Source organism: Rhea americana, unplaced genomic scaffold (genome assembly GCF_003343005.1).
Source record: "Rhea americana isolate MKP2758 unplaced genomic scaffold, rheAme1 scaffold_151, whole genome shotgun sequence".
Lineage (NCBI taxonomy): Eukaryota > Metazoa > Chordata > Aves > Rheiformes > Rheidae > Rhea > Rhea americana.
In genome coordinates, this window is record NW_028185606.1 from 1,982,931 (window position 1) to 2,055,019 (window position 72,089).

The 72,089-nt window shown below is 42.8% G+C and overlaps 2 protein-coding genes across 5 annotated transcripts in view; one reads left to right on the plus strand and one right to left on the minus strand.

Moving 5' to 3' along the window:
* The window catches only part of RGL1 (ral guanine nucleotide dissociation stimulator like 1), a 78,590-nt gene extending 65,694 nt beyond the window's left edge, over positions 1–12,896 (plus strand). For 3 of the 4 annotated variants that reach the window (XM_085299676.1, XM_085299677.1, XM_085299678.1), the window contains 7 exons: positions 1,153–1,185; positions 2,718–2,839; positions 3,522–3,611; positions 5,624–5,810; positions 7,902–8,156; positions 10,213–10,327; positions 11,337–12,896. In XM_085299676.1, coding sequence (XP_085155802.1) covers positions 1,153–1,185; positions 2,718–2,839; positions 3,522–3,611; positions 5,624–5,810; positions 7,902–8,156; positions 10,213–10,327; positions 11,337–11,524 — 990 coding nt within the window. In that variant the 3' untranslated portion in view covers positions 11,525–12,896. The remainder of the gene's footprint in view (positions 1–1,152; positions 1,186–2,717; positions 2,840–3,521; positions 3,612–5,623; positions 5,811–7,901; positions 8,157–10,212; positions 10,328–11,336) is intronic. The other variant, XM_085299680.1, reaches the window with a different exon arrangement.
* Positions 12,897–17,455: 4,559 nt separating this feature from the next.
* COLGALT2 (collagen beta(1-O)galactosyltransferase 2) lies at positions 17,456–42,921 on the minus strand. The gene is made up of 12 exons (XM_085299695.1): positions 42,800–42,921; positions 37,190–37,300; positions 35,493–35,610; positions 34,583–34,717; positions 30,502–30,706; positions 25,668–25,787; positions 25,091–25,167; positions 23,208–23,314; positions 22,008–22,140; positions 20,351–20,478; positions 19,618–19,824; positions 17,456–19,149 (listed from the first exon to the last, which is right to left on the minus strand). The coding sequence occupies exons 1-12, from the start codon at positions 42,919–42,921 to the stop codon at positions 18,873–18,875; spliced, it is 1,740 nt and encodes a 579-aa protein (XP_085155821.1). The 3' UTR covers positions 17,456–18,872.
* Between the last annotated feature and the right edge of the window lie 29,168 nt (positions 42,922–72,089).

Below are 72,089 nucleotides of genomic sequence, written 5' to 3' on the forward strand. Positions count from 1 at the left end.
TTGTTTTTTCTGAGAACAGCATTTAGGTATAAAGATACTGTAAGTAATTGGGAAAATACACAGAATCACAAATTCAGCTCACCAGACAGATCACTAAAGTTCTTCCATAATATCTCAAACCAGAAGTGTTTCAGCCCTCAAATAGATAGGCTTTATTTCCCTTTTCTCTTTAGCTGAACAAGCAGAGGAAACCAGTCTAGCATAGGAAGGGAAGGAGGAGAAGGCAAGCGAGCCTGGCCATTTAACAGAGACCAAGGATGGGAACACAGCTTCCCCAAAGGCTGAAGAGTCGGAGCAGTGTGAAGGACAGTGAGGAGAATAAGTGAATTTGAGGGATTGTAGGGAAATGTGTGACTAGGGAGAAATCAGAAATACATAGGAGGGGACGATATACAGTTTTGGGAGGAAATAGATCAGTTACAAACCTGGGCATCTGAAATTAGGCACTTAAATCAGATAAATAAAAAATGATTATTTTCAGACGTCTTAAACCGCCTTCTCTTCATCTTGTAGCTATTGTGATTTGTAGGTACTTGATACCTTTGAAAATTGGCCCCCATTAATGCAGACACTTCAGGAGCCACGCTTCAGGCACTCGAGCTCAATTATGCTAGTGTTGATGTTTATGATAAGAAAGCGCAAACCCACTTCTGTCTGGGCTGGTAACAGTTGCTGGTACTTTTGTGAAACCGCACTGAATTGAGCATGCCTGAGGTTGATACATATCCATTTTCTTTTTAGCTGTTTCCCATTTGGCTGTGATACTGGTTCAGTTGGTGTTTATAAAACTCACGGGGAACACTGCTAGAGTCACAGTGTAGGCAAAAGCCACATTTGTTTCTTGCATAAAAGACTGTGCTAGCATTCTTCAAACTTTATCTGTATACACCTTTTTGGGAACATTCTTGCACTGGGCTTTTCTTCTTGGGCAGACCCTCATTTAGGCTGTGAGGACAGATATTCTCTGGAGACTTGTATATGAGTGCTATGTTTTTTTTTTTTTCAGATCTGAAAACAGGTATTTTTAGAAGGCCCTTGCTCAAGGCAGGCTTGTGCTTTACGTTAGCATTGCTAGTTCATCATCCTGTTTGTGACTAAATCCAGCTAAACCTGTGGTCTTCTACTCTGATCCTTTTTCTTTGCTTCCAACAGGGTGGCCTGATAAATTTTGAGAAGAGGCGAAGGGTAGGTTGAATGTTCTGCGATGTTTAATTTATTGAGACTTCTAGAGATGTTGGAGAGGTTTTTGACTTTGCCCAGTCATTTACAGCAGCTGCTAATTTTAATGCAAGTTATTTGTACATGAGGAAAGAAGAACAGACCTCTGAAAGGCTATGAGCCCACGCTGAACTGCAAAGTGTGGTGCAGGGAGAGAACCTCGTTTTTCAGATGTGTACAATAGGGGAAGAGGAACTGTAGGCCACTTAGTCCTATGGAATTTACATCTGTGGCACGTCCGCGCCATCTCCTCGATGTGATGTTCGTGGGGAGGAGTTACACATGCACGTCCAGGGGGTAGATCAGACCTGGGAGCATGTGAACTTTGCTTTTTCAGAAAATACAATTTGCGAGCTTCTTCCTTCTGCTGCAGTAAACTGCTCAGTAGATAAAAAGGCAGCAGAGAAGGGGGAACTAGGTACCTGGGACTGAGAAATAAATGCTGTGAATCCTTCCTTTGAGCCAGATCCTTGTTGGTTAAAGAGAGAATGTTATGCAGGAGGTCACATCTGTGTGAAGAAAATCATGCCAAATCTCCATTGTGGAGTCTCAAAGCAGACTTTGATTTGGTTGTGATAGAGCCATTTCCTTCCTTTAACTGATTCCCAGTTCTATAAACCACTTCTTGAACTTGCCTTTTATTTACAGCTGCATGGCTCAGGGTTTTAATAATGAGATAACACAAGCTTCTCCTCCTTGGTCATCAGTCCAGCTTCATACAAAGCGGCAGCAAAGCTGCCCTCTGAACCATGCCGAGTACTCGGATCGGTTCCTGCATCCTGATTCTGTAATCTGTTCTAATGCTAGAGATTAAAAAAAAATTATTTTGGCAAAGTGTGTACGTAAGTGGAGTTACATAAGAGTGGCACATTCCATTTACTCATTCCAAGGGTATCATTTTGTCCTCATTTTGTGCAAGTGTGACTGCACAAAGTACAGTAGAGAATCAGACACTCTGCTTCCATCACAGGCACCCCCAGTTATTCCCCATTTGCTGTCTGAGAACCACCTAAGTACAGAGCAGGAGAGTACAGAACATCGCTCAGAGCTGGTCTGTCCAGCTCCGGGACGAGGCGAGCGGGTAGGATAATCTGAAGAACTCGTCACCTTTGCCACCCTTGTTCCTAGAGGATTTCAACCTGCAGTGCTGCTGTTCAGTCATTTTGCACTGGTATTGCTTGTTGATTAGAACCTGGGAAAAGCTCTGTGATGTGGTACAGTACCTAGTGCTCAAAGATGTTTATCTTCTAATTTGTGCATCTTTGATAAAATGTTCACATTTCAATGCACGTTAAAGATTGTCCAAAAAAGGACAGACTTTGTTGTTTGAAAAACTTCTTTATGGCTCTTGAAACAGTTACTCAATTGAAACTGAACCTGAGGTTCCAGTAAGTTTGTCCTGGCTCTGTTGTTGAATGTGTTTAGTATATGAATGAGTCTCTATTAAACTTTATCTTGTTTTCTAATTAAAATTCCTGTTTGATTATTTATTTTCTTAGGAATTTGAAGTAATTGCCCAAATTAAGCTCTTGCAATCTGCATGTAACAGCTATTGCATGACACCAGACCAAAAATTCATCCAGTGGTTCAGGAGACAGCAGCTTTTAACTGAGGAGGAGAGGTAAGGCTTTTCTTGTCCCGCACCCATCTGAATGAGCTGTGTGAGCTTTGGATAACTTCTTACAGGAACTTACATTTACTGCTGGTCAAGTAGAATGAAAATACATATGCCTTCTACTAGCAGCTGTAGAAAACCTGTTTAACGCTTAGCAAGATTTAGTTTAGAGATTGAAAAAGAGGTTTCTGACTGAAATACGGTAGTCTGCTGTGTCTCACCTGTCCGTGCCCCCAGCCACACGTACTCAGAAGACAATTCTAAGGCACATCAAGATGCAGTCACTGAGTGAGCGGCTGGTGGATGCTGCCAGCAGTGTAGCCAAAGGAACGCAGAGCTCACTAGTGCTGACCAGATAAATACATCCCTGGCATTTGTGGTGGGTTTTTGCAGCCCTTTTTGAGTTCTTTGCTACTGCATGCGCTGCTAGCCCAACCCAGAGCAAATTGTTTAAGGCACATTTTAATATCTACTAGACATTAGACATTTTTAGTCTTTAAATTTATTTTAAAGGAATGAAGTATCCCCTTCCCCTCGGTAAAATGTGGACAATTCCTCTTTATGTAGTTACAATGTTCTATTGAAGTGGCAATAACTGAAGATTTTTCTGTCTGGAATATTGCAATTTAGAGATATCTAGCTAGTAGCATTGTCTTTAAAAATGAAGCCAGTTACCTCTGTTCTGCAGTTACAGCCTTTCATGCGAGATTGAAGCAGCTGTTGACACTAGCGCCACATCACCGAAACCTCGGAAAAGCATGGTGAAGAGGCTCAGCCTGTGAGTATGACAGAGTTGGTGTGTTAATATGAACCTGAGTAGGTCAAACAAGAAATACTCCTTTCACCAGCGGAGAAACTTGTCTGAATCTAGACCATTGTGTTACTTTAAAGAGACGCTGCCAGATAGAAATTCATACTTCTATCTGAAACTGTCCCTTTTTATTGTTATAAGTAATCATGAAGATTACCAATGATGAAAGAGATTAGAAACAACAAGCCTTCCAAGGTGTCAGAAAAAGGAACAATTTTAGTGCTGAATTATAAATTCAGTATTGTATTGTGTAGTAACTTCCCTGAATGCAAAACAAGGTAAATGAAGATAAAGTCTGGCCTATTATTAGTCTAATCTACTGTACACATGCAAAAATTCCTTGTGGGTTTTTAATTAGAAAAGGTCAGTAAAATGGCATCAGATAATAGAAATAATCTTCCTAACTGCCTTCAAGTTAGATAAGTAAAATAATCATAGGTCATGGTCTGATTTAGTCTAATACCTTAAAGATTCAATCAGGAGGTGGATGAAGAACAATGGCATGTAGCTAAGGAGACAAGGGAAACAATAGACTAGCAGGAATCCAGAGAAAGCAGCAGGGAATGAAAGCGGAGATCAAGGGGCCAAAGTTATCTTAAAGGTGAGGAATTTGAACCTGATGTGAGAAGGGAGGAGGTAGGAAGGGACTCCCATATACCAGTGACGTGATCAAGATGAGGGGAAAATTAGTGAATATAACAGCACTGTCAGCTCTTTACTGTTCTTTCCTGCTTGGTTCTTTCACCTAGTTTTTTCAGAACAGCTGGTAGATGTTCATTTCACATCAGCAGTGTCTCAGGTTAGGGTCTAAATGAAGAAGGGACTTTTCAGTCGAGGGACTGGAGTTCTGATGTGCACAAAATCAGGGCAGCTGTTTGGAAAGTGTTTTGGTTAATTTGTCTGACTTGGTTGTGAAAGTTAGGAGAACTTGCACTTTGAAGGTGAAGGTTTCTGAACTCAGTTGTCTCCCTGGCATCGCCGTTGCTCATGCCTCAGCCCTACATAAGAATTGTCACTGCTGAGCACTGACTTTATTCTCTCCTATCTGACTACCTTTCAGTACTGTGGTATTGCAATTTATCATAGCATCATCTTTGTTTGCACTGTGCAGTACTTGTCTAAAGAATTGTTTCAGGCACACTCGGAATATACGTTGCAAATTAATAGTGTAGAAGAGACTATCATATTCTTCTGGAAACGAGGAGTGACATGTCTTTTAAGATGTTTTAAATCATTAACTGGGTGCTGACATAACATCTAATTCACCTTGTTTCTCTACCTTATATATTACACATTTGTTTCCTTTGACACTCCTTTAAATTTACTTAACCTGCATTTAAAAATGAGTCTTGGAGAGAGGGAGAGCCTGTAATTCACACTTTCTTGTGATCATTTAAATTCTTAGAGAAAGACTGGTATCTTGGGCAACTTTACTGAGTGAAAGAATTTGCAGCAGGGGTGAATTTGCCTTTCTAAGGCCTTTGCCTGGTAGATGATCATGCATTGCCTTTCATGCACTTTTCCACTTACTCGTGGTGACTGAGATGCCATGTCAGAGGGACCAGGATGTGACAGCAGTGTGTAGGACTGCATAAGGTAGAGCCAGCTGCCAAGCCTCTGACTTGCACCTCTTCCCTTGGTTTGTAAACACATCAAGTCAGTCATTCCCTGGCAAGCAAGTCTAAGAGAATTTAAAAGACGGAAAGGGAGTCTATAGTTTATACCACGTACGTATTAGCTCTGATTTTGGCCTTGCAGCTGGTATGTGTGCTAGGTCAAGAAGGCATTGTATGTGTTAGTGTTTAACAAATTCTCTTGACAAATCATATAAACACTATAGAGGAAATGAAAACAATAGGCCACTCAAGATAAGAAAACAAAACAGAAAAAAAATAGTTTTGAACCAAGTGACAGCTTTGCTCAACCCAGCACTATTCTGCTTCCACTTACTGGCTGATACGGTTTGTTTTCTATCCTAGACTGTTCCTTGGATCAGAGGTGATCACCAATAGCACCCCCACCAAAGAGCAACCCAAATCTACTCCAAGTGGGAGCTCTGGTGAAAGCATGGACTCTGTCAGTGTTTCGTCATGCGAGTCTAATCATTCTGAATCTGAAGAAGTCTGCATCACTCCCATAGACACTCCTGATGAGCCTCAGAAAAAGGTACAGTCTGGGACTTGTTGCCAGCACAAATACCCTAGGAGAGACTGTCAGTACTTTCAGGCAGGACCTAGATGTTTGCTAAAGCCCATTGTTAGTCTTGACTGGAGCATTACTTTTACTGGAATGGAGAAACTCTAAAAATAAACGTATAAAAATGGAAGCAATCCAGTCAGGCTTTTTGCATGATCCCTTCTGTGTTGCCAAGATACAAAGCAGATTAGGTTTCTTTCCCTGAAACCAGATTTTCTTGTGGTATCTGACAGGATTTTTGGTTTCAGATGAGGCTCTATAGCAGCATAAGGTTAATTTTTCTTTCAGTCCCTGATCATTCTTTCTCGACAGGGATGGGGCAGACTGATGACACCTCCACCTTAGAGACTGTGGGGTGAGCAGTCTGAGCAGCATGCCTGCAGGGACTGGTGCTTCTCCTCAGCACATGGTAGTGTGATGTTGATAGTAACATGGACAAGAGGATTTATGTGCTTCTCAAAATAAATGAAACAGAGACATACTATTTGAAGAGGAGAAAGATCAAAAGCTAGTCATTTCCTCTTAGAATATCTCAGGGTTGATGAGTTAATCTGCTGTTGGCAGTCCGCTGCCATGTTCAGCATGCTGAATCACTAGAAGTAGCTGTAGTTGGAAAAAGGAAGCTTTGCTTCAGTAACCATATGCTCACTAAGGAAAGCCCAGCTGCAATAAGCTGTGACTTCCCTCCAGCAAAGGTGCTTTTCCTAGGCATGAAAGCTGGTGTCTATTGGTGACACCATTGTGAGCTCCTGGGGAAGGCAGAGCAGCTGTAGTTGACCACGTGATAGGGAGGTAGTTGAGCACTTGCTGGCCTCAGAGGTCTGACCTCACTGTAGCTGCCTCGTGCGTGGATGAGTGTCTTGCCTTGAGTCAGGTGTTCAGGCTTAATCCCACTGGGGAAAGCTAGCGTGCAGCTGCTGCGCTTCCTCAGTCACACCAGCTTTCTGAGGGCACTCTTAGCACGTGCAGCAAGTGTCTTACACAAAGACACTTTAGCAGTATGCCAGTAAATCCCTTTTTTGGCTATGAAGGCAAAGCCTGCACTCTGGCAGCTGGATGTCTCACAGCAAAATGAGCATAAAGATGAAGCTGTGGGTGTTCATGCCAACAGCAGATGTGCCAGGCATGCTCTGTTACCTTCAGGAGACAAGCTGGTAAGATGGAGACCAGCAGAAGGGATCTGATTGGGGGGGGGGGCTGGATCCACAGGGAGGTCTTTCTTACAGGCAGACTCTTCCCTTTTGACCTGTGCTGTATTGTGTTGGTGAAGGGCTTTTTAGGGATAGTTTGCTGAAGAGAGATACATTGGGCTTTAGCTTATGGGTATTTTAAAATAAATTGCACTAGATGTTCTTAAACCCATTCGTGAGGTTCACTGCCCAGACGTAGCCTGTTGTCCCAGATGCTGGTGCCTGTGTAATTGAATTGTTTAGGTAGAACAGTTGTTACAGTGCTTTAAGCGAGCAAGCTGGAGAGGGACACGCTCCTGGCAGTTTTTGAACAGGCAGCTGAAGAGAAAGACAAGACCCTGAGCAGTAGTGAAAGGGAAGGAGGCCGTTTCCAACGACAGGAAAGAATATTCATGGAGACATAGGAGACAGGCAGGTGTGTGTGTTTTTTCATGTCAGTTAAAGTCCAGCTGCCTGCATAAAGGTTCTGACTTGAGGCAGGACAGGAGGGGCCTGCTGGATGCTCTGCTTTCATTCCAAATTATTCTCAGTCCTCCGTTAGACGCTGACAGCTTCATTTTGATCTTTGTATCTGCTGCCACCTCCTGGTCTGTTCTTTTTTTAAGTGTGGCAGGAGATGGGGAAGAGCAGCACAGTGTCTAGCACACAGAATTGAAAGTAGGCTTTCATTAAGACGATGAAATTATCAAGTGAGGTTCACATTTTGTAGAGGCAAAGAATACCACTGCAGCCCCCTGAACAAAATACAGATAACTGAGGTTTTATATGTATGTGACTCATAATTCCTCAGGTTCTTCCTCCAGAAAGATCCCCCTCCCCTCCAAAAAGTCAAGTTTATGACTGCATTTTTTTTTTCCTTTCTGTTACGTAGCTCTCTGAATCCTCCTCCTCCTCTTCATCCATCCATTCCATGGACACGTCTTCCTCAGGGGTGTCATCCTTAACCAACGTAATCTCATCCCCTCCCTTCTTGTCCTCCAATCCCAAGATCCACAAGCGCTCTATCTCCGTGACATCCATTACCTCAACAGTACTGCCTCCTGTTTACAACCAGCAGAACGAAGATACGTGCATCATCCGAATCAGCGTAGAAGACAACAATGGCAATATGTACAAGAGCATCATGGTAAGTGGCGTGGAAGAGCAAAACACTCTTATCGTTGGTGATGTGTCTGCATTCAAGGTGACTGACTGCTAGAACTCAAGGACTCGGCCTTGGCATGAGTAAGAGTAGCTAAGATTTGAATAGGAACCATGGATAGGTTGTACCCTTGATTCTTGCCTGCAACTTGCATTGACATTCTCATATTTACAGTACGTTCCAGCTTCTGAAATACCCTCTGGTATTTCAGCTACGCGCTGCTCATCACTCATCCAGAATTGCTGGGCAACGTGACTGGAAGCACGTGTTGCGTTCTGCAGGCCTTGCGGCACACCTAGGGGGCCTGGGATGCAACCACCGTTCATTCCTTGTAGATTTTTTATTTATGTTTACTCACACTGGTTAGCTGTGAGACAATTTTAAAAGATGAATTCAGGAGTTCATGGCACAGACTTCTTTTTATTTTAAGAGTTGCCTCAGACTTTTCACATTAGAGTATGTCTGAAATTACCATTTTTAGGAAAAAAAAACATTTTCTGTTTTAAAGACTGTTTGCAAAATGCTTTTAGTTTTGAAAATACTGATTTATTAAGCCAATTAATTAAAACTGTCTTGAAAGTGAAAATGACAAGTGCACTCTTAAAATCCAAAGTATGTGGAGAGTGATATGAATGATAAGCATGAAAATAGCAGAGTATCTCTGTGAACATTTCTAGTCTTGAAACTGCAGCTTGTATTTTATCAAAAGTGTAATTTATCAGAAGTTCTAAGCTCATTCTCATCAAGTGTTCACTGCTCCTGTCCCTCTGCTCTAGAGCTAGTTGCTTTTTCTCCAGTTTGGAATTTAAATGCTAGTTTTGACCCAAGACGACATGCAAGGTTCTGCTGGGAGACGCCTTCCCCAGGAGCTAGGCCCTGGGAACAAGGAGCGGGACCCCGGGAAGCTGGCCAGCTCTTCAAGTACCGGCTTCTCTCTGGGATTAGCAGTGGACTCTGCTGCCTGCTTTGTGGAGTCCTCTGTGCTTTGCTGCTACTGCTCTGAAATCAGCATTAGGGTTTCAACTCTGTTTACTGGGAGAGGGTCTGGTGGCACAGCGCAGCCGCTGCTGTGCTGCCACCCGCAGCGCAGCCCTCGGGTGCCCCGCGTGCTCCTGCTAGCGCTTTCCTTCCCCCGTGTTGCGAGGGGGAGGCGGTGCTGTGTCTAGCTGGTAAGAGCTGGCTGAAAGGCTGCAGCTTGTAGGTATGAAATGAACCAACTCCCAGGTTTTACCCTCGATGCTGGTTCCAGTGAGGGGGTTGGAGAGTGCCGGCTCGATACTCGGGGCGCGCAGGGCTGCGCTGGGCAATGTGACTTGCCTGTATTTGATCTTGCCAGTCACTTGCCTGAGCCTCAGTCACGGAGCCAACGCTCCAGCCCACTTGCAGAGACAAGAGGGCAGGGGACAAACAAACGTGGGTATTTCTTAGCACATTCAGTAATTTTATGATTATGCCCCTCCTAAATTTCAAAGAGCAGTTCCCTCAGGGTCCGATAAATTCTACCACTGGCGAGACAGCTCTTCCTTTTGATTCCTTTAGGCTCTGGAGAGATCCGTGTGTCTGCTCCAGCCGGACAGCACTTCCGCAGCAGACAGTAAACTAACTTCCAAGGCCAGAAGTCTTTGCAAGATGTCAAAGACGGTATTTAGTACGTGAGACTCCTGATTAATTGATGTCCACAAACCACAGATGGGGAGTTTTATTTATGTGGACGCTTATGGCTAGTGAGAGTAACATCTCATCCCTTAGAAGGGCTGCTCAAAGGAGCACGCTGGGCACTCCAAGCACTGTGTGATTTCCTGTTGTCTCTGGTAGTATAGTATGTCATCTTGAATTAAAAAACAACAAATGTCACAAATACCATGATTTAGTATCCAGCAGTTTCTATTATTTCATTACTGACCCAGCATAATTTCTCAGTTCTCTGAAATCTTTTCCAAGACCAGTGGTGCACTGAAAGTAGACCTTTCCTAGTTATTAAATTGTAATTACTGTATAAAGTGAATAAGCAGAATCCCTCACTGCACATTTGTCTTTTCAGCTAACTAGCCAAGACAAAACTCCTGCTGTCATCCAGAGAGCTATGTCAAAGCACAACCTCGAGTCTGATGCTGCTGAGGATTATGAGCTTGTACAGGTCATCTCTGAGGACAAAGGTAAGGATGCAGAGCTTTGCTGCTGCTTAATAACTTCTGCTAGAGTTTGCAGGAAGGAGTAAAATACGAGGCAACTTTAGAACTGCCATAGTTTTATCATCATATGTGCTAGTGAGAATACACTCCAGTTAACTTACCATGGCCTGTCAGCATATTGCCTTGTAGCAGTACAGTTCACATACAGGCTTCCAGATAGACCTCCATATGTGCATTGCGACTGTAGCGCTATCTTCTGAAGAGCAGCTGCTTGATTTCCCTGGAAAGCAGTTTACGAAAGGGGCCTAGTGACCACCTGAAGATTACAGCAGGCCCAGATTCTTCAGCTGTGCAAAAGCAGGGCTTTCAGCATGTTTAACAGCCTCATCTTGGAGTGGCTTTCAGAGCCTGTGCCAGCCCAGGGCTTGGGCTGGGTTTGGTCTCCACAACCCTTGTTTCTGTGGAACAACTTCCCATGGTTGCCAGCTGCTGCAGCTTTAGCTTTAGAGGCACAAAAGAAAAGGGGGCCAGCACAGTGCCACACAACACAGACGTCTGTGTGTTCTTGCTAAAGTTGAACAACCTTGCTACAAGCAAGGGGGTGCACCGAAGAACCTGGTCAGTAAGTGACATTGGGGCCTTAACGAAACTGTTGTGAACTTACTGGTATCTTGAAAGATGTGATCCTGGGCTGGTTCGGCACAGAAGCTGCTCTCTTGTCCCGGATAAACACAGAGCAAAGCTGAAGCCTGGCTACACAGCCAGCTGTGACATGGGCAAGACTTTGCTTTTTAGTGCTTATCTTTGTAACCTGTATCTTTTAGGTCTAACAGTATTTCTTTTCATTAAGGAAGGGATAAGAAACCACTGTATGTAATCCATAACAGATATCAAACTGGCATAGGGCTAGCCCTGCCTGGCTGTGTATTCTCAGTCTGTTCATCAGTTTCCTGGTTTTTCCTTGCTTTAATTCTGTTATACGCAATACTGTAAACTCTTACTGTTAATGTGTCTTCTGTTTCCTCTTTTGCAGAGCTCGTGATCCCAGACGGCGCTAATGTGTTCTACGCCATGAACAGCCAGGTGAACTTCGATTTCATCCTGCGGAAAAAAACTTCAATTGACGGGCAGGTGAAAATGAGGAGCCGATCGAGTTTGACACTCCCCAGAACTGCCAAACGGGGGTGCTGGAGTAACAGGCACAGCAAAATAACACTTTGAAGGGGAGAAGCCCGCATACAGGTGAACTGAGAAAAGTACCTTTGCTACCATCCAGTATTACAGAGTCACAGCAGATGAATGTGTCAGTATTCAACTTTGAAACTATTTGAGACTGAAATGCAAAACAAGCATTGCTAGACCTACATACAGCCAGAGGTGTCTCTCTCCTCCCCTGCACCTGGAGATAGACAGACAGACATGGATTTATGGGACAGTCTGGACTAGGAATTTTTTCTTTTGCACATTAGCCTAGGAAGGTTAGGGCCCCATTTACAGGGGAAAACAGGACTGGTTGTCTTAAGAACACCACATAAGCCAACTCTGGAGAGAAAATATTTTCCTTTGTGCCAGTATTACACAGAACATCTAAATTTATTTTTATAAAACTGGAGAAGAAAAGTCGCAATAAAATTCTGCCTGAACCAAGGAGAAGGTCCCAGCCAGCCTCCAGCTGACTGAGAGCACCGGTCTCAGAAGGTGTGGGTGAGCTGAGAGCTACCAACAGTTGCTGCCTCCAGGAGGCATTTGCATTCATGAAAAAGCAGGGTGGGTATGTCCCCAAAACACTCATCTCTGGAGACAAAAAGAGAATCTACAATTGTATGTATTGCTTTCACACAGCTGGCTTTTTTTTTTTTTTTTTTTTTGTTCAAAGCCAGAAAAATACATATTTTGGATTTTTTTTTCCAAAGAACATTAAAAGAACGGACTGCACTTGCTTTTGGATGAATGTCATGATTTGTTAATGAACAAGGCAAAGTCAAACACTACTTGTCTGGATTTTGTTCTTGTCTTAATGCCACTACATTGTGGTTTTCCTTACGCTTTGCTAACCTATTGAACAGAGGTCAATGCCTTTTGCATGTACTCCAAAATGACTGATGTACCTCTTTCTTTGTAATGTGCAATCACTCTTCATGAGCAAAAATTTTGCCTGCATTAATGCACATTTTCATTCCATGAGAAGCAACCCCACCACCTTTTGTTTTAAAAGTGGATATTGAGAGGAGACTGCCAGGTTTACTGTATTGCCCCAAACAACCAGAAATTTTTATATACTTATAGCATTATTATGCATAACTTCCAAACAACTCTCTTGCTCTTTCTATACATCTACTAAATGGATTTCCAGACATGGTACATCCTTTCAGCTGGAATAAAGAATTTAGTCATATGTTCTCTGTGAAACTTTAAATAAATAACATATTTTTATGTCTCTTGCCAGAATACAGGCTTCCTTGAAAGGACACAGGGGTTATATTTTAAAAAGCCATAAATGAGACAACGGATTGTAAACAACCCTTACTGAACAGACTGTCTTTGGGATACATAAGTATTAGTTAAAATAAACAAACTTAAATACTGAATTTTATACGTCTGGGACATTTTTTAAATCAGGTCTACAGCAGAAAATTTCAAAGCTGGGGTCAGATTACGTTAACAGTCGGTGATAAGCTCTGATGCAAAAAACAATGTTGGGTCACACTGTGTTTTACATTACTATTTTAAGATTTATCATCGCCACTTACAAATAGCACGATACTCTCAATAGCTTAAAACCACAAAATGTAGTTTAGGTGAGAGGGTCAAGATGCTGAGTTTATAACTGAACCTTAAAAATCTGCCCTGAGTCAGGACAAGATCAGAGTAGAAGTTCCATTCTCTTTGTATTTCAGTGAAAGCATGCGTTGATGCCTACACAGTCGTTTGTAAAGTATGGATACACAACCTGTCAGTGTGCAATAGTGTATTAACCCAAAAGGAAGACAATCTTGATTTTTTAAGATGACCCACCCTCAGAAAATGTTATATACAGAAAGGTTTTCTAATTACTTACCTGTAATCATTATACAATCAGTATACTAATACAAACTTTTTCACAAATGTTTGCCTGACGCTAGTCTGTTTTCTTCTCTTAGGCCTTATTACTACTACCTTGTTTTTTACACCTCGTACCTCTTCATTTGAGCTCTGTTACTCTCTTCAGGTTCAGCACTTACTTACTTACTTTCAGTGTCTTAATGTTTCCCAACTTCTTCCAGCTCCCGTAACTCACATTCACAGAACCTGAAACACAGCATTTCTTAAACCCTTCCTTCAGCATTGTTTAACCCTTCAGCATCACATACAGTAGCAGTTTTACGCGGTTTAGTAATAGTGCCAGCATTACCGTAATGCATTTCTTCGTTTGCCAAAGGTTTTAGGATGGCCCATTCTGTGTCCGTTCCTTCAGCCGTGTAGCTCGAAGGCCTGTCACAGTAAACCAGTGTCTCGTCTGCATCACCCGGTTAGCGGCAGCAGATAATCCTGCTCTTCGGGCAGTCCAGTCGCACGCTGCTGGGATGCAGGGAGCTCATTGGTGAGGGCTGAAGGTAAATGCTGGCAAAGCACAAAACCATCCCACTGCATCGTTCACACCCACCAACCTGTTAACTTGCTGCGGAATAGTTTGTGCTATTTCTTAATGGAGTTCCCCTGTAACTGGGTAACTAACTTTTACCTAGATTATGTACAAATTCTGCAACTGGTTCTTCATGAAAGCAGTCTCCTTCGGGTCACTGAATGATTTCTTCGGTGAGTTAACACATAAAAGCTTCTGTTTTGAGTGTTTCCATCTATACCCTTTTGCCTCCATCATGTTATAGTTCCTCCCGGCCTTGCACCTTTTTTTTTTTTTTTTTTTTTTTCCTGCACAAAGTACCAGAAGTTTGAAGTTTGCATCTTAGCTGCTCCATTTGGTACATTCCCTTTTCAACTTGTCCCTCGTCTCCTCTCCGCCGCCATGCAGAGGACCTGCCATTACACAATTCGCTAACACCTAGGGAGAGCAAAACTGCCCAAAGTCACACTGGGATTGTAAGAACTACTCCCGGAGGTGCCTCTGTCACTAAGGGGCCTCGCCTGTTACAAGAGAAGTCTGAATTTCACATAACCTCTCCCCTCCACCTCCCTTTTAATAATTAAAGGATTAAGTACATTGACAAAAGACTTAAGTATGAAATTTAAAAGATTAACAGTCTTATTGCAGATAATCATTTTTCGGACTGTCTTCATGACATTTTTTATGAACAAGATGTTTTTGTTTTTTTCAACTGTCTTGCTGTCTATTCTGTGTCAGACCTGCTTCTAGATTGCAGTAATCTGTCACTAGACTCACCCTGACTGGCATTGGTTGGTGTGTTTTCATCCACTGGGGCCTGGGATACACAGGAACACCCTGGAGCTTAGCACAGATGCACTACAGCAAAGCAAAACATAATTAAAAAAAAAAAAAAAATCCAAAAAAGCCCTCCTTGGCTCATTAAGGTGTCTGGAAATTTCTTATAATTAATTACCTGTCATGTTCTGCTGGGCTGTGGGTGCTAATCCCGCAAGCCACTCGGCAAGGACACCCCTTGCTCACCGGCACTGCCCCAACGAGGCAGGGTGGTGGAGCAAGCGCCCCTCCACTCACGTGGTGAGCAGCAGTCTCAGTCCCTTCCTACACTCTGTGCCAAAGCCCATCAGATGAGTCAAGAAAAATACATGCATAGAAAGTGGAAAAACATCAGAAGTTTGCTAACTGGCACCTACTTTTCCAAAATATAGTTAATTCCGAGTAGGGCAAAGCCCGAGCAACATCTGCCAAAGAACTGAAAACACAAAAGGGGAAGAAACAGCATCTTTCATGGCAAGTAGAAGCGCTGGCCATCTACCAGCTCATTCACAGATAAAGAGACAGACTATTGCATATGAATGTGCGCCTATACATATGTATGTATATATAGCTACATACACATATATATCTATATGTACATATGTGTGTGTGCATGTGTGTATATGTATGTACGTATAGATAAAACAGCAATCAGCTAGATTAATTATTGAGGCCCTGTCTGCTCTGAAATTGGAAGCATTCATTTATTAATTTTTTCCTTATTTTCCTCTGCCCCCAAACCACAATCAAACTCTGCATCCCTCACTTCCAACGTCAATTCGTATAATAAGAAAAAAAAAAAAAAAAACAGTTGTTCTAATGAACTGCTACTGCTCTACTTACTTAAGGAAGTCAAAGTGAAATTAAAAATAAGTCTTCCTGCACATCCACACCAGCCCAGCTGACAGCATAATTTTCAGACAGCGGCGTGTTAGCCAGCTGAGGCCCATGAGACACGGACTGGCTCACACCCCTGTACAGCAGATTTACCTGTTGCGCTGCGGCTTACGCGCCTTCTCTTGGCAGGTCTGCTGGAGTTGCTGTAAAGCAGAGGTAGCCCAGTTGCTTCAGTGTGAAACGCTGGACAGGTGATGCAGAGAGGCTTTTTTCTTTTTAACATTTGAATGAATTACAGTAAGGTGAGGGAAAAAAAAAAGAGAGAGGAACTCAGACACCTTTTTTTTTAAAAAAAAAAATCCACAACTTATTTCCTGCACAGCCGACACAGTGACAGCTTTATTAACAGCCCAATCACGCAGGCCTTTCTCAGACAAAACTCCCCCTCATTAAGAGCTACAGCAAGCCCAGCAGAGGCAGGAAACTCTGCCCTCTCGCTCTGAGAAGCAGGGACGCTCGGGCTGCTGGCACTGAGCTCCTCCCGGGGAGGCACAGCCACGAGGCTCTGCCCGCAGCCACATCCTCGAGCCAGGCAGACCCCCCAGCACAGCCAGAGCAGGAGCGGGTTTGGAAGTGGGGTGCCACACTCACTGCCAATATGTCAGTCCCTGCTCGCTCTAGCCGCCACCGCTAAGCAGAGAGTACCAAGAGGATCACCGGGCAATTTCAGCCAAGGAGATGTTTGTGCAAGAACTGCTTCAATGAGACCACAGAAGCCATGCGAAGAAGGGAGAGTTGGAGAAACACAGCTCAGGTTGACACAGGGGCCTCTCTCATGGACACAGAGATGGAGCTACCCCAAAACAAAAGGTGCATGAGGGTGGAAGCGATGAGCAATGACAGTAACGTATATGAACACAGTGTAGCTGTAAAAGCTTTCCATAGAGACAACACTTGATTACAGAAACACAGTATTAGATTACAGAAACTACAGCAGGCCAAAGGCACTCACCCCTCTGTGCTGGTTCATCTCTGCTACTCTGCAAGACTCCGATGTGCATGTGCGCGCACAGCCGCAGAGCTAGAAGGCCACACTGGTGCTGTGTGGCCCACCACCAGGGGCCCACTCTTCCGCTGTACCCTTCCCCAGACAGCTCCTTCAGCTGACCAGCCATTACCCAGCATTGCCAAAGACCTGGAGAAACAGCACGTCTGCGCATGCTGCGGCAAAATCAGCCCCAGTCCCAAGGGAAGCATGACACAAAAGAACAACTTCATAACAGCACCCGTTCCCACTGTGACATGTGACAGCAAGTAATCCCTCACAGTGACTTATCTTTTGTTTAGCTACCATAACATTTTACATTCAATGACATAATATAATAAAAATTAAAGAACAAGACTACAATACGCTGGACAGTCAGCAGGCCCCCAAACCTCCTGCTTCCAAAGACCACGTCAAGTTTCTTACCGATGTCTCTGGGACCACCATGGCCAACAATGCTTGGAACAGGGGTCACACTGGCTGCTGCTAAGGTGAGACCTGACCGGGAGGAGGTGGGAGAGTTTGCGAAGAGGAACGCCTCAGGCCGATCTGCCCTCCACACTCCCCGTGCCTCGCAGTCCTCGAGGGTGGAAGCAGCATGGCTTCCAGGCGGTAGCTGCAGAACAGTCACGTTTACAGCCAGCAGCTCTGTGGTGGGGTGATACGGCTGACAAAGCTCTCGACTTCCTTAGTTTGGACTTCACTGTCATCCCAAAGCCACGGCAGGCTCCAATCCCCGCATGCGCTGTTCTTTTTTGAAAATGCCTTTTTTTTTCCCAGCCTGAGTCAGCAACAGGGCTGAGCTGTCAGAGGCAGAGAGCCGGCCTTCCCCACCACGACCTGCTCCCACCCAACAAAAAGGACACGCAGCTGCTTATCTTGCATCAGGTTCTATGTATTATCAGACCCGCTGACAGATAATAACATGACTTCTTTAGCAGAAAGCACAACACTGATCAGCAATTATTAAAAATAGACAAAACCAAATGTGTAAAAAAAACCCCACGCATACCCAACTGTACAGATCAGCCAGCAGGCGACAGTCTCTTTAGATTGCTAGTCCAGGAGGGCTTCCCCCCCTCCACACAACACCCTGCAGCTTGAGATCTGTGTCAGCTAAACCAAAGCAATGTAGTCCATGGTCACCCGGCCCCTGGGAAACCACTTCAAACAAATAAACAGCATATTCTGCTGACATGTTACCCAATAACAAATACATCAGAACTCATCCAAAAAAAGACAAGTTTGCTCCTCACATGAAAAAATATCAAAAGACAAGTTGTCTTTCCGTCCTAAAACACAGAGTACTGAGGCTGCTGAGTACAGTTGACACCACTAATGTTTCTGTACATTGCTTTGTGTTTTTTTTAAGAATAATGTCAAGCAGTTCATAACCAGACTTGTAAAAATGAAAGTTTCTAGAAGTCCTACACCTGATATTTGTGGATTAATTAAATAGGTCTGGGAAAAGATTGGCTTGCTTTGTTTTTCTGAGGAATAATTTGAGGCAGAACGAAGCAGGACAGACTTGGACTAACTCTGCATCTCTGCACTCTCTGAAGGGAGCACCATTTCCTCTTGTTAGTTTTCAAGATTTTAGATATGCCAAGACATCCGTTCTGGATTGGCAAGCCTGTTCAGACAGGCTCTAGGAGGTCTGGAGATTCATGGAGGGGATGCCAGAAATAGCTTTCTACAGTACTGCAATAAAGGAGAGGAGCGCTGCTCCAGTGCTTTGAAAGTTTTTGGAAACCATTTTGATTTTGACAGGGATTCATTCAATAAACAAAATCAAATAACCCAAATGCTTGCCTGCAGTTTCTCTCAGTAAACAGGATTATAAGACCCTACAAACCTGCAAAGACAGTTACACAGCAGCCCACTGACAGCTATCCAGAAAGGTATCAATACTTGTATACCTCAGAGTTCCTCTATATATTAATCTTTATAAATACAGTATTCTACACAAGGAACTGTAGAAAGACATCACTTTTTTTTTCTTCCTTTTTTAACAAAAGCTTGCAAGAGCTTTTGTTCAGATCTCTCCCCTTTTGCTTGTCAGTCTGGAACACTTGTTCTTCCTCCTTCAGCTCTCCCCCGTCCTGGAAAAGTGCCTGGTTAGTCACAACACAAGTGGGTCCAACCACCCTGCTTTGCCTTTCAAGTAGAGGGAAAGGAGACCACATGAACAACTCTACAAGCTTCTAGGGTAAAAACCTAATGTGTGAGGCAGGTTCAGCTGTTGACAGAGTCCTGGGGGAAGTGGGCAGTCATAGCTCATCCCTGGAGGACGGTGCATTGAGAGATGACTGGGGAGGCAGGGCATCCTTGTTCTGGGCATCATTGTGGATCTTGCCCTGCTGCCGGGATTTCCAGGAATGTGTTCTGTCCCAGTCAGTTGACACAGTCTCATTATCCCAGATTGTGGAGGTCTCTGTGTCACTGAGGTAGCCTGGCTGCCCTGTGTAGTGGGTGGGATAAACAAGCAAGGGTTCTGCTGAAAAGGCTTTCAAGTCTCTGGACTCGTAGTACTCCATGTACTTCGCTCTAAAGAGGGGAGAAAAACCATCAGTAACGGAGTGACTGCTCATCTGTGCCACTGGTTTTGCTTGGGGTTATCAGCCAGTCCACTGAGAATACACAAGTTGGTTGAGATATGACCTAAGTGAGGAGATGGCTCTAAAGCAGGTCTGACCCTATACAGTTATAAGCATGTGCCTTACAACCACAGCCATACACAACCTATACAACCATAGCCTCTGTTATCTGGCAATAGCTAAGTGTCTTAAAGCCAGCTCACAAGCCCTGTACCAGGCAGGCAGGACAACCCCACAGCAGCAGCCCTGTCACTTCACCTGACCTGTATTAGGAGCTCTGCGGCAGACAACTAAGGAGCAGCTCTGTTTCCCCCTCCAGCTGGGCTACAGAAGCGAGACACGCCAACACTATCTGACTGAAGATCATTCGGCAAGACCTGGTTCGTGCCAGCCTGAGCAACAAAGGCATTCTACTTACACAGGGTGCTTGTTGTACATGACTGGCAGAAATTCATCTACAGGCAGCATCTTGCTGAAAGGCTCTGCTCCGATGAGTTTCTGAGCTCCTTGGAAAGAGATTGCATACCCCAGGGTCCAGTACGAATAATCAGCTTCCACCAGGTTCATGACATTGGGAACTGCTTTCTCAGGCTGCTGTACCTGCATTCTTTTCCGGCCAATGTAGCTGAAAGGGTGAAAAGATCATGGAAATCGGAACCAAAGAGTATCTGCAGTGATTAGGACCACAAGACAGTTTCAACAAGGGTAAGGGCAAAGGGGGCAATCCAAGAAGTAATTCACAACCCAGCTCACAGATCTCTGGCTTGCACCACTCTGACACACCCATATCTTAACCCTATGGGTGATGTATAGCTGCAAAAGACTTCATAAGGGAGCTAAGATGCCATGGCCCAAGCCTCAGCACTGGGCTGCCTCAGTTCCTTGGTCATAGAAGCATTTTTGGACATTGTTAAGATCAACCAAAGCTGCCCACAAAGGCTCTCCTCCCAAATCCTGCGGGTACCACTTACAGCTTGGTCATTCCAGTGTCAGAGGCAGATTTGTCCTGAGAGGTAGAACCCACCAAGACATCTGTCACCTTTCCTGGCATTCAATATTAACCCTGCCTTCTATCCTGACACAGTAGCTACCGCTGAAGCCCCCTGCAGGCCCAGGAGTTCCCAGGTGGCCAAGAGGTCACAGTTACTTACATAAGCTCCCAGTCTAGCTGCGCTTGTTCAATGTCATCCATTAACTTCATGAGCTTCCTTTTAAACTGGTGTTCAAAGCGAACATCATCCTCAATAACAAGTGTCTTCTCCAGTTCTCTGCTCACCACCTGAAACAAGAGAGTTCAAAAGTGTTAACAGTGGCTTACCTGGGCCACACTCTGCACCCAGAAACTGCTGGGGCAGCAAGGCCATTCAACGCAATGCCATCTACTGTGGATCATCTATAACTAGATGGGCAGAGAATCAACCCACAGAGAATCTCTTGTCTGGTAACTGCAGCTGATCTTTTGTGATCCACTGATCAAGAAGCACATGGATTCCCTTTGCCAGCCTGTAGCATAGGCTGGAGGTCACCCTGACCTGGTACTGCTTTCTGAACCACACAGACAGCGCAGCAGGAGAATCACTCTCCAGTTCACATCTCAGCTGCGACAGACTGCAAGAGCCAGTGAGAACAGGCATGAAAATACCCTGTGGGCTGAGCATCCACAATACGGTGTTGTACCACCTAGAGAAACCCTCCATCTGGAACCCATGAGCTGCCACACAGCATAACCATGGCAGTGACCTCCTCCAAGGAGTGTGCAGCAGCATTTGATATCAAGGCTGCTATCCTGAAAAGCCTCTTTGTTGAGAGAAAGACGGTCCCTGGAATCTGGGAAGGAGGACAATCCATCATGTCTGAAGTCTGATCCTAACTACTTAAAGAATGTACATGCACAACACACACTGCAAATAAGTTCCCATGTTAGCACCTGACTACAGGTGCTTAAAAACTTTCAAGCTCAAAAGCCTAGTCTGACTTCTCATAACAAATCACTTCTGCTGGCTTTGGGCTGTTTGTATTAATGCCTTGCTCTGCTGGGAGGTGCTAAAACTAAAATCTCCACAGGCAGAGGTTGTGTCCTTATGCATCTATAAAGGGTAGCTTCAATCCTCACTGTCACATATGGGCAACCACTGCCCAGACTTCTTTCAGTACTAAGTGTTAATCCTTGCCTACACCACACTGCACTTGCAATAGTCCCTCCTATTGATGTAGGCTGTACAACTCCTCCATCTCCGACCAGCACAGCCCAGATCCTCTCAGTCACTCTCCAGTGGTGACCAGGGACACAAAGAAACTATGGATTCTGACCACCCAACCAAGATCTCTTAGCTCAAGTAACAGTGGCCCCTGCTCTTAACAGGAATGCTTATAATACACCAACTTTAAAAAGATGATCAGTAGAGTCACTGGAACTTGTATTACCACAGATGTAGATGTGTGTGTCGGGGGGGTGAAATCAGGAGTTTGTAACACCATTTGTTCTTCAAAACCTTCCTGCCTTTTTCCTAAGTAAACTTGCTCTAAGTAGGCTATCAGATAGTTTGCAAAAGTAGTCATAAAATATTTTGATGAGATCATTCAAAGTTGTTTTCAAATCAAAAGCAGAGAAGAAAAAGATGAACACTGCGTTCAAGAAAAACCCTACGTGTCGCTCCCCTACAAACTGAGGAAAACAGCTATATTTAACATTTTGGAAAATCTGTATTGTATTTGATGCTCTGCCTTAAGACTGACTTGTATACCTGTTTGATGCATTTGCCCACAGCACCCTCTCAGATGAACCCCAAGCACCCACAAACTCCTTACCTCCTTCCAGATGTAATAGTGACTAAGGAAGCAGCCAATCTCTCCCCTGGTTAGTGGCCTGGAAGAATATGGGTCCCGGTAACCAGGAAGCATATCAATGCTGAGAGCTTTGAGCTGACTTGTGTTCAGTGCTCTGAGAAATAGAGAATAACTCTCACCATTAAAAAAAAAAAGGCAAATTTTAAGTCAAACACAAAAGCAAAAAGGGAAATGCTGCTGGCTTTCAGAGAAGAGGCACATCTCAAGAAATTCTTGTGCTCGTTTTACTCAACAACCTGAAGAAAATTTAATTTCTTGATCTACATTTATAAATCAAGTTGAACATTGGACATGACTGAGGACTAACACCTACAGAAGGCTGCAGCCTTCCATCATCATTCCCCTCCACGCACGCTTAACACCACTAAGATGTTCACCCCCAGGATACGGTGTCACCTGTGCTTTCTGTCGCTTGAGATTCTGGCTGCTTTGGAACTACTAGTGTTGAAGCAGAAACCACATCAGTCCCTACCGCTGCTGCTTGCAGGCTGTTTCCCTTTCTAATACACTGCATTAGAGAAACCTACGAGGCAGAGAATGATATGAACACAGACAAATCATATCTTTAACTCTGCTAATGACTTCTTGTGGGACATTGGCTTGTCAGCTGCTAGAATTTTTCTCTAAGAGGTCTTGATGGGTACCCAAGTTCTAAAGACCATTAGATGGTATTTAGTTTTCCAACTCCCTCAGGCCTCTTTCCAACTCCCAGAGCTAAATTTTTGTGCCTTGATTTCTCATTATATGAGAGTCTTAACTCACCTCAGAGTAGGGTGCACTTGAGAAGGTGCTGTATCAGGCTTAACACTGTATCTCAGCAGCATTATAGCACTTGCATGGAAGATCTTACCAGGAGACAATTGTTGCCAAATGCTTTCACTGCTGACCCCTTTTAACTGTGTGCAAATGTTACTGTTCATGGAAACTGGCATGATTTTCATCAGATTTTCATCTTCACCTGAACTACAATGCCCATGGATCTCTTGTTATTTCAAAAGTAGAAAAAAATGGAACAAAACTGCCCCAAACAGAGCATTACATGGGAAAATAAAAACGGTATCACCTCTCCCCACCCAAAACAAGGTCAGGGTGTCTTAGGAGACAGTGCAGCTAAGCACTACACACTCTTTGGAAATATTAGCAATCTTAGCTGAAACTCACTTTCCATCCACAGCCTCCACTATCTTGACTGCAATCTCCTGTTCATAGAGAGTCCGCAGCATCCGATCCCGCCTGTCTTTCCGCCGCTTCAAGTTGATCATGAAAATCTGGGTTGAAGAAAAAGATATTAGCCTTCTGATCTGGGAGAGGAGAAAAAGGGGTCCTAATCCATTCTTCTCCAGGGCCCCCATAGGAAGTGCAGATCTTATTAAAATAACACGTGTGTTTTCATTTCAGATTGTTTAGAATTTGACAAAAAAATTGGGATTGGTTTTGAGTTGAAAGTTTGCAGGCTTATTCTCAGTCTAAAAAATCTTTTTTATGGATGTTCATGGGGAAAAGTTGCTCTTCAAGGACAGAGAAAGCTGAGAGGTAGCTAGTTACAGTAGAGTCTATGTTTTCCAAATATTTAAGATGTTTTCCCTTTTACCAAACAGGGTAAATGGCTATCTCCATCTCTGATATACCAGCCAGCACGTGTCTCTTCACAGGGCTGCAACTGCCCAACTGCCTGTTATTTAAGATTATCAGTGGGGCCGTCACCTAACTATAAGGACACAGTAATGAGAGCATTTTTGTAATTACTACAGGCACTCAAAATCTACTGCTACGCCTGCCAGAGTAAAAAGCCTAGTACAGAACCAAGGCCTGGAATGGAAAGGTTTGGGCAGGGCTCAGTCCAGCCTTGAGAAGATAGACTCCTTGGCTGGAGGGCAGAGGACTGAAGCCCTTGCTTGCAGTTAAAGTGCAGAGGGTCAGGGAACCGCTTTCAGTCCCAGAAAGACAAGTGCAACCTTGTAGCCCACAGAGCAAAACCTCATCCCTGTAAGAAGTGGATAAAATTCCAGCTCAGTACAAATGCAAAAATAATAAATTGGATAAATAAAGGGCAACCACAAAGGACAACATGGAAAAAACCTACAGCACCTGTGCTCTAAACGCAGGCACACATAGCCTAATCGTTCAGACTTTACTATAAAAGCCATATAAAAGATACAGCAGAATACGCCAAGAAAACAAGGTTCCCTAGGCACTATAATTCTCTCAGTCATTGTGCCCTGTGCACACACGGGTTTCTGGCTCTGAGCAAAACATTAAAGCACAGCACATCCCTCTCCAATCTTCTCTCAATGCATGCTCTCCACAACATGAGGCAGAATTTGAGAGAGGAATTTCTACAAGGTCTTGGAGCACTACCAGTGTCAACACCATCCTCCTAGTTCATTTTCACGTACGGCCATAACAGAAAAACATGGCAACCAACAGGAGGAGGGGAGAGCTGCCACAGCAAGGAAAGGAAACAGCACATATGGGCACAGTCAGCTTGAGCTAAAGTCCAACTCAGGTGCTGGCTCCCCTAGCTGCCCCTGGTTCTCCAGTGGCTGTCTCAGCTCTTGTTGCAGAAGGGATGGACGGCAAAGTTGCCCTAGAGAGTCAGATTTCGGAGAAACAGCACAAGTTAAAGAACCTCAGTTCTGCCATCCCCTCCAAGCTGGATTAACTAGCCACACTATAAACAGACAAAAAACCCAGAGTTTTGCTATACACTGCCCTTGCACACAAATCAACACTGATAACTAGAGCTCTTGTACCAGGAGAAAGTGCTAAGCACTTATAGACTTGATTGGCCTCATGTCCCAGAAGCAAATGCCAGAGGGGAAAGAGTGCTCCCTGAGCCCTTCCCCTCCCCTTCCCCTGAGCTCAGCAGAAGGTCTCCCAAAATAAACATGTCTATTTTCTCCCTGCAGAAAAGTTCCAATCCAAATGATACATGGTTGGAAACAGCTACCTACATGAAAAGATCTATACTCAAAGCTCAGCTGCAGGGGGAATCCAGGTCCTCTAAGCGACTTAAGACAATAATAGCAAAACAAATTTCTTACTTCATCAAATCCCATCTTGTCAGGGTGCTTCGGGGGAACAGAGACATACTGAGAGGGTTCAATGGGAGGACGATCAACTGAAAGAGATGAGAGATCCCAAGCATCACCTTCATGAACGCATCTTACATTAAAGTAACATATCCACACATGTTTTTATCACTGGGCCTGATAGGGAGGTGAAACGTGATGTCAGTGCAGTAGAGGAGGTACCAGAAAGCATCAACAAAACAAAGCAGAAATTAGCAGCCATGTGCAGAAGAGAGACCTCACAATAAAGTCAAGGTTCTGCAGCATCATTTACATACTACAGATGCTTTTTTCTTTTTTTTTTTTAATTTGATTTGGAGAAATTGAGGGACTTTCTGTATGGGGTTGATCTGTCCTTAAGGTGACTGCACCCCTAGGGAGAAAAACAGTGGAAAATAAAAACCTGCATATCAAAACAGTTATGACATCAGTCAGATCAGGTTGTAAACAATCCTGGACTTGCAGGGGGAACAAGCTGGGCTGCTGGCAGGAGAGAGCTCTATAAACATTAGTAAGGGCACTCCCACTGCAGCAGGGCACAGTGACTTACTCATGGCCTCAATTAGTGTGTGCACAAAGTTCTCAGTCTCTTCTTGCAGGGTCTGGTGCGATTTCAGAGGCATGGGAAGGAAACCATAGTGTTCACGGTTGCAGATGAACATCTGAATTCCTGGGGATCAAGTAAAAACAGAAGTGAGGTCTCTTAGCAGCGGATTTTTACTGCTTTGCTCTTACACAGCCACAAATTTATACCAGGACCTCACTCCCAGGACGTACTGCTTCACAAGCAAGCACTTCAAAAACATCACAGTACCATTTTCTATTTTATCTGGCTGGCAGAATCTGGCCTCTCCTATGAAACACATTTCTGCTTGCTCCCTAACAGCAGGCATTTTCTAACTGCAATCAGTTTTTTCCTAGGAAAGGCACACCTCTTAGTCCAGAGGAGTCTTTTTCAGCTTTTGCTTTCTACCTTCTGAAATCTCATGCTATAAAAACAATCCTACAGCAGAGGGCAGAACTAGCCTTACCAAAAGCAGCATCTGGCACATACAGTAGGACTGTTGCAGATAACTACAGAACCACAGAAATCTCTAATCCTCAAAATCCCACCTGTACTGCTCAGACCTGGCACGTCACTTGACACAATCCCTCCACAAACCTAGAGCCAAAAGCAGGGAATGATCCTTACAGCTTTTCCCTCTCTGAGTGAGCCAGCCTCATTTAATGAAACAGCTGGCAGAGGAGCAGAAAGGACTTCTATCTGTAGCTGTGCTGAAGGAGAAACAGCAGCAATCCTGTGGCCTGGAGCCTCTCTCCTGGTACAGACCCAGGGCTCAGCAACAGCCTGCAAACCAGAGAGAGGAGGGAAAAAGGACCCAAAGGTGGGAGAAACATGCAGATTTCAGAGCTCAGGGAGAAGGGTGCAGGCATTTCCACTCATGAGTGGGCAGTACTCTCCCTCACAACACAGAAAGTCTGCATTTACTACAAACCTGCAAGGGCTGTAAGTGGTTCAGGATTGCTTCCCTTTCGCCTATCAGAGACCCCATTCCCTGCAGGGAGAGGAGGCCCAGACCAGGCCCCGCATGCTTGACAAAGAGGGGTGCACAGACATCTGCCTGATCAGGCAACCTCAAAGAGGAAAAAATTCAAACTAACCCAGCATGGCTAGAGGTGATGGAGGCTTTTGTCTGAGTTCTGCCAGGGCTTCTCTGTCACATAGAATAAATATGAAATGACTCTACCAGCTCAGAAGAGCCAAGTCTGATCCCCTGTTTTCAAAAGCACATCGTTGGCCAAATGTGGGCTCAGGCAGTTCAGCTCTCCTGGGATCATGCAGGAGGTTATCACAAAGCCCAGAGCATCACTATAGCTACAAGGCTCTGTTACTAGCCTAGCAGGGGATTCACTCCAACTTTTGCAGTCAAGCATCTTCCTGTTTCTATTCACTTGGGCTGGAAAATGGAAGACAAGATATTTTCACCTTTGTTGGCAAAGAGCTTGAGGAATATGTATGACAACCATTTTGGAAGTGCTATGTCTACTACCAGATGAGGTTCTTCCCTCTTCAGGACTAGTTTTTACAGTGCCTTGGAGATGAGAGGAAAATCCTAGAGAGATACTAGCAATGAGAAAAGATGCTTTCAAATAGAAATTATAATGTGACTTCCTTTTTCTCAAAGGTTTTTGCAAACTGCTCAAGGAGCTGCATCTGAGGTGCAAAAGAGAAGAGTGTGATGGCATGAAGAGAAAACACAAAGCCTCTTCTCGGAACAGATCCCTGTGCCAGGCGGAAACCAGTTCACTATTCAGGTCATTCACTGGGGATGCCCCAGCAACTTGTGATCAAGCACTTGACTGCTCAAGTTTGCTCTTGTTATCAATGAAAACAAGACCAGCACTGGGCCTAGTGTCACATCATGTAACAAGTTCAGAAACTACTTCCAGGGAATCTAAGAGACAAAAACTGTTCTCATTGAGCTCTGGTAAGGGCCTTGGTTCATTGGGCACAATTTGAAAGATTGTGCTAGAACCCATAAAATTCACAGTGCCAATTAAAAAACAAAAACAAACTCCAAAATCTGAAAGCCTTTTTTTAAAAATTATTTTTGTTTATTTTTTTTTTTAAGAAACACGCTCAACCACCTCCCTCTCCTCAGAAAATAAATGAAAAGCAAAGCAGACGCTACCTGGCTTGTCACTGCTTTCATGCATTACTCCCCCTAATCCCTGGTATTTTTAGCAGGTCAAAATTGTCTGTGTTAATGATGCTGGTGTTTCTGCCATTTTAAGTTCTGCAAGTAAATTGCTGGCTACACTACTTGCCAAACCACATTCAGCTGTCAGCTGTAATTAAGGTAAACGACAGAATAAAAAATACTACCTGCTGACATTAATGGATTTGGCACTGATCTAATCAACTAATCTTATCTGGCTCACTGATCTCTCGTCTTATCTTCCGCTGGCTTAAACACACTTAATCCGTGCAGATTCCTGCCAATACTTCTGTTCTTTCTGGGATAAAAGCTACCTTAAAATGGTAAAGTTTTGTGGGGAAGGGGATTCACTCTGCAGCTCTTAGTTTTTACAATAAAAACAACTACTGCCAGAAAAAACTAGAAGTACTTGTATTATCATCATCAGTCTTTGTAAGGCAGTTACCAGGACTGACAACCACACGCCAAAAAATCCAGAGCCATACTTAGGTAACATAAATATCCTCCACATTCCTGTGATTTGAGCTTCCTGCTGGCTGGCTCCAGGTCTTCAGCCTCAGCTCAACTGGAAGCTGAGGAGCTGAATGCTACCTTGCAAGTGCAAGGGGCTTGTACACCTTCCTCTGCTCTCAGCTGTACCTATAAGACCTTCTCAGGCAGATGGAAGGAAGATGAGGAGAAAGCTCACTTCAGTATCTAGGCCCTTACTCAACAAAACACTTGCACCAAGTTTCACTCAAAATCAGTACTCCCACTAAGGGAGCATCTGTTTCCTCTGAGCAGACTCGAGAGGGTCTCTCTGGAGCATCCTTTAACAGTTGGTTCAAGCAGCAGGATTCACTGTTGAAGACTGATGGTTTGATCTGAGACAGTAAGCGTGGTATTTGGCCTGGACACAAGCCAACACTACTGTGACTTCATGGAAGTAAATGAATTACTCTAAAGAGAAGTTTATCTCTAAATCCAACCATTTTTCACATTTATGAACTCGTATGTCATACTTTTATCCTGAGTGACAAAACTAAGCCCAGGACACAAGTCAGCAAACTGACACCAGTGGGCTGGACTGCTGAAACAAAACTGTTCATGCCATAGGTCAGCATCAGAGAAAGTTAGAGTGCTAGGATACAAAGGAAAAAAGGTGGATTCAAATCTCTGAAGTATTTCATAAGCAGCTGGAGTTAATACAATGCAGCTATAGCACTTGCTGGGTCCTACGTTTCTGGGAGAGCTTTCAGAAGAGAACCAACAGTGCAGATAGACCTGAAGGAACTTGCTGTGCTATCCAAACTTCCACCTCTGTTCTTGTCTAGAGCCAACATACCAACATCCTGATTCTGAAAGTCACTTAGACCCTAAAGGTCTTGCAAGTTCACATCTCACCTCCTCTACCTTCCTCTGCCTCCTAAGGCTTATAATTTCAGCTCTCGCTGCCTCTCCTCTGACTATGATTTACCTTTCTCACTTTATATCCTCTCACCCTGTTGTAGTTGAGTTTTAAAAAGACCTGCTTAGTCTGCCAAGACAACACTGTCTTTTGCAGTGTTGCCAGGAGCTTCAAACCAGCAAGATCACTAAAAGTGAAGCTGCAAAGAGATGGTGGCTGTTGTGCTGGTCTGGAAATGGGAAAGGTAGTCTGCTCGCTCTGTCTCTTCTCCAGAAGTGACTGCCAGTGACAAGCTACAGTGCTTCACTTCAGCTTCTCTCCTCTTGTCTGTCCCTCTTCCTTCCCACCTTAACTTTGCCTCTTTTGCAAAAAGGAGATGGATAGTATGAGCTGTACATCACTCACAGGACCCACAAATAACTTTTCCAGACAATGGAAGGTGATGCTGAGTTTGTGGTTTAGCCCCCGAAGACCCTGACTTTTATATTTCAGATCTAACTGAAATCCTCACACCACATACCAGACAGCAATCCCAGTATCAGTCAGTAGCACACACTTGCCCTTTGCTGTGCCCCAAGGGTCATGCTTGACCAGCTCTCCAAAAGCACGCATGATACAATGTCAAGTATGCAGTGATTTAACCCCTCACACACCAGCTCTAATGCACCCTGGCCTGGCAGAGATTTCCTCCTCTCAGCACAGCCCATCCAGCCTGACTTTACGTCATTCATCTGAAAGTTAAACTGATTTTGCTTTCAAAAAAAACCCTGCAGACATTTTTTTGCTGAGATACCATGAACCAAGGCCTCATCAGTGCTATGTAAACAACTTGTTTTTTATTCCTCATGAGCGCTATCACACCTAAAGTTTCTTGCCCTCCTCCACCTCTTAATGGAGTCTCCTGGAAGTGGCAATTTCAGATGCATTCCCAGCAGTCTTCAGAATGCCCTTCACTCTCACAGCATTCACCTGTGTTCACAGTTTTCTTATCTTGATATAGATTAAGGGTGGATGAACAGAACCAGACATTTTGTCTCTAAAACACTGCCCTTATCCCAAGAATAGTTCCCAAGTCCTTTAAAGCTAGCTGTGATTCCAAACTACAGGGCCAATTTCTTGTTTGCTGCTGGTTATCCCTGACTGGACTAGAAAAAGGAAAGGGAACCGTACGTTAACTCAGGGTTGAAGTCCACACATGGCCTTTGACCTATAAACTGGAACTGAAAAGCTGCGTGTCTCTGCTGGTGAATCCTCCCTGGAGGAGGCAATGGACATACCTGCTTGGCGACTGGAGAAGGCGAAGACAATGATATCATCAAAGCTCCAGGTATAGTCCTGGTGGGGTGGATAGAACATCAGCTTGGTGGAGGCCTCTTTCCTCAGGTCGATGAGGAATGTGGAATGAATCATTGGGACAGCAAAACAGCCTGTCCTCTTCCATTCCCGAATCAGGGGATAATCCAGGGTCCTTTTGTAATAGCCCTGCAAACACAGTAAGTGGGACACTTGTTACAAGAGGCTTCACAGGTTCTCCCTAGCAAAAACTCTTGCCCTCAGCCCACAGCAAAGAGGGGTCAGTGCCTAGTTCTCAGATTCTGAAATGTTGGGAAAGGACTGAAGCAAATGCTTAAAAACAATCACTGTCACAGAAGTTACAGCTGGACCCTTTGTCTTTTTAGCAGTCCTTGGAGACCCAAGCCTTTCCCCTGCAAAAATCCCTTGCAATAAAGCTTCAAACCTCGGACTATTTTCTCCTATTCATGAAACCTCTCCCCCCCTTTTTTTTTTGCACACAGATTCTCAGGTCTGATGCCAGAAGGTGCTGAGCCCATGTAACATCCTCCACATTTGACAGGCATGAAGGACACAGTGTCTCACAGAAGAGGACCTGTAAATTAATGCTGACCATCATTTTAGCAAGCATTTGCTTCACTGCAGTGAAGGCAACATGCCAGCTTTCATCAACAGTGTAAGAGTTGCTACTTCCTCCATCCCAGGGACTAGCTGGAAGTTTTGCCCTGTGGGCAGGCAGCTTTAATACCCACTCCTGAGCTCTCCCCACAGAGTCTTTCTGGGGGAAGCACTTCAAGTCAGCTAATTTCACTGTAACCACAAGCTTTGTTAGCCTTCCAACACTGTGGGTGCATCACCCACATGGCGTGGCTTACAGCTGGTTTTGCAGGTGCAATACATCTGAAGTTATCCATTTGGAAAATAAATACCCTAAATTCCTCCAGATATGAAGTCCTAATGCACCAATTAGACATCTGAACACAGCCGAGAGTTCAATTCAGAGCAGATTCTGGTCTTTACAGAAATGATGAGTCACTAAAATAAGTTAAAATAATAAATGATACATTTTCCATGAGTACCGTAGCAACAAAAGCTGAGCTAATCTCTGCAGAACCACTTTACCTTGGTTCTCTGCAAGTGTGGTGCATGCAATCATACAGTGCATCTGCTTGTCTGTGTATCTGCTGATCCCCCCTCCTGCCTTCAAATACCTTCTGAACATATTGTAAGGACTACGTCTCAAACACAGCCAGTCTGACATTAATGAAGAGAAGTGAGCAGATAGACACCATATTAGGTTTCCAGCTGACAGAAGAGTTAAGATAGTCAACCTTCAATAAACATTCAAGAATGCCCACAGGTGAACAATGCTGGAAACTTGATTTTCTTCCTCCAGCCACTCACTACAGGATTTGGGGCTTTTTGCTGTACATAAGTCACATGTAATCAGGAAAGACGCCAACTTGTCAACACCGCTGCCATGCTTTCCTAAGGTTAGCCTCATGACATCTAAATGTCAGGCTATCTGGAGCTGGGTTTGGCTTGTTGTTGCTCAGCACCAGAGGCTGTGTTTCAGGGTGTGTTCCAGCTGTTATTCCCTCCCCAAACCCCCAGGGACAGCAAGGCTGGGAGCAGCTTGAAGCTGTGGGACTGAGAGCTCAGAAACAAAAGCAAATAAAAGAAAAAATAAAAACAAAGTAGAAACTTTTTGTTGTTGTTTGAGCAGCTTTTCGCCCCAAATCTGCAAAATGTATTTGCTGCTATTTTTTTTCCCTTTCTCTCAGCTAATACTGGTAATGATGGAAACTTATTACTGCAGAAGTTAACATTAAGGGCCAGCGCCGAGGCTGGTGCACACAGGCAGAGATCCACTACAGTCTGTGGAGCAATCCTAATTTACAGCAGTGTAGAACCTGACTGGTTCAGTACTTAACCTTAAAAACATAAAGAAAAATGCCCTCACTATGAAGTTTACGTCCCCATTTTAAAACAATAATTGAAACAAGCAAATAATCCCCGCCTACCACTACCATCTTTTCTTTTCTATACATTTAACTCCAAAGAATTTGGAAGGTTCAAGATATTTTCCTGTTATTTTTACTCAATTAGTCTGAGCTGAGGAACTTCATGCCACAGGACAGCGTGGGTGTCAAAAAAGGGTCCAAATAGCAGTTTCTATGAAGAAAACTTCACTTAAAGCTTTAAACACAAAAATCAATCTCAAGAAGTCCCAGAAAATGAGATGCTGGAGGATAGAAAAATATTTTGGGGAAGTATCATTCACTTACATACTTGTTGTGTTTTTCTACTATTCCCTAGGCATCTGCTAGAAATCACTGCTATCAGACAGACCTTTGGCCTGACTCGATACAGCTGTTACATTTTTATTCCACCTGCAGTCCTACTTATGCTCTTGGCAATACTGGGACAGTGACATTTTAAAGCAGGTAAATAGAAGAAGGGGGGAACGGAGTTTGCTCCTTGTTTCACTCCAGGATTAATTACAAAATGAACAACTAGTAATGTGGTTAGGTCTCTGGAATAAAACAAGAGTGTAGGGGAGGGCAGGACTGTGGAATCACTCTTAAAGTACTCATATTTGCAAGCCCCAGGAAAGCTCACAGATATATGTGCAGCTCAGGCTTAAACATATTTGCATATGCAGTACAGTAAGCTTCTCTTTAAGAAGACAGACAGACAACAATCTAGGAAGGAAAGAAAAAGCTTTCTAAGGCAAACATGGGCAGCAAAGGGTGAATTTCCAAGAAAATAAAAAACTCTTGCTGTCCTAGAAGACATACAGCTTAGGATCTTGCCTTCTAAAGGGTAACAAAATATACGATGGCCGTAGATCAAAGAACAGATCAAAAAACTACTTATCTCTTACTGAGGTTTACCTGTGGGCTGGGAGACAAAAGCATTATCTAGAGTCCCTGTCCCAGACTGAAGGTTTTGGAAAGGCCATCTACGGTTTAGTCAAATCATTTCAAATAAAATAGTGAAAAAAGGCAAAAAATGACTTGTGGAAATATACCTGCCACTCTATATAACTGAGCATCATACTAAAATCCTTTTATAGACAAGATTATATAGATTAGCTTGTAAAGTGATAGCTCAGAGTCACACTAGCTCTAAAAATAATGCTATTTCTACTATGCACAATATTTTCATATTTTGTACCTCCCACGGTATTGGGGCTTGAAAATACAAACATGCAATTCTATTTTCTAAGCTCAGCTCTTCTGTTGTTTACACCAGTACCCTTTACACAAGTACCCCAGCACACACACACGTTCTTCCATGCAAAGGGCATTACTCCACTACAATAAACCTTGTTTGTGTGGGGGGAGCTGCACAAGGAAAAGCAAATTCTTCACAGGTTGGTGTCAATATAGAAGAAAGTCAGTTTAAAAATATGTACCAAGCACTTCAACCCCATTCAGATTACAGAAGCATATGGAACCACCTCAAATAAATACTGGTGTGACTGTGAGTATATTGATATTTTCTTATGTATTTAGTGGAATTTTATCATTTTCCAGGACTTTTGATTAGGAACAGCATCATTCGAGCAAGCTCAGCTTCCTCCAGATTCAGCTTTTTCAAGTGAAGAATCTCAGATGAGGAAGCAAATTTCATTTACACGCCTGCAAACTCAATGCAGAACATGTGCAGCTTTGCTCATACCTAGAACCATACCATTAGAACACAAAGCTTGAAAATCAAACATTCACAGGATGCAATTTTCTCTTCTCTCTTACCCCTAGATTCCCTAAAAACATACGGTCCTTTCCCAAATATACCAGCACAAGATCTGGTATCCCACTTCTAAGAGAGATGCAAGTTCAGGCAAGTGAGTGACACGACTATCAATGCTACGTGATACTACCTCTGCATGCCTCAGAAACAGAGCAGCTTCATTTCAGAAAGGGGAGCAGACCACACTATAAAAGCAGCTGGGAGAGACCACAAAACAGAAAACACACCCACTGCTTCACAGGCAAGAAGGCCTTTGAAAACATACAGCTCGCGCAGCTGCCCGGCACTGTTCACGAGGTCACTTGCCTGGGGGGTGATGCCACACCAGAAGTTAGAATAGAGAGAGCGAGACTCGAGCATTGGTGCTACCAGTGTTTTGTTTTCTGCTATCATCAGGTTCAGGGTTTGTGGGTTGGTCAGTAAATTATCTGCATCAATGAACTAGAGAAAGGAGAGGGAAAGAGAAAAAGAAATTCATCATTAGACAAAACTATATGCTTTCTTGGGAACAAGGTGGTCAGAGACATGAGATGATGGTAGAAAAACCCACTGAGCTGGAGGTTTTGATCACAGGAAAAATGCCCCTTAGAAGTAAACCCAGGAGTGGCACCCCTAACAGTACAGTTGTAAGATTGGAAAAGATGCAGAGTTTCCCTCTGACCCAACAGAATGTTACTACAAAACTGGAGCAAGGAAGTTGTAAGAGAAAATTATGTTATCCAAAATTTAGGAAAAGCTTTTTCTGCCAAGACGATCACGAAGAGCTATTAAAAAAACAGGCCACAAAGCCTCATCTTGTTCAGAAGCTGAGAACACCACCATTAACTGCTGCTGCAGTGACCAAAGGCATGCACCTTCCCACATCTGCTGAATATTCCCCTCAAATTTTATCAATAACAGGTTGGGTTTTAATTTATGGGACTCTTTGCAGGGCACCTACCCACCACCAGGACTATATTCAGCCTTGTCAAACGCAGCTCCCAAGCCTGAGCCCCAAACTCTGTGGAGAAAGCCTGTGGAGAAACTCAGGGACTTACCCACAGCTCCAAATTTTCGTGCTCGTCAGACCAAGAAACGGCACAAGGCATCTCACTGCAAACAGAGAGCTTTTTCTATAGATGGAGAAGAAATAGCCCCAGTTCCAGTGACTACCTAGGAAGCTTTCGCCTAGAGAGAGTTAATAAATCAAATTTTGATTTATTTCCCTCAGACCTACCAAGACATAGTCCGACCACTTCTCTCGTGCAGCACGAAGGGCAGCCTGTCGGAGTTTCATGACATGGGTAAATCGGGAGCTTGGCCAATGTTTTGGTCCAATTTCTTCTGGGTAAGACCTAGCAAAGAAAAAACAAGAACCAGTGACTGCACCAATCTGATCCCTACTAATGTAGTCAAAAAGAGTCATCATGTTCCCTTGCTGCCTTCAAGTCAAAAGAAAAACAGAGTTAGGGTCACCTGAGGCAACCCAGGAGAGCAAAAAATGAAAGGCAGGTTCTGAGAGAAACAGATTCCAACCCTCATGCTGGCATGCGTACCCAGAGCACTGGAGAAGAAACAACACAGCAGCATTTCCTGCCAAGTGGCCACAAGCAAAATAGCACTAACAAAAACAGCAGCTTGTGCAGCAGGCCAGGCCCCCACATGACGTAAGCAGGGGTTACCCCACTGGAATAAACTGAAGCTGATTTACCTCATCTGACTCTCTGGTAGAAAGTCCTCTGTCTTCTGGCAGGCTTTAAGTTTAAGACTATGAATAAGGCTTCTTAAAGCCCAGCAGAATCAACACAGATGGGGATGCAAAGAAGAAACACTACTTCGGATTCCTTCAGGATTTGAAGCATTATTAATAACTTAAGACATCTTGATACCAGCTTTTAAATCTACAAAAACACCCAGTCCCAAGGGCCCACGTGAGCAAAGTTATGTGAATATATCTGTTTTCAGAATCAGGTCTAAAAGCAAAATTTTCATAACAGGGATGGAAGAAAACTTAGGGACAGATCCTTATGTGAGATAAACATTCAGGTTTATCTCTGATAAACCTGCAGAAATAGTGCCAGCATAAATCAGCAAAAGAGCTAAAGATTTCAGAAACTTTTTACAAAATGTAAAAAAGTCAAGTTCAATAACATTAAAAAAACAGAATTTCAATGTAAGGATTTAAAAAACAATTCAGTTAAACAAGTATTCCCTGTTGGTTTGCAGGATAAATACTCTACCACTGCATTAGGGACCTTGAAAATGCAAGTAAGCCCAAAAAAAGGGGAAACTGATATACATTTCATTGATCGGAGAAACAGAAAACAGAACAAAAAAGAACAGTTGATCTTAAATAACAATGATGATTTAAAAAAAAAAAACATATTTCATTCTTCTGCTTTGAAATTCTGCATACAAATAGGTGTCATCCTTCATTCCTTAACAGAGGATTCTCCTTAAATCTAATAGCGTATTTCAAAGTAATGACCCTGCAAGTCATGTAAAGGCATAAGGCTATCCTTAATTAAATCTAATTCTCTGGCTCAGAACTTATTAAACATTTGATGCCAGGGACATAGTTTTCACATAAACTATGGGAATAGGCTATGATTCTCTGCTCCCTTGCAAATAAAGAATGTCGTTTTTTATTCCCTGAAGCTTTTGATGTGATCTGTTTACCACGCAACCAGCAGCTGCAGATGCTAAACAACTGAATAGAAACTCTCTGCTCAAAAGTTCTGTACAAATTGCTACAGAGCAAGGGGGTCAGAGACCCTTCTATATGCTCTACCAGAGTCCTAGTGCGACAGGCCCTGCAAAAATTGCATTCTAATGCAAAAAAGTTTAATACATGCCCTGGTTTGCAACCAGAAAACCTAGAAAGTTTGACATATACTCCTAATAGCTCCGGTCAGCTCCCACTGCAGTACTCACAAGGGGTCCTCCATTGGCCTCCACTCCACATAGTGATAGAGGTTCTGCACGTTCTTCAGCCACTCTTTAAGGATTGCTGTGGTATTATCAACACTGTGGTCAGTGGCTGCCCTGGAGAAAATAAGAGCACAAAGAACCCTATTAACAGAAGATTCAGGTGTAAGGAGCAAGCATGAGAAGAACCTATTAACTCCCTCAGGAGTTTGCCCATTTGCCCTGGCCTACAAGACCTCTCAAGGTACTGCAGAAGTAGTGTTCCTGACCTTCTTCGCCTTTTCCCAGCTGGTAAATGACTCAAACTCAGACAGAACCTGTTTCTTAGAGGCACATCCAACTTCTGGCAGAACTCAGTGCAACTCCACAGATATGCAAGTCATTGTACAGGAGTCCAGCAGAACTTCACTTCCTCACAAACTGCTCCCTTAGCCTAGGCAATGCTGCACACCACTCCTTGCTTTAGAGGCCTGATCCTTTCTCACAGGAATCATAGCAGCTTTGTCACGGACCTGAGTGGACACAGAATTTACCATGCTCTTATGGTAAATTCTCCTTCCCGACTCTGAGTCACATCCCTCCAAATCTGATTAGTTCATCCTGTGGAAAGAATGGGATGGAGAATGACATGGGATGAGTGGTCCAGGATAAGTTAGGCACAAAGGCTATGTATCTAGAAGCACAAAGAGTTTGTTCTGTTCGATATTCTGTTCTGCAAGTCCTCTGCTAATGCTGCCCAGCCTGGCTCCAAGCACTCACACTGTACTGCCTCATCCTGAGGCCTGGGAATCACACATGCCAGGATGGGAGGCTCCACAGTGACACTGAAAGGAGTCCCCTGCTACCACACAGCTAGGGGGAGGGCAGGAACACTGTGCTGGCAGCTCGCTCTACAGTATGGATAATTACAGCTAGGGTCTAGGGAGCCCATCCCCTCCAATTTGCAGCTTGCAATTAGCATGGACCCTCACAGCTGCTCTCTGTATGGGCTATTCAAGCACAGAGGTGGCAGGGAAGGCAGAAATGCATAACATGTGCCAGGACTGGCACCTCCTTCACGCCCCCCTGCTTTAGCCAGCAAGCAGCAAGGCTCAAACTCAGAGGGATGCAACTTGCTTTCTTGCTGTTTCTTGACACAAAGGCTGCTGAGAAGCCTTGTGAAGGCACTATATTCTACTAAAACAGCCAACACTTGGCCTCAGACCTTCGGGGAGAAGAATGCTACCTGCTTCAACTACAGTCTCTGCCATCCTCCCAGGCAGCAGCAGCATCTAAAGAGTGTTCTTTTTCTAGGAGTTAGTCAGTAGAGTTTTGCAAACTCAAACACAATACGCTTATCCGTGTCTCTGGCAGCAGTCGCATGGAAAATGCTTCCAAAAGAGCCACCAGCTCACCTCTGCCTGGGAGCCTCAGATCTTCAGGTTATAGAGCAAGTGAGCTGAGTCACTTCCCAGCTGCTCCTTTCCAGCCTCCAGTTCCCTGGCACTGGGTGTTTGCACACTAACAGACCTGGCAGCTCATATGGCCATGGCAAATTCCCTCAATCTAAAGGGCTGCTCATTTCTCCTGCCAAGGCAGCAGAGATCTGTGGGAACAGCCCCACCATGGGACATAGCCTATGTATCCACCCCTCAGCAAGTTCCACTGAGAACTTACAATCCTTTTATCTAGTATTACCAGGAGTCTTGACAGAACCGTAGCAAGGACTATGTGAAATGTGAATCCACTTAAAATGTCCCTAAAGGAAGCGCATAGAAAAGGTGCCCCTATTCACTGTGGCTTTCTTTATTGCTGCCCTCCAGCTCCAAAGACCCCAAGGCACTTCTCACAGCATCCTCCAGCCTACCCCACAGTCAAGGGATGGTGTGCAGAAGGGAGAAAGGTGCCACATCCCAAACCCCGGAATTACTTAAGCCATTTCAGAAAAAGACCTCAGCCCAAAATCATTATATGCACCTACAATTCAGAATTAGAGCATAAACAAACTCTTTCTAGTTTGTGCAACTGGAAGGTATCACGCCTACGGAATTTAACCTATTTTAAATTAAAAGAGAACTGAGAATTCAGATTTTAAGTTTATTTATAATTAGAAGAATGGGATCACTTAATGATAGGATATTTGTTTGTGAAACATTTACTTCCATTTATTAAAATCATAAATAATGAAAAAGTGACAAGTGAATGAAGGTTGTCTTCTTGCAGCTAATAACTGCTCTGTTGCTGACTTGGTATAACACTGTGACAAGTCAAGTTTGCTTCATATATTTTATGGATTTCAGATCATCCACCAAATCCTTGTTTCAGGCCATTTGGGTGGTCCTCCCACAGCTAGGCCTATAGGCCATTTCAGTGGTGATGGTCTCCTTTCTTCCTACACCTGGGCTGCGTAGTCAATGAATGACAGCCTCCTAAATCCTTGGGTATTAAGGGGTATCCTTGGGTGCATTAGGAAGACTGTTGCCAGCAGGTTGAGGGAGGTGATCCTGCCCCTCTACTCAGCCCCGGTGAGGCCTCATCTCCAAGTACTGTGTCCAGTTCTGGGCTCCTCAGTGCAACAGAGACATGGAGCTACTGGAGTCCAGCGTAGGGCTACAAAGATGATCAGACAGCTAGAGCACCTGCCCTATGAGGAACGGCTGCGAGAGCTGGGCCTCTTTAGCCTGGAGGAGAGAAGACTGATGGATCTTATCAATATCTACAAGTATCTGAAGGGAGGGTGTCACGGGGATGGGGCTAAGATCTTTTCAGTTGCCCCGTGTGACAGGACAAGAGACAACGGGCAAAAACTGAACCACAGAAAGTTCTGCCTGAACACAAGGAGGAATTTCTTCACCGTGAGAGTGACGGAGCACTGGAACAGGTTGCCCAGAGAGGTGGTGGAGTCTCCTTCTCTGGAGATATTCAAACCCTGCCTGGATGCAACCCTGTCTAACATGCTCTAGGTGACTCTGCTTGAGCAGGGAGGTTGGACTCGATGATCTCCAGAGGTCCCTTCCAACCTTACCCATTCTGTGATTCTGTAAAGTTCTTAAAATATCACAGAATCGTGGAAGCGGCTCTGTGTTTCTGGCCATTACTGGAGCTGCATGCTCTCGTTACACAACATACGGGGGACAGCACTGCAACTAGGTATCACAAAAACTGAGCACAGATGACAGTACCCACTATCAGAGTTCATCTTACCATACCACTTGCCTGGCCCAGGCTAGTCTTGAGAACACTGCAGCCTTCAAAGAAATCACACAACTCCCACAGAGCCAGGACAGGCACATAACCTTTTCCCTTGGCAAATCCCATGCTGATGCTTCTACTTCAGAGGAGCTCAATGGGGAGATGTGCCAGGGTTTGCTATAGTCTGGGGAGGGAGAGGGGAAGCTTCAGCACTGTTGTCAAGTTAGGCCCAGCTCCTTCCTTATCTCAGCCAGGAGATTTTTCTCCATTCAGCTTTGCACACACGTGCACACTCACACATGCACATATTGTATCAGTAAGGAGCTATTTGCAGGGAAGAAAAGCAAGAGAAATCCCCAAGTTCACAACTGAAAGGTAATTTCACTGACAAAGAAAACAAAAATCTTGGGTCACACAGCCTCAGAGAAAGAGAGTCACTGGGAAACAGCTCTGTCTTGTTGATCAAAGAGTTGTTTCACCAAGCCCAAAACACTGACTAGCAGAAGACACTGGGAGATAGCTAAACTGCAGGTCTGCCCTTAAAAGCAAGTGTTCAACATCCTACTCCTCACAGAGTGGTGCTCCCTCAAAAAACCTCATCCCAGAAGACTCTGGCAGCTAACAGCCTCCGGATAGAAGTGAGACCTATGAATCAGAACATGGAGAAATCTCCAAATCTACCCCCAAAAAAGCTGTTAGAGGACAAATTGTATTTAACAGCCCAAGCTGCAACGGTGTTGTCATGTAGTAGGTAAATTCACATCCCCATGGAATTTTTAAAAGACATTGAGGAGACAAAGCTCTGGCACAAATAAAGGGCTGCTGTCTCCAGGGCTATCCACTCAGCAACATTTCCAAGTCTAAAGTTCTCAAAGGCAATAAAGTTTGTCATGCCTTGGATGAAACATGCCCTATGACTAGCAATCTGGCAAAAAAGAAAAAATTCCAGCTAAGTTTCAACAATCAAGCCATTCTCAAAAGTAATTATCACTATTAGTTTCAGAACAATACACTTTCAACTACATCAAAATAAATCAACATTTGCCTCTATTGTAGTGTCCGAACCATTGCCTCAGAAAAAATTAGCAACTATGGTGCTTGCAATATCACTGTACGGATAAACAGGCTAGTACTGCAATTTTAAGTGACTACCACTGCTAAGAAAAAGTGGCAAATAAAAATATTAGTTCAGTTCCTACTGGCAACAACAGCTCCTGAAGTCACGGGAGGCACAAGATATTCTGTTATAAATCATGTTTCTCTCTCATGGACACTCAGCCTCTTCAAGTCCTACAGATTATTAGAGTCAAAACTTCAGCATTAACTCAGACAGTTGGAACAGTTGGACCCTCTTAGTTTTTAATCCAAGTTCAAGACAGCATGGTTATCCTTGCTGCAAATCAAACCACCAACCTGCTGCCAGTGGTACAGACCTCGTCAGGGCTGGAAAATTAACTGTCCTTTCTCTGGGTGATGACACCAGTCAGGAAGGTTTGAGCTGCACAGACAGAACAGCCCTTGCATGTAGTGTGCCTGGTACAGTGATGTGGGGCCACAGGATGAGACTGTTCACAAGTTATACACTGAGGGTTAGAAAGTAACACATGAAAGAAACTGTGCTGGAAGTGTTCTGAGCTCAATTCTCTTCGGAAAGACTTTTGTAGCAGGGGCGGTAAAGCTGCATGTCAAATACTTGCCAAAAAGCTGTGTTAATCTGCCTGTGTGACAGTGCTACTGGAGAGGGGCAACACAGGCCAACAGCTCTCTGGGAGCTGTGCAAGTGAGGTTGACAGTAAGAACACATACCATCCCTCCTCACTTACTCACCCAAAGAGGAGTCCTTGCTCTGCCTTCCGATCTTTAACTGTCCACTGTATCTGCTCGGTTGGGTGAGGATAGTGGGCTACCTTAACCTGGCTCCACTTAGCTTAGCAGTCCACATGGCCCTTAGGCAAAGCTAGTACCTAGAAATTTTTATTACATTTTTGAAGAGCAGGTGAGCACAGTGTTACTATTTGAGTCTATCAATGTTATTCTTGGCCTGACATCAGTTTCTAGTAGTTTTTTGAACAACAGATCATTTTGAAACATCAATGCATTGGGGACCAAGCAGGAACTACAAGATGATGCATTAAGTGCAAGGTCACAGGAAAAGAGGTGAGGTGGCTTGCTGGCTGGCAAGGAGGAGTACAAACAGGCTGACATACTCTTGTCCATGAAATCCTGAATCCACAGCAGACATGATCCAGTTGCCTCCACACCATGTTGAAGCAAGTTAAAAAAAAAAACAGAGGACTGCATGTAAGTTACATCAACTGGAGCAAATTGGATAAATAAAATATAGCATAGGGCACTAACTAAAGAACCTAAGCAAGCTCATCAGTGTCATCCTTGGCTACCATCATCCATAGAGCAAAGTGAGGGGTCAGACAGACCTCTACTTACCAGCACAAGCTGTCCTCTTTGCCTGGCAGTCTATACTGTACTGGCCAGGAAAGCTGCTGCAGGCTATATCCCACACTTGCACCCCAAAGAGTGACAGTACCTTCATGAAACTCTGAGTCCATGTTTTAAAGGTGTTTGTCCTCCCCCTGAATATCTAACACGGTAACTTGGTTAGTTTCTAACCATCAAAATTGCCAACACTACCATCACATATTTGAGTCCGAAATCAGAGACTGAAATCAAACATGAAATGCAACAAGATTCAGGATAAAAAGAGTTGATCTAGAACAAACAGAGAAAACAACCCTACCATATTTTCCTCTTCCCTTATGGATGCCTCTGCGCATCCTTGGGTCAGACCCTAGTGTTTTCAAACAGTTTGATGCAATCATAACTGGGAAACACTGCTAGTTCAAGTTCAGCTTGCCTTCCACCAGGCCTCCAGGACCCCCGAGGCCTTTCTGGCAGAGCCGCTCCCCAGCCTGTGTCACTACAAAGGGTTCTTCCTTCGCACATGCAGGACCACACATCTGTCCTTACTGAATTTCAAGATATTCTCTGTGGACAACTCTTCCCATTCAAAGCCAGTACGCTGTCTGCAACTACTAATTCAGGTAGAATATTAAAACAGTGAGTTTCTTTCAAAAGGGACAGGTTTCATTGATGACCTTTGCATTAAAAAGAGGCAACTTCATGTTCAAGAGCTGATTAACAATGTCTAGAATTTGATTAAAGACAAAAGTCTCCTGCAGGACTTACAACTCAAAGCCTGTGACAAAGCAAGGAAAATAATTAAACAAGAAACTCCTGTCACTCTTTTCAGCTTGTTCAGGGAAAGAAAATTTAATTGATTAAACTGAAATAGACCTCCAAATGGACACACCTATTCCAGGAATGTGGCAGCTTTTTCTGCAGATTTAAGCCCATTTCCAATAAACAGAAGTTAAATTTAAAAAAGTTCGAGTAAGAGCGTTCATATAGGGTCTTATGTCGGCATAACTACAACCACTTCAATATTTACCTTGGCTTTTACCAGTAGTCTTACCATGGATACAAGCCCTCATTGTCTAGGCTCAGCAAAGTACCACTTCCCAAAAAAACTCAACTACCATGAACGGTGGAAAAGTAAGCACAACAGTAAGTACCTACCATTTTAATAAATGAATAAGTGAGCAGCAACAGACTAGGAAAACTGCTTCTTTTGCAGACTGCTCATATTTTTAGCCTGATAATGTCTCCTCAAACTCTATGTTTGCAAGAGGGAGCTAATTTAGGCTTTGATGATCCTTTCCATCTTCTTCTCACCCTCAAAAACAAACAAACAAGCAAACAAACAAACAACAACAAACCCCACCACACACCAGCTCTTACTTCTTCACATCCCAGACTGCCCTCCCAAGCTATTTACAGTTTATTTACCTCAGGCAGTGGGTCAGAGGAGAAAATAGTTCATCTTTACCATCTCTACAGGAAAAGTACTGCAGGACAAAAAGAACGCTGTGTGCCTGCGGCTGCTTTGCATTGTAACAAGCTTGGGCAATTCCACAGCCAAGGGCCTACAGTAATTTTCCTATGAAGCTTAGTGTTCACCAACTTTTCACTTTGGTGGATAGGTAGGGAGAAAGGCCTTCTGACAGTAGTAAGTACTTCATGTTCAAAAATCATGTTGTATAAAGCAGAGTCAGAACTGAAGGTAGCTGAAAAGGTAGTTCAAAAACTGAGACTATAAAAACTATCCTTTTCCTTCCTAGCAGCGCTTTGAAAACTAAGACTTGAGGAGGGTATTGGCTTTATTTTCTCCACCAGCGCAAAGAAATAGCACAGAAAGATTTACATGGAGACTGGATCTCCACCATTTAAGTCAATGGGTCCCAATTCATTTACTCTGATGGGAGCCAAACTTAGACACCCAGGTTAAGGTGGACCAATCTCCTCACCCTACATCAAGCGCATACGTTGGATGGTGGACAGTCAGGGAACTGATGGTTGGGGCTGCACTGAGAATGACTCACACGAAGGGGGCAGCCACTGCTTTCCAAGGCCCATGCAGTTTCTATGTGAAACAGGACTGAGTTGGACAAGTTTTCTGAGTCCCAGGAAAACCCAGAGATACCTGTTTCAGCCGTCTCTCTTAGTTCATTTCCTCTTGCAGCCAGTGACTCAGTTTACAGGGCCTGCTACAGGATTTAGCCCAACATCAAGTTCCACTGAATTAAGAGTCATAGGTTGGCCACACACCCCAAACCCACAAGGCCTCATCCAAAGTCAGTACAAAGTCTGTTAGTAGGTCACCTTTACCAACTATAACACAGAAACTGGTGAGAAAATACCAGTAGCTCACATGGCCCATCTTTCACAGAACAGAGACTGTGATAAAGCATTCAAAGGACCTCACTTACCTCTCAAAACAGTGATGGAGGTTTCTTTCTGTGAGCTGCAGACAATCACATACCTATCTAAAGCTTATTTTTGCATATTGTGTTCCCCAACTTGTGCTAGTAGAGGTGCCCAAGTCATTCAGGTCGAACCTGGAATCCCTCCATATCATCACATACCTCAGATAAGTCAGAATGAGGAGCTCTTCACCTGTGGTCTCCCTTCCTCCCCAGTTTTACTGCTCAGAGACTATATTGACAGTAAGTCTTTCTATATAGAGAAAGGTCATGCTATTTCATTCAGGGATGGTCATTCCTAACGAGTTGTTACAAAGTCCAAAGTTGCTTATCATAGCAGCAATTACAAACAAGAACAGCACAGTCAGTGACATGCCCACTGCAAAGCCCACTGCATCAAAAACAGCCATGGACTTCATATCTAGCAGCACCCAGAAGTTTACACAACTAAAGTCCACTTAAGACCATTAGGTTACACAAGGCCGGACTCATGAATTACACAAACCAACTGGTCTGATCCTTCTGAGGAGCAGAAGTGTCCAATGCTCTGAAGAGCACGGCTGGCAAGAAGGCAGAAAGGAGATTATTGTTTGCTTTAGTCATCTACAAGATAATTGTTTGTTGGTCTGTGGTATATGAATGTTAACAGTTGAGGTCAAACCAAAGAGAGAGCAGATGTAGGGAACACATTAAGGTACCTCCAGGTTTATAAAACTTGCTAAAGGCCTGCAAAATTGTTTGCATCCTGCACCAGAAGCCACTTTGGGCAGCTCAGAAAGAGCTCCCCAGTCTGAGTAGAGAATTAAGCTCAGTGTCAAATGGGCTGTCCTGATTGATGATTGTATTTATTTCTGGTGCAAGTTCAGCCTTGCCAAAAATAACTTAAAAAGTAAAATCCAGCAATGGAGTCCTAATATAAGTTAAATACGAATTTGGGTTTAGATTTCCCAAAATAAGTGGTAAATAAAGTAACAGACGAATCATTTCTTCCTGCCTTTTTGCCTGAATGATGCCAGACTTAGAAAACCAGTTTGAAAATACAAAAACCACCAAACTGGCAGTTTCCACTGTAAACCAAAAATGAATTAGCTTGACTAGGAAACAGTGCAGCAGAAGGAGACTTGAAGAGAAGGTGTGGATCCTAAAGGGGCAGAGGAAACAAAACAAGACTGAGGCAAAACATTTCTGAAACCCAGTGAGAGGGAGTCTTCCAAGAGAGCAGAGAACTAACAGGAAGCAGCTGCACTACGATGACAGCCCAAGACAAAGCTTTTGGTAGGTGCAGCTGTATTGCCTTCCACTGAGGACCACAGCGTGCTACCCAAAAGCAACTGACTTCCGCTGCCTTCTGTACGGCTTGAGGTGACGGGAAAGTGGTGTTTAACATCTCTCCAGTTAAGGCAGTACACTCTGGTTTTCCAAACTCTTAATGTTTCATTCAGCTGGAACACCTCCTTCCTTACCAGAAAGGAGTAAATGGGGTTGTCACTTACTATTCTACATTCTCCTGTTCAAGATCTTCACAACAACACAGTAAACCAAACAGGATGCACCATACCTTTCAAGCACTGTTTCACTAGCAGGTAGATGCTACTCCTGTCCATCCAGCACTGAGAAGACTCAGCTAAAAAACAATTTTCTTTTCATTAGAAATACTCTGTTGCTTTATAGAAACTTGTGCTGCTCCCTGGACTGCCAGCCCTAGCTTGTATCCATTAGCTTGCAATATCAGACACCCCAAGCCCCACAAACATCAATGGGATCAGAGGATAACACACCGTGGGACTTAAGCTAGCTTTTGCAGTCCAGGGGCTATTAACAGATAAACTTTTCCTGCTACCACTTATTTTAGCTCAATTATGTTCACTGACTTCATTAGTAAAGCCTCAACATTCAGGCCCAAATCCAGAAAACTCTTTAAGCATTTAAGCAAGTTGCTAAAATGCAGGTGTGTGCTTATGACCTTTTGGCTTTACAAGGACTTGCTAATTGTTCCAGAGTTTTCTTTAATTAAGGGCATACTTAGGAGTAGCTTGCTTTTTATTTTAATTAAGTCCCTAAGGTGTCACTTCCCAGGGGAGAGGCAGTCTGAGCTCAGTTCAGTGGCAGGGAATTGTGTGGGAGTGTGGAGCTAGTAACAAGAGTGATACTCTCCAGGCTGGGCAGCTGTACAAGAACAGGACCTCACAGAACAGGAATGCAAGAAGTATGTCTCTTCTCTAACTCATTCTCTGTATCCTTCAGCAGCTTGTGGATAATGGATTTTGCTGGCAGCGGCAACAATTTAAGAACCTTCAATGGTCTTCCAAGCACAAGTGAGAATGATTCCCAGACATATATAAACGTGTGCAGGCAAACAGGCACCAGGACCCTTGCTCTTTTCACACTGCCATGAGGAATCTCTCATCCATTCTTGGCTCTCAACCCAAAGAGTAATGCAACAGTGAGGAAGCAGAACACAGCTCTTTGGCTGAGCTTAGCACCTATAGGAAGAAGAGATTAAGTACCTAGAGACTGACCTCCTAGGGCAACTTCCCTTTCACAATAAAGGCACTGTTGGATATAGTAGCAGTGCTTCACTCCTCAGGAGCCTCAGGCAGTCTCTAACAGTACAGTGCCGCGACACACATCTGCTTAAGCCCAGTGGGTGCAGACAACAGGCTCTAGCAAACAAAGGCATCAGCATCTCACCAGAAAAGGCATCAGACTAGGGCCACCTGTGGCGGCCTCACACTGGGAGTCAGAAATCAGCATTTCATGGCTTCCTACATGGTAAGAGGAATTCCCATGCAGCGTGCAGGAGGCTCATGCCACTTCTATCCCAGCTCCCTGCTTCTTCTTGCTCTAGTTCTGCACACGGCCCCCTCACGTTACTCTTCTGCTGCCCTTTCCCCTCCAACAGATCTTTAAAACAGGCGAAAACATCAGCATCTGACCTTGCAAATACTTCCAAGCATATTTGGCTTCACTGGAACAATTCCCACAATGTGTAGTATACCTCATATGCACATGATCAGGGCTTTTGCTGGCCTCCAAAATCAATTTGCTCATCCGAAGAATTAATTTCAACAGTTCCCTGATTTCTGAAGGGTTAGTGGAAATGAAAGCTTGTTCCCACCAACACTGAGACACCAGCTAATGCAGCTGTTCAGATTAAAGCATGCAACCCACTGAGAAGGAGTATGAATATTTAGAATGATTTTTGGTTCTAGTAACAAAAGACAGATAGGTTTGAAAAGGCAGAATATGCTTGTATTTAGGTGCCTCATATGACCAATTTTCAACAGAAACTTCCCATACCACCTTATCAAGGGTTCTCCAAAACAGAAACATCTGAAAAAGCTTTCAGTCTTTATGCACCAAGTTTGATGAGGAAGGACTGCAAGGCTCCCAAAGGCTGTCTTGACTCCAGTAAGCCTCAGACTATGGATCACTAGGCAACTAGTATTGGAGGGAAGGGTAGATCCAAGTTATTCTGCACAGTAGTTTACTTCTTTTAATTTCATTTCTCTTCTCCAAAGGTATAACCTTGCCCTACAAGCATCAGCAAATACACAATGTCTGCCTCCCCACTCCCACATGAGAGCTTTCCTGTGGAGGTACACATTTCCCTTTAAAGTTCTAAGTATGCAATATTTATGTGTTCAGAATATAAAGACAAGAAAAAAAAAAAAAACAAACACACACACAACCAAATAACCCTACCCATCTTCATTTACTTTCCTACTTTCCCTGAACTTCATCTCCCTTCTAAGCTTACACTGAGGGCCAAACGCTTGCTGTTATTACTCAAATCAGAACCTGTTCTTGTTCCTCACACCAGGACAAAGCCTTTGTCCATGCTGTACTAACCCTGATCAACAGGCATTTCTTCTTTGAGACAACGAAAGAACAAATGAATATCTCTTTCAAGATTATGCCAGTCTGAAGAGAACAGTATTAGCTGAATATAACTAAGTGATATGGTTAAGATAGGTACACTTAGCTCTTCCATTGAAGAGTTTTTTAGAAAGCACCCTTTCAGACACGACATTCTTAGGATCCCTTAGCTTTTAAGGGATGAAATATGACTTTCTTTACATTATGAGTACATTTTAATTCTAATCATACCCTACAAAACTTTAATTAAATTCACTTTCACACACACAGAAGTACTTTTTCATGCAATGCAAATACTGTAGAATTAAATGGCTATAAAAGTGATTTTTAGCCATTTGCTAATCATAGGCTGTCAGAATATTATACGTCTGATTTACTGATTGGAAGGAGTTAGAATAACAATAAGAAAATTATTTGTTTTAAAATATATCAGGCGAGTTCTGGAGCAGGGGCAAATTTAGTTTTTACCAATCAAGGATCCGATCTGTGACCTGGAAACTGGTGGGATACTTGATAACACTAGAGTGGGGTTTTAGACTATATTGATGCTTTCACATGGAAACTTTGTTGATACAGAAAGATATTCTTCCCAAAGGTTTTCAACCCAGTTTTACACTTCCCATAGCCTTATAGAAACACAAAGCAAAGTGATTTCCACCTCAAAGCAGAACAAGACAGATAGTAACAGTGTTCTCTGAGAAACAACCCCAAATTCAGCACTTGGAGGAGAAACCCTCTTCAAAATAGGAAAGAATTGTAAGAATAAATGTAAGCGCAGGCTATAAACTACAGGCAAAGCAGCAAAGGAAGCTTAGCTATTCAGAAAGATTTTGCCTCTCAGAAGAGCAAATAAAACACGTTTAGAAGGGTAAGAGATGCTCAAAGTTAATAATCACTGAAAAGCAATGGCATTTAATATTTTCACATCAGCAGGAGTCCCCCTGAAGTTCCAAACTCTATACATAGCCTGATACAAAGCTCAAATTAATGGGAGATTTCTTTAATTTCCACTGAACTTCAGACCACAGCTCACTAGTCTTCTGATATTTGAGGAAGGATGGACCTCATTCATTCTGTTTACTAATTTATGATTTTTATCTGTCTCTTCAAACTGTAAGCTTTCCCTTGAAGTAGCAATACATGTGGAGCACCAGTAATAAAGACAAGTCACTCTTACACAAAGACTCTGGCCTATGATAGTTTTCAAAGCAGACTTTCTCCTACTGAAAGCCCAGGTATAGTCACAACGTAATCAAACCACTGGGACTTCCACCAGCCATTGAATCAGGACTTGTGTGTTTGACAAAGGTGAGTTGTGCTGCTGTAATAGGTCCTCAGTGCCCTCAGCACCCCGCAGATGGAAGTGATGTGCAGGCTTCTTTCAAAACAAAACTGCAGTCAGCTGAGAGGGCAAGGAACATGCACAAGCAAAAATGAATGAAACAAACCAACAGTTGTTAAGCAAACACCACAATGAAAGTCCCTGATGTTCCTGAACTGAAGGGACATACCTCACTGCCACCTTGGTCACCTCCAGCTGGTTTAAAAACAATCAAGGCCTGTTTTACAGCAAAGCAATTACTTTGTGTTAGCTGGCTTGCAACAAAATCCCTGCAGAGACCAGGCAACAGCAACCATCACCCAAACTATCTATTTTAAGTTAGCTCTAGAGTCAAAGCAGATTTCCAGCCAGACCCTTCACCTTTCTGACAGGCTGACGAAATCCTTTGCTGTTGCTGCAGGCTGAAGAACTATGAACAGGGAAACAGCACAGAGCCCACTAGATCTACTCTCCATACTCAGGTGCACAGAGATCTCAACAGTAAACCATTCTGTGCAAGCGCAGCGATTTCTGAAAAACATGGCACAAATGCCAGGAGAAATCTTCCAGTTCAGTAGGTCTGAATGAGTTTAAAGGTTCAGCTACTCACTTGTGCAACAGCTGGCAGAACAGCACTTCTGTAGACTTTTGGATAGCAGTTGTATTACAGCGCTCTTTACTGGACTTACACTACTTAATGGAGGAGCTCATGCTGTCCAGCAACCCTAGTCCCTACCTCCAGAGAAGGCTTCCTCAACTAACAGCTGCACAGAGTTAAGAAGAGCTGAGACATATACATGCCCCACAGAAATACATCCATTTTATGAGAAGCAACAGATTGGCTTTATCCACAAAGACTTGAAAAGAGGATGTTAAAGGCAAAAAGAAAGTTTGGGCTTAGTCACCAGCCCAAGTTAAGGGGTGCCTGAGCGCACTAGCAATCATAAAAAATATCCTGCCAAGCACTAGAAGACCGAGATTCTTCTTAGCACTCCTGGGGCATGTGGGCTGACGAACCCAGAGCAGATTGTTATATTTCTATTGTAACATCCTATGGAATGGCCTGTTCATGAAAGACACTGAGACAAAGCAGGTGTTCAGCATCAGGTGGGAAAACACTTGGCCCTTTGCACAGCCTACCCTCCAACAGATGAGGACCAGCCCTTGGTTCCTCCTTTTTTCTGGCAATGTGCACACTGGTGCCTGCTTACTTCTCACCTTTCCAAGCCCTGTGCGAATAACTTGTGGCGTAGCAGTTAAGAGAAGCGAGCCTGGCAGAGCCTACACTATAAATAAATCCTCTGGTCTATTTGCTCTCAGAAATATGACTACATTTCTCCTTTGTGAAAGGACTCACTGTTTAGGATGGAGAAGGCTGTGACAGGAGTATGTACCAGATGACCAGATCAAAGACGCATTGAGAAATCCTAGTGTCAAAACACAAGGTATTGTTGTCAAACACAAAGCCCCCTCTGCCACATTCTCACATGAAGAATTTTGCCAAACTCAAAGGTTTAGAGAACGAGACAGAGCTCCAGACTTGCCCAGCACAGGCAAAAGCAGTTTCCAGCAGTATTATTAAGACAAGTTTTCCTTCACTGTTTGTGCACCCATTAGAGGAAGTGTAGCACAGTAATTTCTGTCCACTCTCAATCAGCAATGTTGCCACCAAGAACAGATGGTATGGAATATAAACGTCAATCCAGCCAGGAAGGCTAATTCCTTGCCAATTCCTAGAGCTGATCAATTAGAAGAATATAGGTTGTATGGTACCAGCTATCTGACTTACAAAAACAGAAGCAGTCAAAGTTACCACGACTTTTTTCAAAGGAATGCAACTTCAGTATGGCTCAAGAGCAGTGGTTTTCATATTACGGTCAGCCACCTGTGGACTGTTTTTAACATGTCTGTGAAAGGTAACTAAGGAAAATAAGCCTAGTGTGCACAAGTCAAAATTTGTTATGTAAGGGTCTGCATCCCCACAGGTAAAACATACTGGATTTGAACTGAGCCCACAGAATACCATTCTCCTTTCACTTGTTGTAACAGAATCGATATCAATACCCTCATCAACATTAATATGATATTAGACAGGCAATCCAGGCATGTAGAAGCTCTTACAACTTTCAATGCCGTAACAAAAACTTCAACTTATCCTTGTAGTGCAAGTTGACTGGATCAAGATTGGCATGGATACATAATAAACACCGGTGTTCCTGGGAAGAATGTGGATTATTGGGTGCCTACTAGCAAACTAGACAAGCATAAGGAAAATAAAACCCTAGGTGCTAATAACATTTAATACAGACACAGATGAATAAAGATGGAAATGAGTTTCTTATCCGGTTCTTTCACAGTCCACGTGCTGAAATAGGTCAGCATCCTTTGGGATGGAAAGTGTTAACAGAGAATTTGCTTTTAAAGTAACGCCAGGAGATACAGCAAGTACAAATAAACCAGGGACCTACAACAAACTACTTGGACAGAAAAGTTGCCAGGTGTTTTGTCTTATACTTCAAAAAGGATCAGGCACAGGCTTAGCAAAACTTCTCTACTTACTGTTCCAATCAGGGACGATCACAGGTAAAACAGTAAGCAAGCAAGCTTCTCTCTGCTGCCAAAGTTCTTCCTCCTCTACAGACCACAAAGCACTTTGAGTCTTGGACCTTAGAGCAACTAGAGAGCAAAGAATTCTCACGTTTTTTAGCCTTTGAGACAGAGAAGCGTTATAATCACTTTTACAGCCAGAAGACATGTCAGTTAAAGGCCTTGTCCAGAACTAGACAGCACAGCATGAGGCAAGGTGAGGAGCGGGACCATGACTGCCTCATCGCCAGGCTGTGCCTAGCAAATCACCAGCCTGCCTCCTCACAAACACCAGCAGTGCTGGGCACATCTAAGCCAGCCCGTAAATCAAGAGCATGAACAAAAAAGCATAGGGGGAAACTGCCAGGAGAAAGTCTGACACAGACACGCAAGAGCCCCAGTACCTGATTAATACTGGAGAAAGTGCAGCTCCAAAGCCAAGACAAGGGCTTTGAATGCCATCTCGTGGGCAAATCACAGAGCTGATAACGGGCTTTGGATTATTTCTCCCATCATAGAGAAGCATTTAATGTCACCATGAGCTGAGGCATGTTCTACACCACCCAGGTGCAGGCCTGGTGGGAAATGTCACAGCACACCCAAGAATTCATGCGACTAGTCTGTCTATCTCTGTTTGGGGGTGGGGAACAAAACACTTTCTACAGAATGCACAAATCTGACCCACAGTATCAAAAGCAAGCAAATAAATTTCAAAAATGCAACCTTGAATAAATAAATAAAACCACAGCTGTATACTGGATGCTCCTTGGCAAGGGAAACTGAGGAATTAGGCATGAAATGCACCCAGTGATCTCCCTGGTTTATTCCAAAGATGTATAAGGTGTCCACAGCAGCTGCTGATGATTGGAGCCACATGCAGGAGGTTGAACACACAGCTAAGAGGATGATCACAGAACGTACAGCTGCTTTTGGGCAGCTGTTCGTAAGACATTGCTGCCTGCCATATGGTAAGGAAATGAAAGGACACGATGGGTGCAGGCCAGGGCAATCTGTGTTCAAAGCAGGGCATGTACATTGGCCTTATACTACATTTTAAGTACATTATGAAAAATCACACAGAAAAGGTAACCCAGGAGAACTAAAAATAAGTCAAACCTTTGACGTAACTCTAGCTAGCTAGATATTGTCTCCAAATATTAAAAAGGTAAGTGGCTATAGAGTTTTCACCTGTGTGGCAGAGAAAAGGGTTACACAATCAGCAAGGTTAACTATAGGAGGAGAAGGTTGGGAGGTCAGGGTCTCTCTTTAGCTACTCTTCAGTACCTACAACTAATGTGGGTAAATCTACATCTTACATCATACTGTATTCACTATCTAGATTTTGGAGACTTAGTCATTCCGCCATCATGGACATTCAATCTGTCTATTTGCACACATTTTGCTAGCTCCAGGAAGCTTTTGCTATATTCATGCCTTTATTGTGCGGCTGATAAATCTGACATTCAGAGCCCAACTCTCCCTCCATGTTTATTTCTCAGATGGCTGGTAGCCCTCCTCTTCACCAGCCCCCCAAACGTCTGTCTCCACGACTACCCAACAACATGGAGGTTATGCCAGCCAGGGCTACGATCAGGGCATGGCTTGTTCCATTAATGCTCCTGAGACTGGCAGAGCCAAGGCAGTTCAGAACAACCTTTTCAGGTATCACCAGAGCCTCGGAGAGAGCCCTTGAAAAGAAACACAGCCAAGAATCAATTAAGTCATTTAATTGCCTGTATTCTAGGATCAAAGAATAAGCAACCAAAGAATTAATGCTGGAGATATACCCCTACCCCCCCCCCAAAAAAAAAAACTTAACAGTTTAGTAGCCCAAGTAATGTGAATCCATAACAGGGAGTTAATTGTACGCAGCATGTAATGGCACCAGACTATGCATTTCTTCATCTACTGCAAATTTTCAGCAAAATAAAATATAGTGGGTTTCATTACCCTCTCACTGACACAGGTTTCATTTGGTAAAAACTCTTTCCTGCCAAGTTCTGCTTTCCACTGACATCAAGCTAAAGCTCACAGTCATGAGTAGGTTATCGTAGAACTATACTTGGCTGAAGCCAGCTAGGAACTTGAGAGTTCAGTTTTGGCCTAACCTTTCCCAAGTAGCCACTTACACTGTAAAATGGAGGTTACTTGAACTGCATGGCATGATACAGTGCTTCAAAATAAATGGTTTATGTAGCATTTGCTGGCAAACAACTGAAAATGTTTTATATGCAGTCAAGTAAGAGTAAAAAAAACAAAATAAGATTTAAAAAAAAAAAAAAAAAAAAAATGTGCAAAATTTACAGAAAGTGTGAGAAGTTTAATCTTCTAGTCTATAGTCTAATCAATTTTGGGAGAGGAATGCTGCTGTAGCAAAAAAAAAAAAAAAAAAAAAAAAAATAATAAAAAAAAAAAAAAAAAAAAAAACTGCCACACACACAGCTCAGCCAAGCAGGAAAAAGAAATACTCAGCCTTCATATATGAAGTAGAGGGTTTTGCTGAATGTCACTTGTAATTTTGTCCATCACATTCTACAAATGTAGAAAGAGCTGGAAAAGTGACAACACTTCATACACAAAGATGTTCTGAATATGGAAAAAGGCACTTTGCAAGCCTGAAATAGTCAGCCTATCAAAGGCTTCTGACTTCCAACCAGAGACTGACTTTACACAGTGTTCTCGCTTCAATCTTCAAGCTCTTTCTGGGAATTAGGCTGCATGAATCAGGCAGGTTAGAGGGAGTGCCCAAAGGCCACTGAAATCCATGGCAAAGGTCTCAGTAAGGTCACTGAGTACAGCACTGAGGCAGCATTACAGCCTCCACTTTGCAGTACATTAAATACATTATGAAAAATCACACAGAAAAGGTAACCCAGGAAACAAAAGCAAAGAGATCAGTAAGTTTTTCACAAATCACAGAAGAGGAGCGAGTGTCAGAGCTGGGAATAACGCACCAGTGCTATGCTGCTCCCATTAGACATGGCAGAACGGGATCTCCCTCAAAATAAATTACAAACATTCAGCTTTTGTAGAGCTATTTAACACATTCATAGAGTACGTGTCAGTCTAGTGGCAAATTTATGGCCAAGGCAATCTTTAGAACATTTTCTCCATGTTGCTTTTAAGAAATTCAGAAGTAAAGCTTTTCTTCCTATCAAAATATTTTGCCTCTGTCACGGAAAAGAGCCCTGGGTTTTGGGAGATGTGGTTCCAGAATTATTTTTTAAAGCAATAAAGCACTTGTACTTGAGAAATGACACACCTCCAGGATTAGGCATACTTTGCACACATTTGCAAGAATTAGATGAATTCTACTCAATAGCTCAATCCCAGACCCCAGGCTCCACAGTGCTAAGCACAGCTTATTGCTCTTTTAAGGTCTCCAAATTTAGCCCAGATCTGCTGAGCTCATTAAGTATGTGCTCCCTTTGCTGACCTCATGAGCTGTCCCTAGCTCCAGCCACAAATTCAGAAGGGGGTGTGGTAACAGAGGGCTGAGATTCTGAGTTTATTAACTGCCTTTCATCTTTTTGCACTTTGAAGGTGTTTCTAAAGCAAGCTGTCAGATTGGGCAGCTAAACTCCATTTTTCTCAGCACTCTTGTGGTGGAACGGATTTTTCTTTCTTCAGAAACAGAATGCAGAGCAGAATAACACGCAGTAGAGTGTAGGTTCTCCAGATTGATACCATAAAATAAATCACCTCATAATTTACCAGTGCTATGTCTAAGCAAAGCATTTCCACTTTTAAAATTCAAATACTAGCTAAAACTTCTGAAATTTCTGAGTCTGAATCTCTTTCATCTGTGATCTCACATTGCACTCACAGATACAGGAATTCACATGGCCTCCCTATGGAGGGAGGCATGAGTACACATGTGCATGACACATGGCTACTGTTCAGTCAACGTATGTGACATACTGTGAATTCCTGATTGAGAAAATATTTTCTCTGGTAAAGGACTGCCTTCATACTGAAAATCATCAAAAACTGTTGCTATGCTGACAACTAAGTTAACTCCACAGGGAACAGAGAAAAACACAAATGTCAGCTTCTCAACATTTCCCTAACCTTGTAAACTAAGATGACTGCAGAGCAATGTGAGAAAAAACGTGCATTCCTTATCCCCAACTAGGAAAAAGGAGCCAAGTGACATTTAAACAAAGAAAAGGTTTGGATGAGATTTGTTCCAATTATACTACAGGACCCTGTAGTATGTTCTCTTTGTTCTCTTTGTGCAAGTTTCTAGGAAATATTAGTAGAGATGTGACAATTTCAGGGAGAGCAGGGCACGGAGTACTGCATCAGCAATGTGGTAAATGCATGTGGAAAAGAATGTGAACACCCGATCCATTTTAGCTTCTTAAGGTTTAATTGTGACCACAAATAAAGTTTGAGGATATCTAATTTTTTCCCTTCACTGCATGGATCTAAACAGAGAAGGGAACTGGATGCTTACTAAATCTCAGTAGCTACTGCCTTCTAAAATTACTGGATAAAGCAAGACCAATAAAATACTCATTTGCCTTTATTCTGAAGAACATGGTTTCCATCTATGCTATCTGCAGTGGGAGGGATTCACAGCCTAGATAAGTCACTGCCAAGGGAAAAAGCACTGAAAGACGAGGCCTGAGCCAAAGCTTTCTAACATCAGTGGAAAGACTCTAATGCATATGTCTGCAGACTTTTAACCTGATTGTTCCAACAGGGACATGCTCTGACCCAAATAGCCCTTGCATGTATCATGCTACTTGTCCAGCAGTGGCCCCACTGCCTTGACATTGGGGTTCCCCTCCAAGCTTCCCTGCTCCAAGGCAGGAATTTCAAAGGCTGGGAAAACTGATCCTACCAAGCTTGGAGGAACCTGATCTCAAACTCTCCCTTTGAGAATGCAGTGATAAACGCCATCCTAACTGTGATTCTCATGCTCGAATGCAAAATGGCAGATAACACGTGACAACTTTTACGTATAAAATAACATAGATTCTTCTTCAGAGACTTTGAGTTTTACATAGCAACATGATCGTGGGATAACAGAAACTGAAACCTAATCGCTTATTCCACTTGAATTCTAAGCAACTTGATAGCTTCAGCAAAGTGTTCAGAGGTGCCTAACAGATCAGTTAGCGTGACCTACTACATACTGCAGGCAACAAAGCATTGCCTAACACCCCTGAAGGTAATCTAAGGCTCTTAGCATCACCTGCTCACCACTCAGAAGTCATGTCATGTTTACTGGTTTTCATTTGAAACTGCTAGAGGCTCTTTTTCTGAAGCAGCACTTTTCAAATAAACCAGCTGCAATCAATGTGTCATGTAAACAAGCAACCACTGAGGGATTTGCTAAATATATGAAAGAGATGCAGCAGCTAATCTCCTCACAGGAAAAGCAAGGGGGAAACTTTGCCTCAGTTGAAAAATTTTACTCTCTCCTAAATATGTGCCAGCTTCTCTCTCAGTCACTGCCTGCAAGAACTGGAAGAGCAGATGATAGAGGGTTTCCCAGCAATCAGGTCTGCTGAGGATGTTTTGTTAGTGATGCTTTTTATTCAGGCTCCAAACTTACACCAAAGGGAGGTACACCTTACAAGCCCATTTCAGCATAAACTACTTCTGCCCTGTAGCAGTGAGCTGGATAGGTCTTTTGTTTTAAGATATTTGATTAAGCCATTCAGATCACTGACAGAGAATCTAATGGTCTTAGCTCTCAGCTTGTTTGGCTCCTTAACTAGTTTCTTACAAGTATATGCATAATTCCATGCCAGAGTTAACACTGCTTTATAGCTCCATTTGTGTTGTTGGTTCAGGAGATCTTGGAAGAAATGTATCTTGTCAGTTCAGTAGATCTAGAAGAAATATATCTTCCAGAGTAAAAAAGGCTTGAGCTTTGGTCCAGTTCTGAGCCCAAATTGTTGTAATCAGATGTTTTTATCTGTGGGCGGTTCCAAAAGTGGCCGAGTTGGTGTAGTAACCAACTTGGCCACACATGCTGCAGCAGGAGCTGCTCAGTTTTGTCAAGCACATGATTACTGATGGTAGATGTCACACGTACTTCCTTTCCCTTTGTGTTCTCACTCTGTTAGAGGGAAACATAATTGAGACTTAAAACATTGACACTTGCTGCCATTTGCCATTTAAATACAACTGCTCTGTAGTGGCTGGGCAGTCTGCATTCAAACAAAGATGCAGTTTATAATGCGAGTGCAGCAAAGGATGATATTCCACACAGCATGCACCTTGCTGCTGGCAATATGGCAAACTTGAAGGTGTTCAAAGCTTGTCACAGGCAGCAGGATCAGATACCATCTCAGCTAGCACAATTGAACCAACACAATTGCACTGGCTTTGCAATTTGTTGTGTGCACTAAAGAAATGACTTTTTATTAGCCCTGGTCTACCTCTGAACACATTTCTGATACTTAAAATCTGTATTATACATAAAGACAGGCTGGCCCAAAAATACAACTGTGAACTTTGTAGTCAAAAGAGCAGGAAACGCCCCTAATAGCAGTTTTCACTCTTCTGTGAAAAAGAACTTCCCTAAGGCTCAGGTATTAGGCAAAAAATCCTGGCAACAGTATTATTTTGTATGAAGAAGTCAGAGCGGAGTTCTGCCAGCAGACAGTTATGAGCTCACTAGCCTGAAATAACAACTCGTTGACAAGACTTTTTGTGGAAGCAGCAACTAACTTGTTTGTATGAGAAATGAGAGTGAGTGAGCAAGAGTGAGAAATGGATTAAACATATCAGGACCCCACTCCATGGCTTAACAAGGACAGTTTGCATATAAGTCCTGCTTTAAATAAGAAATTATAAACTAAGAGCAAGTATTCAGCAGCAGCAATGTTTTCATATTTCAGTCACACACTCTGAATTCATTTCAGATTAGTGTTTTGAAAAATGAATGTAACCAAAGCCTCATAAACAGCCAGAGTGGGAGGAAAAAAAAATATCTGAAGAGGAAAAATACCCCAAAGCAATTATTATTCTCTACTAACCTACTCAGAAGAATCCGAGTAGGCTTCTGCAGAACCCTGAAGCCAATCATCTAGGAGACAATTGAGTGAAAACTTCATCCCAAACTTCCTACTGAAAAAGCATGTATCATCATTTGCTGCAAACACTCACGGTGTCCAGAAACTGATTTATGTGAGTGAGTCAAGTAAGTTTAATGGCATAAGACTGGGAAAAATGAGTATAGTGCTTGTCTACTCCTCTGCTGTTCCTTGCTTAGTTACAAGAACTGGTTGTGCTGGTGCCTCTTCCCAACAGTTACTAGGACTGCTTGTTTCATTTCAGGCCCAAGGAAATTCCAAGCCTTTTACTTTGTGAAGACAACATAAGGCATAAACCCACACCAGCCCCTGGCCCTTTCCTAGTTTTGTGAGCTCTGCAGAACACTTTGGGGTCTGGAATCTTTGGATGTCCCAGCCTTGAGCCTAATGCAGATTGCAAACAGGAGACGCAAACCCAGCACAAAAGAACGTGCAGTATTTGCTGCCTATCAGCAGCAAGCCTTTTTCTAAACCTACAGGACCTGAATAATCTGCTCGCATCTTAGTTTACAGGAGCTTGAATTCCCCAAAGCCTACATCATAGGCTTTATAGCCAAACCCAAACCCAAGTATCCATACAGCACTGGATGCATTGTCTTTCCATAAAGCAAAAGAGAACATAAGGAATTTACCTCTACCAACATCCCACCTTCAATCTGAAGGCATTGAAGAACACAGAAATAAGCCAAATCATAGAAGCTAGAGAGTTCCAGATCTTAACTCAAGTAAAAGCATTACCAGAGACTCCATACATATAGTAACAGAGAAGAGGGAATGCACCAACCTCCTCCTTAATCCTGCTGGCCACACAGAATCCAGGAGTAAATTCAAATCTAAGTCTTAACCCTAACATAAACCCAAAATAAACCTTAGCTGAATCCAGGGGGATCAATCCATAACATACGAACACGGCACACACATCCCATCAATATAAGCCCCCTCTCTACATCTGTAGGTTCTGCACAAGCCAGAAGTAAATGGATCTCTCAAGAAATAAACTCAAGTCTAACATTAACCAAATAAGGGATTGTTTCACACAATAAAAGAGATCTTGCCATCTTGCCCCAGATCCTAACGGTACTGAGAGGACTGAATCAAACACTAAAACCAAAAATAATGGTTCTTTCCTGCACCAACGCTCATCATAATCCCACAGGTACCACCAAATCTGGAAATAAAGTGGGTTACTTAATTCCCCAAACTTTAGCCCTGACCAGCAATCTAACCTTGATTCTAGTCAACATCATAGAATCATAGGTTGGGGTGAGTGGGCTGGGATAATAAAAGAGCCTCTCTGCCTCATTGCCTCTTTCCTTACCAAGGAAAATACCACTTAAGCCCCAGAGTGCAGTACTTACTCCTGTTAAGCTCGGGGTCAACTCCTGGCAGGATCACTGGTGACCACACAGATGAGCAGCACAGCCACAAAACCAAAGAAGCTTTGGCAATCTCTCTGCAGCATCCCAAATCCAAGCAGCAAACCTCCCAAAACATAATGCAGGCTGGTAGGTGGATACTGGCATTCCCCATAGCAGATAGCCTCTGCTGTATCCGTAACAACTATTCTCCTCTTTTTCCTTCATGCGAACACTTGCCTGAGACTCAGCTGGCTCTGATCATGTCTCTGATGGGACAACCTCTTCCTCACCTGTTTGTAGAGTCCTATACCTGTTTTGTAGTTGCAGAACCACAGACAAAGGCCTTTGATGTGTTGCCAGAAGTGCTGAGTTTCCAGCCTCCTCCTTTTTGCTAGTCTACATTCCTCCTTCCTTAAACATGAAGTTTGAGTTCTTTGCCCTGAAGGGTCTCTGTGAAGACCCTGCTTCCCTCTCATTCATCCCCCCAAAAGGTGCAGTCTGCTCATCTCCTCCCACAGCTTGCTCACCTGGCTACTCAGTACCTCAAAAACACCACACCTCCCACAAGTGAGGCTACCACGAATGTAATACTATACAATTGCTACTGCAATCCTAAACCAAAATCTTGGAGTATCCAGTAATATATGAGGCACATCAATCCTCCTTTTACCAATCACTACGTCTAGCCTTAATTCTAAAAAAATAAGGGAAAAATAGAGCACAGGCCATCAGCTCCTGAAGACACTAGCACTCTTTTTAACCTCTCAGTTCCCAGAAATGAAAAATAACATGGGTTCTGTTGTCTTCTGAAAAACAAACATAAGCCTTAGCCCTACCCACACACTTCCCAAATTTGTTTCTCATCCTTTAGTAAGCTCATTTTGTCAGCATTCTTGCTATCCTAATATAATGACTTGTATATGTTATTGCTATGCTTTTCACTTATCTTTAGTTTTGGAGGGTTTTTTTGGTCATTGTCATTATGGGTTCTACTGTCAATTACCAATTCTGGCTGGTCTAGAAGAACTGATATTATTCCTTTAAGGAGAATTTTCAAAAGCAAAAAAACAAAAAACAAACAAACAAACAAAAAAAAACCCACATCTCTCAATAAAGGTCATGGGGAGTTAATAGTACTAATATGTACCCCAACACTGAAACTCTCCTGAGTAGCAAACATGAAGCTCAGCCTCAGGATCCTGGAGATTCACACCTAGGACAGGAAGGTCCTTGAAGACAAGGACCCTGGGAGATTACAAACTCAGTATACCAGATTGTACATTATCTTTCCCCTTCCAAGGGCTGTGAATGTTACTGTTGAAGCATTTATTTATCTTCTCACTCAGAGCTACAGCTGGGAGACATAACAACCCTGAAAAGTCACTTCCCTGTTGGCAAACTGCAAGATGAAGAAGCCAGGGACCACACTCAGTACTCATCAGGGAAAATATTCAACTAGCCATGACAGCCTAAGTCAGGGCAGCTGAGGCCAATGCTCTGCACCTGTGCTCCCCTCTGCAGCAGTTAGGAAACATAGTGACTCCCCTCCAATGACTTTTTAATCTTACTTTTTTTTTTTGATGTAAAGATGACATAATATCAAGTTATGTGAGAATGCAAGGAAAGGTGATTAAAGGAGAGATAAAAGGCTTGCTGACATGTCAGTAACATTACCAGCAAAGGCAAATATTCAATGTTCCTCTTTGCCTCATAGGCATAAAAATATGGGGCGGGGGGTTCTCACACCTTCTTCTGAATGTCTAAAGCTCATGCTTCCTAGCTGTTCTCCTTCTGGGACTTGCAGCAAGACAGCTTTTGATTTTTTAAATGATAAAACATGTTTATCAGACTGACTATGGGAATTTACTTAAGTTTACTTGGTGGAAAGCTAGTGAGAAATAACTCATAGATTCAAACCAATCAATGGGGGAGGGGGAAAAGTCAAAGTGTTTGCATTTGGTAGAGTTTAACATTTAACTTTCATGTCAGAATTAGCCATTCAAAGTGTAAATGCTAGAAAACAGCCTTTTCCTCTAATTTTCAAAGTGCTTCTAAGGACACACATGATTTAAAGTGCTAAGGAAGTAACTCAAACTACAGCCTTAAAAAAATTCCACTCCCAAAAGTATAATGCAATATCTGTTTTAAGAGCAGCTGTTGAGCAAGCAACAAAAACAAGATTCTGATCTGCTAACAGAAGAGATAACCACCTGCTATCAGCTTCCAGACGCAAGCTAACACTTCATAGTGAATACAACTTAGCTTTTGCCACTGGGCAAGATTCAAACCAGACTGCAGCCACACATAACCTTCCTCTGCAGAGGGATCAAAGAGCAAAAATAAACAAACAATCATTTTAGAATAAAAAGAAGCCTGTACTCCGTCTCAAAAAAACAAACAAAAACAAAACAAAAAAATTCTCCTTACCAAGAAAGAGAAAGAAAAGAAAAAGTATCAAGACCTGTTGAAGCCAGACCATTTCAAAACTAATGCGAGAGGACTTGCGAGAGGTCTACCATTGCATTTTAGTTTGCATGCGTTTCCCCTACTTTCTGCTTCAGCATGAATTTGAATTTTTATCAATCTCACAGCTAGCTGCAACAGACTCAAATTTAATTCCTTATTTAGTCTGGATGAAGATTAGTTACATTTAGGAAGAGGTGCATTATTTCTATCAGTGTATAGTGACAACGAAAAAGAGTTAGAGGTGCATTTACTTCCATATAAGACAACCACATGCTCATCAGGAATAACATAGGAACTGGTATCTTTAGCACTGCCAGTTTTTGAAGCATCTCTGAAAAAGAAACCCTGACAGACTTTTGCAAAAAACACACTCCTTTCCCAAAATAGCATTCTAGATTTTCATGCAGTTTTACCTGACATTACAGTTGTACATTAGTGAGCGGAGAAGACTAATTCTGACCGGTGGTTTATACAGTCAATTTAAGTAGAGGATATACCAGCCTTCATGCCTAAACAAGGGTATCTGTTATTTCCCTACATGCTGCCTTAAGGCAGTTTGGAAAAGGTGATCATTTTTAAGCAAAACACCTCTCAAAGAAACATAAGAAATACTGCATGACGATCATTTAAGCCCTGCACAGTGAAACTTTTTATTCAGTATCTAATACAACATTAAGCCATGTATTTAGCAGAATCACAGAACAGCATCAATATATTACAAAACATGTAATAACCAAACTGATGCTCAGAAAGCTTTGGTAATTGAACTCTACTGCATTTGAAAGCATATACCAGTTTCACAGTTAGCTGGCAAAAGTTTAAATTGCCACATATTAGGCTCCCCTCATTAACTTTCCAGGAGGAAAACTGAGGAATTCTACAGTAATAAAAGATACTCTGGTCTAAGAACACCACATTACTTGGAGCTTGGGAACTTTAAAAATAAATAAATAAACAAACACACACACAAAAAAAACCCAATCATTCCACTGTTAAAACTGAACTTCAGCACTGAATGAAGTTGAAAAAAAAAAATCTATCCTTTTTCTTTACTAATTATTATTAGTAGTGCCATGTGCCTGTTAGAAGGAGCTAGGCATCTTGGCAAAATATAGCCAAAAATCCACACTGGAGAGAACACTAACAAGTTTCTTATTCCTGCCTTTGTTTAGTCTGAAACTTTGACGCATGTGGGCCCCATTTAGCTGTAATCCACCTTTAAAGATAAGGATAAAAACATCATTGGTGTAAGCTATACTTCATTAAAATAAAGGAAATGAAAAGCACATAAATAGGTTGAAATAACATTAGGTCTCAGACATCATCCCACAGGAAGGAAATTCCAAGTTCAGTCAGGCACAGCATCCTGCACTCATCTTGGTCCTCTCTCTACCCTGTAGCCCATATGGTCTTTCAGAGAGTCCCAGAGCACCAAAAATGAAGGCACACATTAGCGATGGACAGCTCGCAACTTTCTGCATAGCACATGCATTTAGAGAATCCTGACTGAGTACGTGAAGACATTCAGTCTCAGGGGGTTCAGATAAATAATTAAAGTTGTTGTCATACTTTAAGTAAAACATCAAAAATGTTCTTCAATATATGGTATATTCTGACATGCAACAGGGCTAGCTGCCCTGCTATGGCCTCTGGTCCCTCAGGCCAAAGCTCCCTCTCTTCATGTTTCCCTCTCCTAAGGCAGGCCCTGCGTGCCATACCTCCCAGGAACAAGCCAAGCCATTCGCACCCACAGCTCCAGCTGTGCTCAGACACCAGGGGTCTCTTCTTCCAGAGACTGACTAGCAGTGATCAAGTAGCTTTCTGAAAAGAACACGTTTAATTTAACAGTAAAACAAGCAAAGGTGAATGAAAAAAGGGGGCGGGGAGGGGAAGAGGACTTCTAGGACAACAGTCTGCATGCAGGTTTATCTTTCTCCAAAAGGTATATCATCCTGCTTGGCCCACCACCAACTTCTGAGAAACTCCTTTTAGTAGAAGCTCTCAGCCTCATTCCCCAACAGTTTCCTCATCTTTTTAATAACAACCTACATTGCAACTGTTCCATCTACATTTAAGGGATCTAGTTTGGAATCAATCAGGGCTAAAGAATATCTATCTGCTCTCTTCTGTACAAAGAATTAAACCTATCTTTCAGCTGCTTTTTAGGGGGTTTTGGTTTTAAATAGAGTTCTAAGAAAATTATAGGGAATGTAGCAACAGCACTAAATACATACACACATTAAATACAGCTGTGTTTCGCTACAGAGGAGGCAAAATGTCACATCTAATAGCTCCCGTGTTGTGCATTAACAAATCTTGAACATCTGCACAAAGACATTTTTTACCTTCCTGCTAGCTGATCCAGAGGGTCCTCTACCAATTTAACCTAATGTATTAATGCGCTAACCATTTGAGTAACTAGACTGGTATATAGTATTTGAATTATCACAGTAATCTGTCCAAATTTGTCACTCACACAGGGTGATCCTCTGTCAATGCAAGTTAGAGCAAGTTTAGTGAGGTCATAGACATGATGTTAATTTGTGTTCAAATTCCTGCTCAGTTATAAAATTAATATACTGATTTTCATCCCTGCTTTATTTAACTTCATAGACATATTATTTAATTTTCTCTTTCACTAGGTAGCTTAGAGCTTATATGTATTAAAATATTTTATCTAGAACAAAGACAGACTCAAAAAGTACTTTCACCTCCCACTGACTTCAGCAGCAATTCAGTTTCTCAGGATCATCTTTAATGTTGTGCTTCACTAACCAACAAAATCATTTAATTGCTCTACTCCAATGTCAATTGGTACATAAAAGGGCAATGACAGTCCTGACCCCCCACTATCAAACACTTCCCTCCTGTCCAATTTGCTATCACCTCCAGCTTGCTGAGGCTGCATTCCATCGTCTACGCCGTTAGTAAAGACACTAAATGGTATCAGTCCCAGCATCAACATCACTGGTCTATATACCACTAATCACTCTCTTGAGCCCAGTGGTCACCCCAATTTCCCACCCACTTTATAGTCCACATTTCACCAATTCAATTATGAGATAGTATAGGAAACGACATCAACCACCTTGCTAAATAAAGCAAAAGCATAAAACATCCAGTATTCTCCCCTTATCTGCCAAGCCAGTCATCGCCTCTTAGAAGGCTACCAGATTAGAGGCACATTTTGCCCTTTGCAAATCCACACTGCCTGTTCACAGTCTGTCCATCGTGTGGCCGGAAATGGCTTTGCAGGGCTTTCTCCATAATCCTTCCAGGGACTGAGGTGAGGCTCAGCAGATACAAGCCAACACCAAGACTCATCAGAAACAGTATGCCTCACACTGAGTCAAACCATCCACTTCCTAACTTAGGAGGGATGGAGAAGGTTAATATGGATGACAACCTCTGTGAATTCACAGATACAAACTTGGGAAAAAAAAAAAAAAAAAAAGGCATGTTGTCTGAGGCATGCATTTTTTAATTAAAAAAAGTATACTCTGGGGTCTGCAGGAGAAACACTACAAAAAGAAGCTTTTATGTGCCATAAAGAAGGACTATGTTTTCACCCACAGCAAACAATGTTGGTTCATTGAAATTTAATAAATTGCTTGCTTAACTAGAACCATTCCCCATGAAGTGATGAGAGAAGTTCAGAGAGAATCCCGTTGCTCCCATCTCCCTGGAGAGCACCAAATCTAGGAAGAAGAAAATTCCCTGAGAACAACAATAAGCATATATGATGACACCAACCTTTCAGATCTTAGAGTGAGTTAAGTTGGGAGAGACTCAAGGACACACAGAAAGCTTGGGTGGTAGAAGGACATAGATTTGAGACAGCATACCAGGCAATCAGTAAGTACTAGCAGGAGCAGTGAAAAAGAACAAAAGGAAAACGGACTCAGAGAGTAAGAGGAGAAATACTTTGGGATTACAGAGGCCAGGCCAAAACCTCTCTCCAGAGACACCTTCCAACCTCAGCTGCTCTGCAAGATCCATGCATTAGCACAGAGACATCCCAGTCAAAAGAGCATTATAGAAGGGAAAGAGTGTTTGGAGGTAGGCGAATGGCAGCGGGAATTGTGCAGATCTCATCTGGATCATATCTAACTGACCCACCTTCCAGATCCACAAGTTAAGGAGCTGAAATAGCCTGTACACCAAGAACATGCAAATGGAATTGTCATTTTTAAAGGACTAATTAATCCTGGCACTTTATAGCCAACTTTGCAGCTGGTTCTCCAAGACACTAACACATTTGCTTACCTCTTTCCCCACAGTTGAGCAGGCTTCAGAAGACATGACACTACACAACCTTGACAGTTTGCAGCTTTGACTATGTGTGGAATCCCAGCCCCAAGAAATTTTAGAGTCAGCTAGACAAACATCTCAGGAAGGTGTGAGATCCTGCCTTGGGCAGGAATGAACAAGATGACCCTTAATTCTCTCTGACCTTTGAAAGCATACACAGACTAATAATGAACAGCAACCCCAATATAGAACTCTCTCGCCCACTGTTTCATTGTAACAACACAGTGTTTTACTGGTGTCTAGCTTCCAAACACACACACATGCATTACAAAACATTGACAGTTACATGAAGATCGGTCTGTCTACCCTGTTTTCCACTTATCTGTCTCAAAATACGGTTGCCAAAAGTTAGCAGCCTAAATAAATGGCTGCAATTTCAAAGATATCAAGCATGCAGGATTCAGACCAAAAAGATGTAGTGTATTATATTCACTAGAAAGTGTCTCATAGAATTGCTGCACATTTCAGCATCTCATTTTTAGTGGTATAACCTCCTGCCCCGGGGAGCTCCATTATTCACTTATTGAAAGGTCCCAATATTCCTACTCATATCTAACAGACTCTAACATAAAAAGTAGGATAAGATGCTCTTTGAGCATGGGGTCATTTCTTTAGCATAAAGTTGGTGGGTTTGGGGATTTTTTTTAAAATAGCTTGCTTTCTCTAGTTTTTCATTTCATATATAAACAACTTAGAGCAAAAATAGTGTAAAAGTTACCTCAGTAAGAAAGAACAATCAAGAAATGTCAATTATGACTACTATCTCTGACCCTAATAAATTCAAGAATATTGTTGGTTAACTAACCTTTCTGCCCCAACTTTCCCAGCTAGAAAACTGAAGTATTTTAGACGACCTGTTCTTTCCTTTGGTGTTGTTATCTAAATGCAAGCACTTTAGAAGGAAGGCTATACAACATCTTGCACAACATGATCATCACTGTAATTGTAATTCCAAGGCAGTACAGACCCCATCTAACTCTTACTTAGATAGTCTATGACTATGCTATTAAAGCTAAAAAACATGAAAATCCATTTACAAATATGAAAGAGAAGTTAAATCCAACAAGGTTAGTTTTAAAAGACAAGCAAGTGAAAAGTTAATTTAAAACTTCAGTTTTAACATTTGATATGCAAACCGTAGTAAGTGAGCAATTTTTAAATAGAATCAAAACACCAGTGGACAGAAGCAACACACAAAAGCAGCAGAATGGAGTATCAGCATTTCTAAGTGATTGATACTGCTCATGAAGATTAAAATGACCTTGCTTCACTAACAGAAACCAGCACAGAAAACACAGCACACTGGAAAACCAAAACTTCCCAGTGAGTAATAATATCCATTAAGGTTTCAAATATTCTCTCCATCTTACTGGAAACTGTCACCTACGTAAAGCTTTTCACATTCGAGAGTAAACTGTCGCAGAATAAGAAAATACTCAGATATACTATTATTAGCTAGTTGTAGGCTAAAAATACATCTTTATGGAGGTTATCAGTATTATACTGCTCTCATCAGCTAGTATTTTCAGCTACAACTAGTTCTTTTAAGTTTAAGCCATTCACTCACTAGAGCCAGTGTTACAGTAAGCTATCACCTGGGATTTATTACAACTTTCTAGCAATCTCATATACAGTACATGTTATCATTTCCAAAGTATACACGTGCACTAATATCCACAACAGAACCTATTTATTACTGCCAAAGCTCCAACTCATTTATGCAGATACTTAATTCCCCAGATTAGTAAAAGATGAGAAAGTGATAAGGTACAGCTCACTGTTAAGAATAGATATTTAAAAATGAAATTATGGTCAACTGTCTTGGTTATACCATCACCTAATACAAGGACAAGGAAAGTGCGAGTCAGTGTGATAAACAACTGAAAAATGCTTTGGAAGGGAATGAAAGACTTCCCCTGAATGCAAGGTCCAACCAGCACTGACTCAATTCTCATTCTGATGAACACACACACACCTCTACTTTGCAAGTGTTTACTACAGCCAAGATGAACCTGACAAATTAATGCTTTATACTTGAGTGAATCTCATAAAAAAATCTGCATCTCTCATGATTTCAGTGGCAACTAATGCTACTGAAACGTTACTGATGCAAAACCAGTGAGATTTGAAACAAGTCCATTTTTTCTAACTTGAAGTTTAAGCAATATCTATTATGCAGCTAATTAACACAACCTGGAAACTACTTTACATGGAAGACTTCAGCATTTGGGAGAGCTAGAACACACTTCTCAGCCTTTGCTGATATTAACAGAGAGATTCTGGAATTAGCAAGGAAAACTAAAACTCAGCATTGTTACTGTTCAAAATAAGAAAAATCTCCAAACCATCCAAAAGAGGGGTTGGGGCACACTGACTACATAACTTCTGGGTCATTTTTGTCCAAAATAAAGACCACAAATTTTCCATCTTTTCTGGAGTTCTCTTCTGACACTAATGAAAAAAAAAGGCAAAAAGTCTTCTTAACATACCCAAATTTTTTAACTCAGCGAGTCTGGATTTACAGCACAGTATCTCCAACACAGGCCTTGGAAGCTCAGCCCACTGCAGTAGACATGCCAATATACAAGGAGTCTATTAGAAGAACACTCCCTAGCTAGAAAACAACATTAAAAGAGAATGGCGATTAATATTCTTCAATACATAGACCCAGTCAGGTTTGAGATCCAATACTCTTGTTTTCTCAAGCCTCTCTGCTGGTGCTGGGCACTAGCCTGTTTCTTACATTACATATTTTTAACCCAAACGTTGTCTGGTCTTTCTGCAGGCATCTAAGGGGAGGGCTCCAGCCCCTTACTCCCATCACGCCTCCTTTGCAAGAAGCCCCAACTGCCATCTTCAGCATTATTCTTTGACTACTCCACAGGCACCAGCTTGTCAGAAAGCTGAAGTGGGAAGTTGGGGTCTGCTGCCAAGGTATGGAGCCTTTGCTGTTCCCACCTCCAGAGGACATAGGACATAGTTCTTCTTGGGAACTCTGGGGTGCCAAAGCCTTCTCTGTGGGACAGCGATGGAGGCATGCCAGCTCAGCATGCCACACCTGTAGTACAGGCTTGCATTTAGCCAAAGCCAGCCCCACAAGAAGTATTCGTTTTCTGTTGTCAAGCAAGAGCTACCACAAGGCAGTGGCTAGCATCAATGGCTCACAGGCAGATTGCCTATGGCCAAGTCTACCCAAGTAAACTAAACTTGGACAGGACAAAAGCCTGAGCACTGTTGCATAAAAATCCCCACTAATAAGTCGTTAACACAATCCTGGAATGATCCGGCCTGCGCCAAGTCCTGCTCTCCCAGACGACTACGACTGGGATTAACATGGGCCAGGGACCATTCCCAATAGTCACCTTGGATGCAGCTTCCCGGTTTTGGAGAGAGGAGGAAGGAAGCATTTAACTGAAAACACATGGGTCATGTCATGCCAGTTGGCCTCAGACCAGATAGTCCACTTGATTCATTAGGACACACACAGTCAGCCAGTCCTTCCAAGGGTGCTCACAATGGCAGAAACTGAAGAACTCAGAACTAAGGCCAAAGGAAAGAAGAGAGGGTAAGACTGTCCAGAGCACATTATGTGCTCTGTATTAGGCTAACAAAGATGGAGCACCACCACTAAGTAACATAGGCTAAGAATTGAAAGCTATCAAATCTTCAAACTCATTCATTGTCTCTTAACCCTTCTTTGCTGTCTGTCACACACACATCTTCCACCCTAAAAATTTGTCCAAGGAATCCACCATCAAATTTAAGCCCTTAGCAATACAAAGGGCACGTAAAAGTTTAAGAGATGATATACATTTTTATTTTAATTCTCAAGATCTACATTTGGATATTTTCAAAATTTCTTGAGTAAGTCAGGTTTTTTTTTAAGTAGAACACAAATGGTGGTGAAAGAAGACAACACTG

What these genes read in the sequence shown, in the direction of transcription:
- COLGALT2 (XM_085299695.1), bottom strand. Translation starts at nt 42,921, where the DNA reads ATGGACTCAGAGTTTCATGAAGGTACTGTCACTCTTTGGGGTGCAAGT. An exon ending in ACTATTACATCTGGAAGGAG is followed by an intron (nt 20,479 to 22,007) that starts GTAAGGAGTTTG and finishes CTCTTGTTTCAG; the next exon opens with GTGGTGAGCAGAGAACTGGA. An exon ending in ATGTACAACAAGCACCCTGT is followed by an intron (nt 19,150 to 19,617) that starts GTAAGTAGAATG and finishes TCCCCTCTTTAG; the next exon opens with AGCGAAGTACATGGAGTACT.